This window comes from Sceloporus occidentalis, unplaced genomic scaffold (genome assembly GCF_023333645.1).
Source record: "Sceloporus occidentalis isolate IW3139 unplaced genomic scaffold, rSceOcc1.0.p SCAF_155, whole genome shotgun sequence".
In the NCBI taxonomy this organism is placed as follows: domain Eukaryota; kingdom Metazoa; phylum Chordata; class Lepidosauria; order Squamata; family Phrynosomatidae; genus Sceloporus; species Sceloporus occidentalis.
Genome location: NW_028317135.1, coordinates 1,616,875 through 1,688,963, shown reverse-complemented (window position 1 = coordinate 1,688,963; position 72,089 = coordinate 1,616,875). Strand labels below are relative to the sequence as shown.

General features: G+C 43.9%; 1 protein-coding gene across 2 annotated transcripts; it reads right to left on the bottom strand.

The window, feature by feature from the left end:
- Window positions 1–36,715: 36,715 nt before the first annotated feature.
- Window positions 36,716–60,482, bottom strand: LOC149280508 (myocyte-specific enhancer factor 2D homolog). 2 transcript variants are annotated; one of them, XM_089500428.1, is made up of 10 exons: window positions 60,429–60,482; window positions 53,918–54,121; window positions 46,174–46,311; window positions 43,566–43,764; window positions 43,391–43,447; window positions 41,061–41,245; window positions 40,516–40,536; window positions 39,208–39,337; window positions 38,333–38,513; window positions 36,716–37,037 (listed from the first exon to the last, which is right to left on the bottom strand). In XM_089500428.1, the coding sequence occupies exons 1-10, from the start codon at window positions 60,480–60,482 to the stop codon at window positions 36,716–36,718; spliced, it is 1,491 nt and encodes a 496-aa protein (XP_089356554.1). The 2 variants fall into 2 exon arrangements, with proteins under 2 accessions (XP_089356554.1, XP_089356555.1); XM_089500429.1 differs by lacking the exon at window positions 46,174–46,311 and adding an exon at window positions 45,839–45,973.
- Between the last annotated feature and the right edge of the window lie 11,607 nt (window positions 60,483–72,089).

The following is a 72,089-nucleotide window of genomic DNA, read 5'->3' as shown; positions in this document are numbered from 1 at the left end:
CTTTGGCTTCCACCAAAGTCTTAACCGTGGCCTTTTAAATTTCCATTACCCATGATCCCTCAGCGCAGGAAGTTGTATCCCACTTCCTGGACACCAGTGGCATTGTTCTAGCGGACTGCAAGTCTATAGCGCTAGAGGCTGTTTACAGCAGTACATGTATATATGTCTATTTAATCCGGAACATGATCGTTTCACTGTGAAAAGGGTTTTTAAAGTAAACAGTTCTATCGGATTGTTCCGGGTAGACTTCATTAAAAATCTGTCTCAAATAAAGGAAACAGAACATTAACTTACTAAATATTTATTCTTCATCTATAAAGTGCAAACATTCTAGAGTGAGATGCTGGGTCTAATAATACAAATAGGTAACGTATTACTTCCCTTTGTAGGAAGTTGGTGGCATTAGGAAGGCCGACTGTGACAGAAGGGAGGAAAAGGCACCCCCAAGAAAGAAATAAAGAAAGAACAACTCAAGGCCATGAGACAGGATAGGAACAGAAGAACACGCATAATTCTTTTAAAATATGAGAAAAAGTTGCAAGCGAATGAGAAGCCCCAGGTGTATTTGTTATGCTACCCAAAACAAAAAGCTTCCACATTAAATGAATGTGAAATCATATATATGAACCGCAGCTAGTCATCTACAGGGTGGGCTAAATGTAGACTAAAAGGTTTCCTGTCCCTGCCATATACCAAGAGCCACCACGGCATTACTGCTTCACCGCGCCCAGATCTCAATGTGGCCAAGATGGCTGGCATTGTGCGGAGGTAACAGATAACGGGCAGCAGCCTACCCTTATCAATATGCCAGCTGTAGCCTCCCTTTGCTTTCCCTGCCTCATTGTTGGCAAGTTCGCAATGGCAACATTTTTTGATTCTCTCAAAAGGATTAAAAAGCACAAGAAAGTCTATTTTTCCCCCTCACTGGCTTAGAACAGCGAACATGAACCTAACTAAGACTAATTGACTTGCAAATTAATCGTTTGTCCCTGCGCCTAATAATTAGTGCTAACGATTTATTTTCCTTTTTCTCCTTTGCCTCCACATTTCCCTGTTTTTGTTTTTTTTCTCCCATTCCCTTTCTCTCTCGTTCAATGTTTTAAAGGTCCTTTTCTATGCGCCCTCACAGCTGACCCAAATAGCTGCGTTTTTTTGTTGTTGCGAAGTCCTGTATATCTGTGACACCCCGGCTATTAGGAGGGAAAGGGTGATGAGGGGTAGCTAGCAATAGCGGTGACACACAGCTGTTTGCTCCATTCCCACGATTCAGTGCCAGCTTCTGGTTCCCATATCAGAAAAGAATCCAACAGAGGAAGGGGAGATTGGGTTGAGGGGGCTACCAATCCCTGCCTTTTCCAATTACATCCCCATGATTGAGCACGGAGATGAGCTAAAGCAGTAGGAAGCGGACATTGTAGTCAACCGTAGAACTTGCTGTCACAGCAAAGGGTTGGGAACAGGCCGACAAAACGAGAAGACGAAAAGACCCTTTATTTTAAATTAAGGGCCTGGCTAAAGTGCTTATAAGTAGCCGGCGAGCAGGAGAGACGGAAGCAGGGCTATTATTTCTTTATAGAATATTGTTGGCCTTGTTCACAAGGGCCTGGGGGATAAATTGCCCCTGGTTTGATTTTTTTTTATTTTACTTTTTTTGTTAATGCAGATTGGCCCCCCTGGTCAGATTATGTCATCCTCTGTTTTTTTTTTCTTTTCTAATTAATTGTAGTGGGTAAAATGAATGAAAGTACCCCTTTGAATATGTTTACCTCTTTTGTATGCAGACTTGCAACTGTGTCAGAAGAGGGGGAAAAAATAGTTTGATTCTCTGTCCAAAACGGACGAAGGTTTCTATAAAGTGAGGAGCCCTACAGAGCCCTTCTCACGCCTTAATCACGGCAAAGCCTTCAGGGAGGAGGCCAGTGATTGCACATAGGACCTGAACATTCAATTAGGCAGCAGTGGGCAAATTGCCCCTGATCCAGGGCACATCGGAAAGATATTGAGTTCCAAGAAATGTCAGATTGGGAATTACACACAGGTCGCACGGGCTATTTCTAGATGATCGTGTGGCTTTTGGAAGTATCACAGTGCCTATGTACCCCTCCAGGATATTTTGTCCTGAGCCATTGGACCAAACGTCTCTCTGGACGTAGATAGCTCTCCTTTTTATTTAAGTCCTGTTTAAGAAGGGGTTGTTTTTAATACATCCATAATGCCCCTGGACAACATTGAACTTTTCTTTTTAAATTATTATTTTAGACATTTTCTTCCTTTTATATCCTTGATTTACTTTGAAGGCAAATCAGACTTTGACGAGGGGAAAAAAAATGAGGGTGACACAGAGGTGCTGTAGCACCCCGCTTCCTCCTGACAGGCTAAAAACGGCTTTAAGTGGCAGATGTCAACATGTACCGGCGGCACCGTGTGAAGGCAGGCATGTAAAGACAGATTTCACTGCATATTAATGTGAAGTCGGATTGACAGGGCTTTAAAGAGCTCGTTTCCACTCTGTAAAAACAGGAAGAATATAACCGCGAGAAGCTAGGCTCAAAATTTTATATATAGGTAAAATTACTTACACATAAACTGGGTTAGGATATTGCATTTAGAACACGGAAGCAAAGAGCTCGAATTAGGAAATGTAATAAAAAATTGACATGAAAAGCTAAAAATAGTCCTTATACAGTGTGATACAAAGCGGGCGTCTGGGGGAAGTATTTCTCAGTGCACTGTACAGGAGCATCTGATGTAGCTGCAGTCAGATCCGAGAAGAAAAGCCCAGGGTGAAACTTTTAAGCAACCGGCAGGTTTAACGCGTCTTTTTTTTATCACGCTGCTGTTCTTGAGTTCTTTTCCCACCGACGTCATGTCCGAAAGAAGCAGGAAGATGGTAAATTCCCCCCAAACTATACACTTTGACCATACGTTTAACACCAGCTACCAGCACTTCCAGCAGTCGTTCTCATTAACTCAATTTCCTTGGAATTCTCCATAAATTAATGTATTCTTTGTAGAAAGGTCATCTACTACTACTTTGCTACAGGGATCCTCTTCAGTCTTATGACAGATACACATATAGACACATAATGCTCCAAAAGAACTCACGTTAAACTGGTATATTATTTTTACTCGTTTTTTTTCTCTTTTTCAACATAATTTTATAGCCCTGCGGCTTTGGGAAATGAATGAAATTCTAGTGATATTTTTTGTTGGCCTTTTCGGATTTTAAGATCCTTGCATTATGACATATGTAAGGTGGCCATTACGTAGGTTATGTTTCTAATTCAGCACCTAAATTTCCACCTTGCATTTCCAAATCCTTTTCATGTCTCCGAGTGCAGCTGGGAGAGCCGTGCTGAGCCACGCGCGATAGGGAATCAGATCACTGAACTCTGTGAATAGCGAGACGCAAACCAGTGACAAATGGGACACAAAGGTCTTACTGGTCTAACGTCCCATGGTGCACACCTTATAATGCCATGGCTGGCAAGACATTGCAGATAAATGCACTTCTGTCTACAGGAGAATTAAATAAGAAATGTAATATGTTTTACATATCTGCTCAGACATGCTAAATGTGTATATAATATGCATGCCCACAAAATAAAGGCAAATACACGGCATATGCGCAATGGACCGGTGTTTGACAGCCCTTCACGCTTACCTTTCCCTATGCAATACCCAGGAAGATCAATAGTGACCACACACACACAAGTGATGTATAGACCCCTGGCATTAAAGCCCCAGGGATAGTTATACTCTTCCAACTGAGTATCCCCAGACACAACAGGGATGTTGACTGCACCACAGTGCACCGACCACAAGAGAGAGCCTATTTCACAGACTCCCCGACGGTTTGCCCATTCTGTAGCTGGAGGGAAACCATATTCCATCTATTTTACCTGCAGCTCTTCATCACTTTTGAGGGGCCTCCTCCTGTGGTTCTCGCTGCACTTTTCCCAGCCTTTTTTTTTTATTTTTGGCTATCCCGGACCATTAAGATTAGGGACCTTCTTTCAAGCCTCCATATATATAGTTAGGAAGCAGTGTTTGGAGGGGAAGGTCCTCACATCACCAGAGTTCATGCTTCAGCCTTCAGCCTTGCCCACTGGTTCTGTATCAAAATGTAGCTCCCAATGAATCAAGGATAAGGTCGCTTTGCTTTATTTTTCACCCTTTTTCTCTAATAGACTTTAATTTTGTGGTTCAGACGGTACAGCAGCAGCTCAATGTATAAAAATCTCATGGCCTTCGCCAGTCTATTCACTGGAAACCATCTTTTAAAAATATACCAATTTAGGGTTGTTATTATCATCATCGTCACAAAACAGATGGAATGAGATTAAAATAAAGGAATAAAAATAAAGCCTCTAATGAAGAATTCTCATTGGTACAAAGTTCCACATGTCACATGGGCAGGCTAAAAGAACCAATCACAGCTGGGCATCATGGTTTCCACGCCTTATGTAGAGGTCAAGTCACCTGGACTTCTGATCTTGACGCAAAATTCTGTCTTATGCTTGTCAAGTGTTTAAAATTCTTTCCAGTGCTATGGATGGATTTGACAATTAAGTTTATTTGAGGTCAGAGCACCCATGGCCCATTCAAGTGCCAATCAAAGACAGGAGCCTTGGCATTGCCCCAGCACAGTACAAGACGCAGGAGCCTTTGTTGTATAGGGTTTCTCGGGTACCAGCCTCTGCCAGTTGCTCTCACGGCCCCTGTGTGGCATGCAGGACACGCTCGCAGGCAGACGGGCAAAATCCTTTAATGGCGTCGTCATTCTCCCGTGCCAGTTTGCCCGTTGTCTGGGCCTCTCGGGGGGCACTGGAATTGACTCGCTTATTGTTCCCCCAGCTGCTGTGGCTGCAGACGCAGTAGTGGCAGAGCAGCTGGGCAGACAATGGGGTGGCACCGTCCAGCTTAAAAAGACTGGTGGGAAATCGGGAATACAAAGCCCTTTCGGGGAAGGCGAGGTGCCATTTAAATAGGGCAAGGGTGGCGAGCTGCCCGCTGCTAAGTACGAGTTGTTTGCAAAATATGCGTTTTGTTTTAAGAATGCTTTTGCTCTCCTGTGGCATATTATGTGTTTAACAGCCCATGAGCCGAGGGAAACAAACATCTTTATAATGTGGTTTTCTGAGGCCAGCTGTCAGGGTCCCCACTCTCAATACTCACCTACAGATAAATCAAACGTATTATCTCACGGGAACGCGGTGCATTGTGTACGCGGGATTAATGGTATCAGAAGCTGCATACAGACTCCGGTACACCAACATAGAATACCCACAATTTTTATTTCAATGTTATTGTGAATGCGTGAATTCAGAATCTTTTTGAATTTCTGGAATTACGTAAAGCTGCATATGATACACAGACCTCGGTCTGATGACAAATCTGTATTTGTTCGGGCTTTTTTAAGGTTCAAAGCCCAGTAAAATGTGTGATACCTTTATTTGTCAAGCTTTATTTTTTGGAGTTAAAAATAAATAGAATTAGTTCCTTTTAAGACAATGTGTTCCGCCGTTGAGGGGCGTGCGGTGCAGCCAGTACTAATGCGCCATGTGCCGGCTCAGACCCCCATAGCTGGTCCATTGAGCTGAAGCGCATCAGGGACCCATTAGCTGATTAGGATGGTAGAGCAAAGATTTAGGACATCTTTCTCTAAATCCCACATATCAGGATATTTTATTCATTACTCATCATTATATACGTTGATGTAATTAATCTAGAGAACGTTTTAGTGGATACCCAGAACACAACTTGAAAAATCATTTCATTGTTTTTTTTTCCCTCAGGTATGAATATGAATTTGTTTAGCAATGCGTTTGAATATAAACATCTGACGTAGGGACTAAAGTATCCAAACACGTATTGCAAAAGACAAGACAAAACCAAGGATTAAATAAGGGTTCAAGTTTTACAGCAGCTAGAAAACCGGGCAGATTAGTGTTTTTAAAAGCAGGAAGGACAGCTGACCACGGTTGGTGAACGATGTGTCCTGGCAGGACATACGGCTCAGGATGCACAGGACTAAACGTGTAAAAAAACAAACAAAAAATAGAACGTGGAATGTGGCAAATGACAAAATTATTATATAAACAGCATGTAAGTTCAATTGCTGGGTTAAAAAAGCTACGCCTCATTCTATAGATCAAGCACAGCCAAATGCATGCAGCTAAGGCTCACGTTCAGCGTGTCCTCTTAACAGAGAAGGAGGTTACAAAGAGCTTGCTGTATTCCCGCAAAATCTGAATGCAGGATGGAAAAGGGATGTGGAAATTCAGGGGTGATACGACAGGTGCAGGGTGAATCCTCTGTTCCCAGGTGTTTTCATAAACCCAGTAGTTAATGAAAACCTCCTTTTATTGTCAGCCTGAAACTATTAACCAGATCGCTGTCTCGGATTATTTCAAAAAGACATTGTTGATGTGCACTGTAAGAGGGTATCAGATACACCCCTCGGCTGCCGTAGAGCTGTATTAATGATGGCCCGAGCAGAGGAATTTAGAAAGAACTGCACTCCCTCTAGTGGTGAGTACAGGGAGTGCTCGCGTCGAGAGACACCACATGGGCAAATGTGGCTCCATTGCAGAGCTAAGATCTCTATACATTTTATTTTATGTTTTCACACCCATTGAATACGTCTTCACTTCGCTGGTATATAGAATAAGTAGGACTGGAACGAGCAAATAGCTTTTAAAGGTTTCCAACATTCACTAAGGTTTTAAGACTTTGGTTTCAGTTCAGACCTTTACAATACATTTCTCATAATCATCCTTTCTTAAAGGGGTTGGTGATACACAAGAATAAAGCTTCTGGGTTATTTTGCTACATGGCCTATGGCAGCTAAAGTTTCGGCACCCCGAATACACATCCAGCCTCCTCCTCATAATCCAGCAGCTCTCCGCTCTGCCCTTGATTTAAAGGGTACAGAACCACGGGCTTCCGTACATCCCTTGTCCACGTGTACAGTTCAACGGAGAGCAGCCACCTCTCTAATCAGGGTGAATTGTGTTCCAAAGCCACACGCGGCTTTATTCCAAGGATTTAAACCCAATCAGTACAGCAAGCCGTCCAATGTCTGCCTACAAATTACAAGCTTATACGCTGCAATTGTAGCTCACGCTAGAAGCAAAAAGGAGAGCTGTTATTTGGCAAGACACAAAAATAAGAGCGTCTTAGAAAATGTCTAATGAGAGTGGTGCTTGGTAACAACGTATACTATGCGACTGTAGGATTTGTGACTCTGGAGTTCTTATATCGTAAAAAAAATATAAAATGTTGTTAAAAAGCCATACTGGAGAATGAAACAACTTGATTACATATCAATCAGTAATGTTAACATGATTTAAGAGGTTTGGACAAACAGCACAAGGTCAGCTTATAATCAGTTTATTAACAAGGTGCCAATGGGCACCATCTACGTGGCATGTCCAGTGAGACTATATTTTGGTAGAGTCACTATCACCGGCTCGGATGTTTTTGGTTGTCCCTTCCGGGCTGCCATTGGTTGCCAATGAGAATTAAATGCATATGTGAGAGGGCGCTCAGGAGGATGCAAAACCAGGAAGGGGAGCGCTAAGAGGAAGAGATTCTAAAAGGGTCTTTGTTGTGAGGTCGGCAGCAAAAAGATATTCCAGAAGAAGCCTGTAATAGAGGAGTAAATACAAATTTGGACCCAGAATTCCTACTTTGCTTGGATTGACCATCATCTGCACAAATTAGTACATTGTGTGATTTCTCGAAGCCCGCCACCCTCCAGATGACAGCGTCCTGCTCCATTATTCAATTTTCTTTGACGCTTCTTCTGCTCCTGAATGTGTTAATAAGTGTGAACATTTCTGTCATTCCATCGTAACGTAGAATTTGATGCCAGATGAGAGCCGTTCGGCCCATCAACGTCTGCTCTTTCCTGGCTGCCGAGAGAGCTCAAAGCTTATTCGGCCCTCGTTCTTGTCTTATATTCAGGATAGCCCTGAATGTTTAAGTTCACGGATTGTATTACCCATTACCATTTATCAATCACTCTGCTAAAGTTTAAGACTTAACCTTGTTATGTCTATAAATATGGCTATTATACACACATTGCCTCAGTGCGATAAGGAATATAGTTTGGTTTTCTATGGTATTTCAGACTTCTTTTGTCATTTATATGCTTTTGGCGATGGGTTCACTAATTTACAATTAATCGACTATTTACCATACCAGTGGTGACATCTGACCGGTGTTGTGTAATGCAGCACATCCGTATCCCCCACTCTGCTACTAATATACCATTTGGCTTCCATTATAACATAAGCTGACAAACTTACAGATACATTTTTCTTTTATCGATCACTGGTGATAAGGCTCTCCCAGTCACTTCTTTAACGTAAATATACTAAGCATATGCTTTGAACATAGCGTGAGCAAGGAATGAATAGATTTGATTGTGAAATGTTATAACCTTTATTACTAGAAATTTTCTATTTTTTTCTACTTTTTTTTTATTTTTTATTTTTTACCTTTTTATGGTGAAAACTGGATTGATTTCTAAGCACACGGCACCCTAGAATGTTAAATTCCAAAAGATCAGATACGTAGATTGTTCGAGGTAACTCCAGCCCCTCCCCATCAAATCAATATCCTATGTAAAAATGTTTTATTTTGTTGCTTTTTTTTTTTTCTTTCATAATAATCACTTTTTTCTTTTTAATAAAGAAAATCGGCACGTGGGTTGCTTTAATTAAATCTTTTCCAACCTGCCGATATTGTGTGCTTAGAGACCACAGGCGTCACTTACAATGATTGCGTGGTAGTAAGCATGGCACGCATTTAGAAATCTGGTGTACAATCTACATTAAGCCTTTAAAATGCCTTCTACGAGACGGACAGCCTATATCACAAGGGTAAACCAGGGGAAAGGGCAGTTTGGGATTGCCCGCTCACCGCGTAACTGGAGGCGACGCTGTAGGAAAATATGTTTGTAGGCTTCTCATATGCTCACCCGGGGGACTCCATAAAGACACCAGCTCATGAGCTGCAGCCTGTTTGGTTAGAGCAGAGTTAATTGGGCACAACCCCCCCACGGGGAACTACTCAAGTTCTTTTTGTATAGGAAAGAATCACTTGACCTGTTCTTTCTTCTGGCTGTGACCTCTGTCTCTCGGGTCACGCCTTCCACAAGCATGTCAAAGGCATATCTAGACACCCCATGACAGGGTGGGAAACTCCAACCCGGACTCCTCAGGAGAACTGGGCGATAGTTGGGGGGTTTAAAGTCTTTAAAGCCTTTGGGATGGGGACAGAGCATTGATATAACTATTAGCAAACCATTATGTGACGTCCAGGACGGACACGGAGAAGCCGTTAACCACGGATTAGCTGTAAGGAATCTCGGATCACAGGCGGTTTCCTGGATTAAGTCACATTTTAATAGTCTGCAAGATTAGGCCTTTTTTTACGAGTTAAACCACTCACTCTCATGTACTGGAGATCCACAAAAATGTAGATAGCGTAATAATAATAATAATAATAATAATAATTAAATGATTCATTTTATGTTTTGGAAAAAAAAATCATAATACCAACCTAGTAAATTGCTACGCTAATGAAGTGGCTTCAGCAGACTATCAAGAATCAATGGTTTGCTCTCCCGAGTCATACGCTAGTAGATTACAGAGAAGCCCTGTACTGGTCCCTTTTTATTATGACTATTATTATTTTGGTACGTCGTTATTCTGTCACAGCCACCTGCGTATACTTGTTTCCAGGGCAATATCTTTCAGAATGTGAGAGGCATCAAATTTATGCAGCCTATCGATTAGGGTGGTCATGGCGTAAACCCTGGTAAAATAGGGCAGGTGGAGAAATTCACTTGGGCTACAATCACGGGGAGGGTTGCCTTAGACCACAACGTAACTGAAGATATGGCCAGACACAGGTTATGGTAATGTACGACCTACCATATCCAACCATCTGCCTTGTCTTCTCCAGTCCAGTCCTTTTATTCAATGATCATCCTACATAATACTGTCAGTCTACTGGCTTGCACCTAAAATAGAATGTTTTTTTGCTGATGATGGGGAAAGAAAAAAAAAGAAAAGACACATAGTAGATCACCGGGGTAGGTCTAGTGACCAATCAGCTCTGGGTCAAGGTCAGCGAAGTAATATGGCCACCCATAATGAGAAAAACCAAGGAAAGTAGCATTTCTTAAGGCAGCAAACGTTGCTTCGTTCCGGACAGGAGGAGAAACGTTAGAACAAGAGGCCATAGTCTAAAAAGGAGAGGGTTGGAGGCTTAGCTGGAACGTAAGGGAGTTTTACTTTACCGAGAAGACCTCCTTGCAGAAATGGTAGAAGCTAATGCAGGGAGGGAATTTAAACATCGGATGTAAAAAGGCATCAAGGTGGCTGAATACCGGACTGCAACAAAAAAAAATTAAATATCCACGACGTGGCAGGGGCTAACCGTTTTAATTATGTCAAGTGAAGGTGCGGTGGGATGTCAGAGGTTAAACTGCCGGCTCACCAAAGTTATGAAATGGTGATGGCAGATGGGGAAGTATGAGAGAGATGAGCTTTATTCCACCCCAAAGTGTTAGCTGTAGACTGATTATTCCAGCTTAGTAATGTAAAGCATTCTGCCAAGAGATCTGCAGAACAAGGGCCCAAACAAAGCCTCTTTCTAATAAGCAGTTATCATTCCCACTTCAATACTGAATCCGAAACCCAGCTCATCTGTACAATGACCAAAAAATATTGTGGACGGACATATCCTCCCCCTCTACTCCTCGTGCACTGATATCTTTAAAAAAGTCGATTTTAGAACCAATTAATAGAAGCAATGCCCTCCCATTTTTCTTTGCAATAGAATATTTAAATTTATTCTACAAAACCTAACCAATTAAGTTTCTACAGACACGTAAAATTAAATATATAATTCAGTGATGTTCATATAGAATACTGGGCATCAGTAACATAGAACGCAACTGCATTTATATAATTTTTTTGCATGTAAAAAAATGTTGCTACATTATGTTCTATACCCTATGAAGACCTTACTTATTAGAGGGAAAAGGGTCCCCATTCTACATGACTTGGTTGGCCCAACTGGTCCTGGATACCATTGAGGAAGAATCATGTTCTACTCTTTAGAAAACCTGGGCAAACTCTGCTTCCAGTGTCCTCCTCTTTCCTACTCATGCCAGTACAGCAAAGACCGTAATGGTTGTGGTTTCACGTACCAATTCTGTGCCTTTGGCAACTGGCTAGTTAGGCAATGAGGTGTAGCCGCTCTTGCTTCCAGATCATTGCCTGCCATACTGATTATTGGATTTTTAGGGGGTTAGAGCATGTTAGCATTGTTTTTTTTCTGCTAGTTCCGTTAGTTGGGTTTTTTTTCCTGTCAATCGTACACAAAAAATTACTTTTTCAGATAAAGTAAAAGGAATTCATCTTTTACCTAACACAATAGCTCATCTTCATACATAGCAAACCAAGTGTTTGATGCCGGTGCTTCCCTAACAAACAATGTTATTCGAATAATTCCCAGGCTTTGCGTGTATTACATCTGCTGCTTAAAAAGGCAAGATGTGGGGGGGGGGGAATAATTCTGGACGGCTGCTGTGTGTTAATTAAGAAAGCAATTTGGCACACTACGCCATCTTCTGCCTCGGCGCAGCTCTGCTCTTCTACATTGGCTCCTCCTGCAGTGAATTATGGGAACTGAGAACTCTTTTTCCATCCGTTCCCAGTGGCACAAGGATACTCTGCATCAGAGCCGAATCACACAGATGCCATCATCGTACACGTAGGGGAGGAAAAAAAATTAGGATGACCAGCCCCCCTTGCTTCTCCCCAATGAGAAAAAAAAATCTTGATGTAATTTCATTGGCTTGTGAATCAGACATCCTTAAACAAAGGCGTTTTGTCGAGAGGGGCTTATGGGTTCATTGTATATCATCTCATCCGTATGCAAAACAGAAGCCTCTGGCTTCGGTCATACCATGGAAACCGGAGGTGCGAGGACACGAGCGAAGCCTTGGGGCTGGGAAACTTCTCATACAGTCGACTCATTTGAATAAACACAACATTCTTAATTCCAGACAGTAACGTGTATTGTTTGGGAACCAAGATGTCTCCTTAACATTTCAGAAGAACCCTCCCCGCCAAGTTTGATGTGAGGATTTAGGATGAGGATGTAACAATAAGGTGTAACCATAATAAGATGGATTCATATAAAAAAGAAGACAGATTGATAGGGAAAGATATTTTTTCACAGGACAATGTGTAAAATAAATGTAGGAGTTAAAGGGACATTAATCATCTGTATCTGATCAACCGGTGAATCCATTTTGACCATGTCAGCAACATGCCAAGAGGATTAGAGGCCAATGGCCAGTGCAGTTTTCTCACCGTGGAACATATGCCAACTTCTCATCACCGTGTACCAATTGCAACAAAATGTTGGCACAGGTGAGCTACATTGACTGCCCCGACAGCGTGAGGGGGGGTGCATAACACCTCCATGCCAGAGCACGTTGGAACGACCCCACACAATGTTGTCTTCCAACAAGCAAAATCGGCTACTCTCGCTCTATCTTCCGATTGTAAGATTTAGATAGATGTTTGTATCGGTTTCTACAGCATTACATTTTTCTGGTGGAAGAATGATTTTACTGTGCCATAAATAGCTAAACTAAAATTACAGGTAGATAAAGTGAGCAGTGGTCCAGAAAAAAAATAATTATGGGGAATAAACTGTGTGTCTTATGAACGGTGTTTCCCAAACACATCAGAGACAACAACTATACAGGGTCTTGTTAGAAATGCCTTTTGTGACCACAAAAAAAAGGTCACTTGTTAACAAGAAAAAGAATGTTCAACGAGCAGCTCATTAACAGAAGAGGGAAGTGCAGTATTCTTTTGCCTTTCACAAAGCGCGTGTGAATCATTTGCGGCTTACGCCAGTGGCAAGCAGTTGGTCAGAGCCCATTGACCAGGCAGATGTGTGGAAAACAACAGCATCCTATTACTCAGGGGACTGGAGAGTTTGATTGCAAGCTTTCCAGCTCAAGAAACCTTTCCACCCCACCCCATGACAACATGTTTTTTTGTCCTCCAATAAGTCATAATTTTATAAGGGATCATCACCGATTTCCTATCAAGCCTTGTTTACCTTTTGGCAGACAACGTAGACAATAGGCTGCAGAAGAACCCTGGGGATAATGTGGAGGCTAGATCTTCTCTTAGAACAATGGAATATAATCAGAATCGCAAGAATGTTGCGGTCCTTTTTTATATACATTGTAACAAATACAGTATCATGATTAAAAAAAACCAAAAGAATACTGATCAAATACAATGCATTATATGATGTACTGATTTAAATATGTTTTCCCACATAGACTGAAAATGTACACTGTGTATGAGTGTAGGGGAGAGGGTATATCAACTATTATTATCGTTTATTTATCAAGCGCCAACAAATTATGGAGCCCTGTGCAGTTTAAACAGGGCCAGGCGAACCCTGCCCGTAAGCTTGCCATCTAGCCTTATGGTAGTTTTATACAAAGTACCAACCAGGAATGGTGGGCTATTGAGGTTTTACAATCTATTGGAATGGTGGGCTATTGACAGTTTACAATCTATTGGAATAGTATGGGTAATTGAAACAAAAGGAGGGGTGAATAGAGGGAGCAGTAGCTGTCTTGTAGCAGTATAATGTAAAGATCAAAATTCCGACACAGTCGTGTACAGATGGCATGCCTTAATTCCATGATTTTTTTATTTTATTTTTTGCATTATTTTGATCATTTAGAGCGTGTCCCAATTTAATCCTACTAACTGGATTAAACAGGATATTTAGCCCTGCTTTACATCTGTGTTATTTAATGATGGTTTTATTTTTTATATTTTTATTTGTTAAAAAGCAGGCTTTGTCATAATTTTGAAGATTAGTGGTCCAATCCAGATATCTCAATTAAACCTAGTGCAATATCCATTTGAAGGATCTCAATCATTCATGTGACCAGAACCAATATTGAGCTACAGAATTTTTATCCTGTTGAGGTCATCACGACACTCCACAGCATCATGAAAATAGGCGGGCTTTAAAGCGTGGAACATCATGTATTGCTAGGACCATCAATAATAGGGATCATTAGCAATTACATCAATTAAACTGGTAAAAAAGCCTTTACTTAACAAGTGAATTTAGAATAGACTCATGCGATGTACGCTTATGACGTGGCCAATCAAATTTCATAGAATAAACAAACAAAACAAAATCACTACATTTTTCTCTTCTTCTGCTCTGATTTCCTAAACACCTTTGTACAAGAGCTCTGGATCCGTGCGGAGTAGTTAGAGGTTCATTCTGGGTGTGAGCACACGTTCTGATTGAGCCTGTTTATGTAATTATGGCCTGTTACTTAGTCACACCAAGTTATGGACAGGCCCCGGTGTAAATTAAATAACAATGAGAAGCCGCTGCTTATGTAAACGTCGCCACAATGCAAAGGTCAATAGACTAAAGACGTACATGCCTTGGTCATTAGCAGAGGTTATGTGGAAGGGCAGCATCCAGATTGACCTCTGTGGAATTGAAAATCATTATTCCCCAGAGTTGTATTTTGCCTCCCAACTGCCCCAGGCTTCCAGTTCACATTTTGGTGGTAGGTGAACCACCTGCTACCACCCCAACAAAGCAAGGATGTTTTTTTCTAAAACTTTTACTTTACAGAGAGGGTGGTTGATAAGTGGAACAGACTATCGGCAGTTGCAGTAGAGGCTAATACAGTAAGGGGGGTTTAAACATGCATGGCATAGGCATATGGCTCCTGAATCTAAGACGAGACCAACGACTGATTAAGAGTGGAGTCTTTACAGAAAGATAAACGGGCGACTAGATGGGGTTGATCTGATAGCAGATTCTATGTACCGCATTTGCCCAATTATAAGACGACCCCCCCAAAATCTGAATATTAATTTAGGAAAAAACAGAAAAAGCCTGAATATAAGACATCCCTATAGGAAAAAAGTTGTACTAGTAAATGTTAATTCACGTAAACTATGTAAACTATTTTTTTTTTTTTTTTTTAATAAAAGCTATGATTGAGAAAAATATTTTAATTTTTTTTTCCAACCTGCCCCCAGCCTTGCAGATGTGCACAACAAGGCTGGGGGCAGATTATAAGAGGAGGGGTATTTGCTCTGAAGAAAACCTTGTCTTATAATCGAGCAAATACGGTAAGTATGTATTTTGTCACAAAATTTTAACTTTGGCAGTGACTTACGTGACGATGGCAAGAGGATGGACATTTGGGTGAATGCGTTGGCTGCCCAACACCCCAGCAGTGATGCCAGACCTATGACGCATCGTCCTCATTTGAATCCCCCAACACAACCAAGTCTAGTTACAAATGTTTGGCAGAAGTAACAATAACATTGTTGCATAGGTTGAGATGACAACACGTCAAAATCAAAGATAGGGGGAAATTCCTGTGTGAATATAAAGCATGGAAGTAGCTTAAGGAAAACTATTGTGTAGATGCATTTTAATCCAGAAAAGACCTTTTTGAAAAAAAAGAATAATTAGCAGAAAGTAGTCAATCTTCAATCTTTGTGGCAATTATCGCAAATGACTCTCTTTAAAAGGTAGAAGCCATTACTGCTTCGTTCTCAGAAAAACACCCCATTGTAGAAAAAGCCTTTCACATCACATTCAATTTCTAAATAAACATGACTTCTAAGCTTCTGGACTTGGTCTTTTTTTTTGTGCAGTTACAATGAGAAATTTGATTGTGGGATTCCGAGCAGAGAAGACCTGTTAGGGTCTGGCCTTGAGTTCCCATTCGGGCTGGTAGACTCAAAAGGAAATGGGAAGTGGGTGAAACGTTGTTACAATAACTGCCGTTTCAATTGAGCCACCTTGTCTAATAATCACATGCAGCCACAAAAGGTTTCCGCCATTGTGAGGGTGGTCCAAAAAGTATCTGGAGAAAGCCAAGGTCAGAGGAATCCTAATAACTACCCATAATAATGAGAATAGATTTTTTTCCCTTAATATAGAATGGGGGTAGACATGCTCCTTTGACCTTTTTGATTATGTTTTCAAACCAATGCAAGATGGACAATGACTGAACAAAAGTACAGTTTCCAAAGTGGAAAAAAAAGACTGTTGTAAACTCTAGAATACGAAGGTAAAGTGGCCCTTATTCAAACTCAAGCAGTGCAATATCATTGGTTCCCGGACACTTCCTTTTGTGCTGCACGTTATAGGAATATTAGTACAGGAAGTGCTCTTGGGAGTAAGCGCACCCCAATGTTTCCTCCCCCACTTGCTGAAAACGTACATTTTTTGGAACATGAATAGGAGTCATTTTGGTGCAAAATATTAAAAAGTAGAGTAAAATGCTTATCACAAAATCTTACGTACCTCCTTTTATGTTTTCTCTGTCATCTGTCCCTTTCTCATCTTCTGTCCTTCTTAATTTGATTGGCTCGCTGTTTCCAGTTCTCTGGATACATTGTTACTCTTCAGGTATTGTTTTCATATCTTCATTTAGAAGATGATCTGTAAAAGAGGAACAAAAAATTCCTATTAATTCTTTACCAAAATGTAAAAATTACCAAAAAAAGGGTCAACTTTGTTAATAGGTGATTTGGCTCGGCTTATGTGACTTTGTGTCCTATTGCTGGGTAACTGAGCGGGTTAATTAAAAGAAAAATAATGGATTTATTTAATTTATTAAGCCATTTTCTGCTATTCTATACACATTATTGGGGCTTTTAGGGCTGTAGAACCCTACAATACCATCATACCCAGCAAACATTCTGAGCTCCTAGAAAAGAGGGACATCAGGGGTTTGGGGCCCAAAAAGGGACTGGCCAAAGTACATAGGGACACTTAGTGGCTATGGGGTACAGCTTACATTGCTAGAACCCTGAGGGTGTCCAAGATTCCCTAATCAATACTGGGGTTACATTTACATCTGCAGTATATTTACCTCACATGCATTTAATGCAGAATACAGGGGCTGTATATTATTTACCTCATATCTATTACATGCAGACTATATATAAATACTTTATACAGACTATATAATATGATTATATATATATATATATATATATATATATATATATATATGTGGAATGTTAATTTACCTCACATATTTACTTAATACAGACTATTTAATAGGATATATATTAAAGGAAATGTATACATGCCTCATATATACTTTATACAGAGTATATATAACAGGCTATATATTAAGTGCAATGTAGATTTCCCTCACATAAGTACTTTATACAGATTATTTCATAGGATATATATATTAAGTGTAATGTATATTTAACGCACATATATACTTTATACAGCCTATATTATAGGATATATATTTAGTGTTATGTAGATTTAACTCACATATATACTTTATACAGGCTATATATTTAGAAGAATTTATATTTACCTCATATATATAAAAACTGGCGCAAACATTGAAAACTGTTCTTATCCCCATGACAACGAATGGAATGTTCCAGTGTGCAGGACTCATCCATTGGTTGCCCTGGTGGTAAGACCACTTTTCGCCAATGGCATAAAAACCCCAGAAGCAGATTTATCTGTTTACATTGTGTTTATATATCAGACAAAACAACTTTCTTTATTCTGGATACATTTATCTGGCATCCCTTCCTGTCATTATTGTGTGAAACTTAAACAATAAAAAAAAATGGCTGTGGATTTATGTTTAAAAACCTATCAATCTATGCTAAAACCTTTAATATACAACCAATAAAATAATAATAGTAACTGACCAATAATAAATCTTCAAAAAATATATTCAAAGTATATTAAAATATAAACAAAAAAATATATATATCAGATTATATAAAACTGTATACAGACATGTTATATATTATAATATATAAAACTATACACACACATTATATATATATATATATATATATATATATTATAATATAAAAAAAACTATACACACATACATATATATATATATATATATATATATATATATATATATATATATATATATATAGCTTCTAAAGCCATACTAACTCACTTTGATTTATCCAGCTGGTTTCGTCTCCGTTACCCTGTATAAATTATTATTGTGTGATCCCCGATGATCTGTATTGAGTCCAGGCTTTTGGAGAATCCTCTATTTGTCTCCGCAGTATATTTTAGGCACTTTCTATACATATGAATGCGTCTGTTTGCATACCCCACTCTACCAAAATGATAAGTTTCTTCCCCCAGGTGCCGCTAATGCTGATTAACCCACCTGTGATCATCTAGGGAGATCCTGAAGGCCTGCACTATTGCAGAAGGATATGAGGACTGGATTTAACAAATACGGAATAGAAACATACAATTTCAGACCCATTCACCCCATCCCGTCGCCGGATTCCCCTGCTGTAAAGACTCAAACCATAATCAGTCATTGGCCTTGTCTTAGATTCAGGAGCCATATTCTTATCCCGTGCATATATAAACACCTTCGCTGTATTACCCTCTACCACTTCTGCCGGGAGGCCATTCCACTTATCTACCACCCTCTCAGAAATGTAAAACTTCCTTAGATTACATCTAAGCCTCTGACGCTCAGCAGTAACGAAATAAAATGCACATAAATGACACAGAAGCGCTACATCTAATCCTCTCCGCATATTAGGATTGCTATACTTTTTCAATCTAAACACATATGTACATATACATGTTACAAGTCAATCCCTGAAAATCCCAGCCTGGCCATATGTATATACACTGATTCCATTAAAGAGACCGTTCCACTCGGACATAAAAAATAAATCAATTCTAATGCTAATAAAGTTTGCGGAGCAGCACCTTTAAAAGGACACTTTTTTTTAATGCCGTTTTGGTTTCTTCAGAAATAAAATTAATTTAATAAATCTCTCTGTAGTTTTTCTTTTCTTTTGTTTTTTTACTATGAACGCAAACCATAAGGTCTTGATCTCTATAGCGGCGGCGAAAAGTCTACCCTCTTACTCGATGTAATTAAATCTATGTATTCATTTTGCCTGATTGTGTTCATTTGAACACGGCTTCCAATGTCTCCAAGATACAACTAAAGTTCCATTGTAGGTCTGGGTGATGTTCAGACAAGCGTGGCGCACATAAATGCAACACTTTAATCAGGAATTCTTTATTTGGGGGGTTCAGATTGTAGCAGGGGGCATGCGGATGTTATTCTGTGTCATCGAGCAGACCCTGTTTCCAAGCGAGGGGGCAATTCGAAATGCCGCGGTTTGGGAGCGGGATAGAAAGACTGTCCAAGACGCTCTGTATCTCTGTACAGAGGTGGCTGTCTTCGCAAAGGGGGTTATTACGGGATCATTCCACACAAACGGTCACTTTGTGGGTTTAGACTCTGCCACCCGCCTCTCCGTTTTACCAGCCCCGCTCCCTTTCATCAGCGCATTGTGCGCTCTGGCCATATGGTTGCTGTCATTGTCTTATCTCACAATCTCCCGTCTTCTACAGGTGTCACCGGAGCAGCGCTCAGACGTCGCAGAGATTACAGGGGTCTCGCTCTCAAGAGACCAGCTGCCTTTCAGCGAGACATGAGGCATGAATGCCAAGGTTCCCATACATGCAGGTTTAATGGAGGAACGTTCAACATTATCGTAGGCTCTTTGTTCATTGTCTGCAAACCACTATAACCCATCAGGAGCTATGTGGTTCAGCAAAGTAGCGTCACCAATGAAAAAACGTTAAACCTTTTTGTATAACAATATTCTACCACCGCACTCGGTAAGCGGATCACTGTCATTATTAATGTGGGGTTATCGTTTGTGATGACTCTTACTAGCGGCTATATCCACTTCTCTTCTTCTGTTTCCCGTGATGTGACGATGTGGAGGACTTGCTGTTCCTTACAGGTGGTTCCTGATTGAAAATGTGACCATCAGGTACCATCTTTAAAAGCTGGCATTGCTTTCGCTGCTAGCTGCCCTCAGTCTTCCATCGTGGCACTGTGCAAATCCGGACAGTCCCGCTGAATCCGGGACAGCTGGTTCATTATAATAAAAAAAAACATCTGGCACTAGAGCTGTTGTGGAATATCAAAGCCATGATGATGATGATAAGTGGAGCACAATTGTGCCAATCTCTCTGGAGGTAGGGATACAAAGTACAATGTGGTCAACTATGCAAGAATCTGGGGCAACCCTAATATATATATATATATATATATATATATATATATATATATATATATATATATATATATATATATATATATACCCAAACCAATTAATGCCCATACATCAATAGTGTCCCTGCTTACTATCTCTTTTGTCCCCAAACCCCTGATGCCCCCTCTTTTCTAGGAGTTCAGAATGTTTGCTGGGTATGAGGGTATTGCAGGGTTCTACGGCCCTAAAAGCCCCGATAATGTGTATAGAAACAGCAGGAAACGGCTTAATGAATTTAACGACCACATCCCCCAAAGCAAGAGTGCCCCTCTTGCCATTTTTTAATGTTGGGAAGTATCAGTCATGCCGGTGACTGATAAAGCGATGCATTGTATTGGACAATTCCAATGCGATGTACACTGGGGGATTGTGGGAAATAAAGGGAAATTTGCATGACATGCCTCCTATATGCCTTTTATGGTTGTCAGAGCTGGAAAATATGTATTAATAATAATAATAATGTTATAGATGATATTCCATCTAGAACATTACCGCGGTTTCATTTCAGACAGTTCAAACCATTTCCAAAGCAATGGATTCCTCTTCACGTCCATAACCCCCACCATTTCCCTAATCCTATCAATATGTGGGACTTTCTCTGCGCGTTTCTCCCACCCGCTACCTAGATGATCATTATGATTTGGGATCTGCCGGCTGACGGGCTGCGCTCTGTGTAATTAAATGGGAAGTCCGCTCCATTATCCCCGTCCTTCTGTCCCTCTCATTTCCCTGTGCATATGCCTCGGTAAACAAAGAGCTGCGTTTTCTGGGGTGGGAGAAAGCAAATTCTCACGCTGTCACTTCCAATGACGGCCGCTGCGAGTTATCTGTGCCCCCCCACACCCCTTAAGAGCTGCCCCTCTCTGGGATAATTAACTACGAAGGGGCTTCTTAAAAGCTACATATGGGTCAAGGTGCAATTTCACATATTTCAAGACTAATTCTCCCATTACTAGTCATCGGGCTGAACCAGTCCTTTTATTTCCACTCCCAAATGGATCTTTGTGGGCTTTTCTTTAATTTTTATTCATATCTTATTATCAAAAATACAATGGATTTACCAGACCGGTATCAATCCTATCACATAACACTTTTTGGGTACTGACACCCATATTACGCTTTATTGCAATATTTACATGATCTGACCCAAAATCATCCAGGATCACCGCGGTAAGCGTTTGATCTTTGAACATCTTACCCATTTAAAAACATTGAAACAATATAACAAAATGAGTGTGACAGCTTCCTATATTAAAATATTAGATCTTCCATCACTATGTATTTTTGACCCAATATGGAAAAAATATTGTTAGGGCAAAATATATATTCTTATAGCCTATTTTTTTAGGTGTTACCCCGTCCGTAGGGGGCGCCATATGTTTGAATTCTTTGGAAAACGTCCTCTTTTATGTTTTAAGAAACAAAAATAAATAAATAAATAAAACTTCTTATTGGTGATCGTACCAGCTAATGAAGAAGAAAAAAATAAATATATATATATATATATATATATATATATATATATATATATATATATATATAAAAAACATTCTTTATTAAAATATATGAGGCCACGGTGACGTTATGGGTGCTATTACCACAGAGCCTATTATTACCACCAAGAAATCCTGTTTCATAATTAGGGAAAATTACAGAATTCCATATATTCTGCAAATAAACCCAATTTCCATTTTGTTTAAGTTTCCATATAGGTCAAATAGAATTGTAAAAAAAATAAAAAAAAAATAGAAAAGGGGGTGGAAATTTAATTTTAGACAATAGCGTTAATGGCTATAATAGGCAAGTTATCTAATGACCCGGGCTCAGTGAACCTTAATCAACCCTGAATCTAACCTAGCTTCGGCTATTTCTTCTTTGGAGTAAAAAAAAGAAGCCCGGCAGGTTTATTTTGGTTGGTCGAACCATCTGTTTCCAAAGCTGCGATGATTACTTGGAACCTCAGAAGAACAGCACCTCCTACGGAGAAGCAATTTGTTCATTGACTTGAACCTTTAGCCCCGAGCACTGCCCTCTTAAACAAGGCACCTCACCCAGGGGCCGCGCAGCTTACATTCTAAGGGACTCGCTCAATGAATGTTCTCCCACAATCCCAGACCCATTTAGCAAACCTCTGTAGCCCGTGAAGAAGAAAAAAAAAAAATCCTTTTGTTTGTACCTTAATTTACTGGCATTTCACATTATTACGAAGAGAATTTAAAAAAAAACCCACTGTGTTGGGTTAACATTCTATTAGTTCCTGGGAAATTAAACATCTTACACCCTACAGACAAAAAGAGGCAATCTAAGTCATCAGATGCTTTTTTTTATAAATATAATGTATCAAACAAAGAGGGAAACCTACAACATTTTCACCTTTATAAATAATAGTAATAATAATAAATTAATATTATACATTTTTTTTGGAAGAGAAAGGAAAAATTCTCTTCTTTTTTTGTATGTTTTTACTTTTTAGCTCTACATTTTATAAATCTAGGCTTTCATTGGCTTCAGATTACCCACTTTTAGGATCCATTTAGGGAAAAGATTTATACTTTTGGCAAACAAACAAAATGAATTTATATGCACCTTACCCACAAAAAAATAAAATAAAAAAATCATGGGTTACAAAGGCAGTATATTTGTCCAGTTTTTCCCCCACACACACTTTTTTTGTCCTCAAATTTTTTCAGTGGGTACATAGGACGCACGGAAGTTCTGCGGTAGCTTCAGGCCTCCGGAAATTGTTTGCCGTCGGGTCGGAGGAATCATTAGTTCTCCGTTTCGACGTAGACGTTCCAGGCCTGACCTTGCTCATTAGCCAATAGGTTGAAGACGATGAACAGAGAGAGAGAAGGGGAGCTTTTTAATCCGATTACAAAACTTAACGGGTTTTTATTAGGGTTGGGACACCGTTGTTGTGGGTGTTGCTTTCACACAGGCCCCTGTTCCTGCGGGTTAGAGGCCTGATCTTGGTGTAAAAGGCCCTTTTTCCTCCTCTCCGTAGGCTGCCTTTGATGCTTGCTGATCCAGTGTTCGAACAAGAAAAAAAAAAATTATACCACAAAGGGCCGAACGACGGCTACAATGAAAAAGGGCAAGATATTGGATCCTTCCTTTTAATGAGCGCCAGACTCATTTCTGTGTTAAGGATCGGCAAACCGGGCTTCGGTTAACCCTACGGATTTTGGTGCAGAATATGAAAAATGGTCCTATCGCCATAACAACCAATTAAATGCTTGTTTGCTGACCAGTCTATTGGTTGCTATAGAAATAGGGCCATTTTTTATTACCAGAATCCCTATTTGTACCTGACTCCTCTTAGGTCATAATGAGCTAAAGTTCTGAACATGAAGCGATTGTCGTGGCGATAACGTTCCTGGGGATTCCTGCTTATTTACCATTCTGCACCTTTTTGCTTCCAGTACATTAGCTTTAAGCCAGGACAAGGAGCCGGTCTACCTAATCCCCCTGGGGGCCTTCTCTTTGCCCCTGCTCCATCACTGCCATCACTGCCGCTGCCTCTATCCCCCTTTATAAGCAGTTCCCACGCATCTGATAACAGATCATTTTCACTTATCACATATAATCCGCCATATGGAGGCCACATCTCAGACGCTGGTTCTCAATGACAAATCGGTAGCCAAACAGAAAACTATACAGCGCCAAAATACGTCCCCGGAAACCACGCGATGATGAATTCAGCTGCAAACTCAAAACAGCGTCCCCAAACATATGATTTCCCACAGTGGTGTCCCCCGAAAATCCATGCACGTCGTTCGACACCTACTTTTGGCATTGGGCCGCGTTTTTTTCTCAACGTATGAAATATTACGCAAAAAGGAGATTGGGAAACACAGGTGCCATATGCTTCGCGCGCATCCCGGGAAAGACGCGTGGTTTGGCAGCAGACCATCTCGACTGGTATACTGCTCTATGTAGGAATGCCGTACACTGTAAAACACGTCTGCATAGCAATGTACAGCATCATACATCTCCCCAAACATTTTCCAGAGTACGCCTGCTAGCGCTGGAAGTATCGCCGTAGTTTAGAATATCTTGGGATCGACCTCTGGGTTAATCGTTAATGTAAACACTTCAAACATAACGCTCCACTAAATCAAAATGATTACAAGACAATGGAAATAATATGAAGAGAAATGTTAGCTATAACCTCATTAAATTATTGGGTTAAAATCTTACGACCTGAGAACATTTGAGGACGATATCTGAAACGCAAAGCGGTTTCCCAAAAAGCTAAAAGGGGAGGATTTTTTTTAAAAAAAAAAAAGCTAAAAAAGGGAACGACAAAGTAATATTAAACGTGGTTTAATGCAGAAAGTTCTACGTGGTTAGATTTGTTACTAAAATGGATCATCGGGCACAGGGTCAGAGTTGTCCCTTTTAAGCAGACCTTGGGAATGTATCTGTGTTAGCTTCGAGGGACGTCCTTTTTATCACCTTTGTTGGAAAATCTATGATCTGCCAATTTGCCCAGCGGGCGTGAGAAGAAGGTGTGACCCAGCTGTTTGGAGTAATGAGCCCGAGCTCCCTGGATGAGAAGAGAAAGCCCCATCACGTAGGGTTTGGATACCACTCTGTTGTCGAAGACATTACAAGGGTAAAGGGTGGGGGAGGTTGGGAGAGACTGGGAGAGAGAGAGCAAAACTGTGGGATTAGTCATGGATATAATATTGTCATCGCGCTGGCCTGTAATCATCTTTTAACACCAGAGTTTTACATCACAATAGAGGGGAAGCCACCGTGTTTTGTGTCTGGACGATTGTACAATCAGATCTGGCCATGTCGGACGGTGGTTTGTAGACTCCTGCTGTGGCCAGACTTTGGTTACTCCAACAACGTCTCATCCCCTTAAGCCAAGAACGCCGATTCCCAGGCGTCCCGGTCACCTGTCAGCTCTCCAAATTTCTCATCCTTATTAGCCCAACAAATATAATCACCGGTTCTTTTGAAGGACGACAAGATTGTTTTCCAGGCTGCAAGAATCCGAGAGGCCTTCGTTGGGGGCTGTAATCTGTAAATTGATCTTTCCCCTCTTTTTTTTTTTTTATTTTGATTCTTGGCCGTTTAACGTGTTTAATTGGCAGAAAACGAGATCAGCGCAAGGTGATGAAATTCATACCTTTTAGACGCAATCTGGACACGCGAAGCAGAAGCGAAAAAAAAATTTAAAAAAAATAAATAAATAAAACACCTCCCCCATTGTCAATTTGTTGCATTTTTTCAGAAATAATTCCCTATAACAGTAATATTTTTCAAATTGTAAATATAACTTCATTTACGTTTTTGTTGTTTTTGTTCATTATAAAAAGCTTTTGGAAAAAAAGTTGACCTTGTTAGAGGTCTACGGTGGGCACGATGGGTAGACTGGGCATACTTAAAATGAACATATTACAATGGCCCGGAAATGTTGGTACAGACTAGAGTTGTACCCTGTTAGACGATGAAAGAAAAAGCTATCATCTTTAGCAAATTTGCCCCCAAAAATTGTGAAATTGGTTGCAACCTGTCCTGTCAAGAGGGTCAGCAATTTGGTCCCTCATTCCTCCAGACCCCCCTAGCATTTGGGAGCTGAAATAAGTGCCCCTTGTATGAAGTCTCATCGTCTCGCTGGTTGGCCATGGCTTTTGTAATAAGGTTTCAGTCCAAACTATGTGGACAGAGGGGATCTTCTGCTATCAAACTTTGTATTTGTTTTTTATTCATTAACTTGGGTGTTTAAAGGACAGTTGAACATTCAAAGTAGCTGCTTTCTGCATTATGAAGGGTCAACTTCAGTGAGTGTCTGGCTTTACTTTAATTATGCATTATGCAGGGTTAACTCAGCTCTTTTGCAGGATAAGGTTGCCGGAGTATGAAATTTCAGTCTCTTAAGTAAATAAAGCTCTCTCTCTCCGTTGAGTTCATTGTGTCCGTTGCGCGCCATCACCAAGACACTTTCTGCTAAACAATTAACATTTTAAGAGACCACGATTAATCTGTGTCATGCAGTTTATATTGCGTTCATCTGTATGTGAAAAAGGGACCTCTGAGGCCATGAAAGCTTATGCGACTTTACATCAAGTCTATGAATACGTTGGTCGATAAATGGATCTTCTCACGGGTCAGTCCGTCACAGAGATTTTAGCGATTGGAGGTAAATAATACTGGTGGAGAGCTCCATCTAGTGGGGGGTTTATCTCAATACACAACATAACCTACAATTGATGCAAATTCAGCACCTGGGACAGGTCTTATTTTGTTGATAACATGTACGGGCTCAAAATGCATTGTTTTCAGTGGGTTTAGGGACCGCCCACTGTCCTTAAGGGGTTAAATCTGGATGCAGGAAAAAATATATATCATTTTTAAAAATATCTTAACTAAGACATCTATAAAAAAAATTATATTTGCTTCAAAAACAAATACCAATGTTTTAGGTACAGTATGATGAAAAAAAACCCCACTACTAAAGCATGGTTAAAAATTTCTGTACAAAAAAAAATAAACTATATCATTTTCTGTTAATCCAGATACTTACAAAATATGTAAGAATAGTAATAAATATCTTAATTGTAAATAATATAACCTACCGATCAGCTGTAGGGTTTGAGTACCCTCTAGTGGCATTGTTGAGTATTGCATCCATGGGCTCCATAACATAAGTAGCGAGAAGAGATTAAAGAAAGTATATTTCCAAGGACAGGACATACCAGGGTTAGAGATCATTATCTAAAACCAAAGGGTCAGAGGCTTAGATGTAATATAAGAAAGTATTTCTTCACAGACAGAGAGTTAAGTGGAACAGCTTTCCAGCAGAAGTGGTAAAGGTTGATCTAGGGAGGGAATTTAAACTTGCATGGGATAGGTTTAAGGCTTTTCTGAATATTACACACAAATAAAGATTAAATAAGTGTTATAATTAAAGCCATTCTTAAACTATATAAAGTAAATGGGAAGATTACATGAGCCAATTTGCTGTTATTTGCAGGGAAATTCTACAAATTACATAAGAATATTCTAAAGTATCCAAGAAGTCTGGTGCTACTACTATACAGTTGCCATAACTGGGAAATCATTGCGCGAAGTATGGTGGGAATAAGACATATAAACTCTCTCCCATTAGCTCTTTCTCTGCTGCCATTGAGCAAGGCTGTAGTTTGCTCTTTAACCCCTTGGCAGCGGAGAACTAATGCAGATTACCGGTCTGTGCTTGCAAAGACCCACAACCCTATAATTTGCTCCAAATGCTTTATCCATTAGCCGAGTCACCGGTAATCTTTCCTCTTGACTCTGTGAACCTCTGCAACAGCAAACAATCTGCTGCAGCATGGAGATTCACGAGCAAAAAGAAACCCTGTTGAAAATAAGACGGGATAAAACCAAAAGGGACAATATGGAAACGCCATAGACAGGCAAACTGACGGGAGCTGCGGTCCAGGCAGCTGATCGACCTGAACAGGACAAGGAAGGATACCTTGAAGACCAGGAACTCATCTAGTGGATAAAGCATGTAAGATGCTTTCGGGGCAAATTATTGGGGTAATAATAAAGCACTAAAACCCAGTATTCCGCAAAAAAGGTTCCATCACATGTTGGCTCAATGCATGTACACAACCGGTTGATGTGTACTATGGGGGTCCCTAGGCCAATTTGTTGCTTTCAGGGAGCCTGCTTGGTGAGAATTTGGCCCAATTTCTCTAATCACAAAGGTAACTAGACATTTCCATTTATGCGATAAGTAAGCGCATCTCAGCTGTTGGAATACCTGTTTAGTCCGTCTTATAAGATGTGTGATTTATGCTTGAAAAACCTAAATTCTGCTATAGTCTGTAAAAATGTGGGTGTAGTCACAGAAATCTGAACAAGCAAAGACATACACGTTCTTTCTCGAGGACGAAGGATAAGATGTGTAAGAACTAGGATTTAACTGGGGGAAGCAAGAGGCACACACAGCATATCAGAAACGTGTATTTTTTAATAGTAAACTTTTTTATTATTTTTTTACAACAAATATAGTGAGAGTTTTCAAACAAAACTCATTTTTTTTTCCTGTGTGTTCTTACTTTATAATATACAATAACGCATCACCATACAGCACAAATAAATAATATTAAACCAAGGAAAGACATCTCGTAAAAGTGCTGCCATCCTGGGGAGGAGGGGAGGGGGAGAAATTACAGGAAAAACAAAAGAATTAAAAAGAAAATGAATAGAGGAAGAGAAACGAGTGGCAGGAATCGAGTTGACTCAAGCCAATGGGATGTACTCTTTGATAGAGACTCAAGCCAATGGGACGTACTCTTTGACTGAGACTCAAGCCAATGGGACGTACTCTTTGACTGAGACTCAAGCCAATGGGACGTACTCTTTCACTGAGACTCAAGCCAATGGGACGTACTCTTTGATAGAGACTCAAGCCAATGGGACGTACTCTTTGACTGAGACTCAAGCCAATGGGACGTACTCTTTGACAGAGACTCAAGCCAATGGGACGTACTCTTTGACTGAGACTCAAGCCAATGGGACGTACTCTTTGACTGAGACTCAAGCCAATGGGACGTACTCTTTGACTGAGACTCAAGCCAATGGGACGTACTCTTTGACTGAGACGCAAGCCAATGGGACGTACTCTTTCATAGGCCACATACGAATCTGGATAAAGCCTTGAGCCTTCATGAGTTTGTTGGTCTGTAGGGTTTGTGATATTTGCTTGGTCACTAGAATTCCAGAACGAGTTAATGGATAATTCTGGTTAGATTCTACCGAATAGGAGGTTGGCCAGATAAATTCTACCCAATGGGAAGCTGGATTCCATACTGATGTTTCATCTTCGACCAGAAGAGCTAGTCAGGAGATGCCCAAGTAGCCAAAAACTGCCCAACTTGGACTAATTGACCTTGTTTATAAGGGAATTAATGTTCTCCATGGTTTGGCAATACTGGGAATGCCAACTCAGCAGTATCACACAAACCTGACACGAGTCTCCACGTCACTGCCATGCAGTTTTCTGTAGAGCTTTAAAGACCAAGTCAGCACTGAATTTCTTGCTGAATAACATTAACCATAAACCCTTCCCTTCCAACTGCCTTCAGACCGTCCATATGCATTTCCAAATATAACCCTCCAATTGAGGTTAAACTAGATTTTTAAATTGTTGTACCCAAGATGATGTCATCTGTGAGCACCTACAGCTCCTGCGTTAACTAGCTGCAAGGGTACAGCGCTGCGGAATATCATGATGCTATATAAATCGATACATAATAATCCGAGATTCCAGTGAAAGTGGCAGCTCTATCGGAAAAAAATATACAAAATAATCAAGGAAAAAAATTACAATTATCCGATGTCTATCAATAAGCTTATACTGATGAAATTGCAATAAATAAGAAGGCAAATGCACACAACAGTCCAAATGTACAAATGTTTAATTACCCAAAGTGCAGTAGAGTATGCAAATCAATCTAATACAAGTCTCCTATGTCCTCTATTCACTAAGTCTACTCACAAAGCCGCCTCTGAGCCACTACAGTTGCAATTAGTTTACAAGGTCTAGGAAAAAAAGTCCTGAGACATCTATTTTGCAGTCCAGAGAAGATTTGGTGCGGCACCTCCGGACGTTCAACCTACAGATTCACAGAAAAAAAAAAAAACGTTTTAGGTCGTCTTTCCTAAGTTTAAGGAGTATTTCTCCCAAGTCCATGTCAAACTCTACATCAGAACAGAGAATTGACAGAGTGCGTTAGCACAATCGGTGTGACTTCAGATGTCTGGACTGTTTGAAGACACTTTGAAGTTGTCCATGTTTAGTGACATAAATGACCAAATTCCTTCCAAGAGATGCCTTCAAGCTCACTGCCATTACTAGAGGAGACAACTGTAGAAAAGGCTGATAGGCGCTTTTTGAAAGCTTTGTCCCCCTGGGACGGTGGCCTTAAAGGGACATAAACTGAAGATCATCAATAAGGCTGGAGTCCACCCTCCGTTCTAGGAAAGCTATTATTTCTCTGGCTTACTGGATACAAGATGCTATCGCTACTATGCAACTACTTGAGCCATCTGTACTGGCAAAGCCACCGATCGAGGCTGACACTTGGTGGCAGCCATCCTTCCACGGCAGACTGATAGTCGTGCATTTTAAATATAACACTATATTGGGGGAAATTAAGGATTTAAATAGTTCTAAACCAGGAATCCTTGCCCAACCTTGGGACACGCTCCATTCCACCATATTACACAAAAACAAGGGTAGATTGGCTCTTGTAGTATATTAAACAAGAGACGATTCTGAGTACACTACATCCCCCATCAGGGAATATACCAAAAATGATTAATATATACAGGTAGGGTGATAAATATTAAACCGCCCACTTTATGGAAAAAGTTTTTTTTTTTTATTGCCAAAGCGTAATTCGTGAACATACATACATGTATTTTTGTTTGCATAATGCTGACGGTTGCTATGAACGAGACAGCGGCATAGTCTAAGACTCAGAAAAAGTACTGAAGCTGGCCAATAAGGGTGCGGGTTTCATCAATTAATCTTCCAAGCCCATTCTAAAAACGCACGTGGAGGTGCAGTTAAGCGATTCACGCCTCTGGGACATCGTAACCAGCGGCCATTTTGTCAACACCTGGCAGCCATCTTGTCTGGAGTCGTAAAACAAAATCACAGGTTGCACAAGGAACACAACAGTTTTCTAAGGGCAATTACTGATATAAAGTATGAATGAGTGTGTTTTGGATTAGGGTAATTTCACACTTAAATATATGAGCTGATAATGGACATTTCTGCATAATCATTACAGCCGTAACTCTGCATACCAAAAATATAAAAAAGTGGACAAATATTTACACAAAACGCATCTCAGCTTCTTACTAAACATCGTCACTTCTCCGCCTAACCTTAACTATTGCTTATTTATTTTATTTTTTTTATCAAACACTTGTCCTACAATGAAACATAATATGCGCCCTTCTTATCTATAAAATTCTTGGGGTAAAAGAGAGGGAAATAGGGGAGGAGGAGGAGAAGACAGGGGGCAATCAAACCATAAAAAGCTGTACATATTACCGTCATTTTCAAAGTCAGTATTATTACAATATACTCTGACAAAAATATAATTTCATTTCATATCAATACAACAACAAAAAAAACGTTCCCTGTACTTTAAGCATTCTGCTACGTGTCCATACTTGCTATGTACATTTATTTTTGCTTACAAGAGACAAATGCGAGAACGACTCAGGGCAGGTATGAAGAAATCGAGGGCGTTATGGATAAAGTAAGGAACTGCGTGAAGGTGTTTTTAAACATCAAAGAAGAAAAGAAGAAAACATTAAGTTATGTAGTGGACAGGGTTGAGGTGTGGTTTGACCCAACATGAAAGTCTTTCCTAAGTGGTCAATCTACAATATCTTCTTCAGGGATCTTCTAAAGTATCCAGCACAGATTTAGATCTAGGAAAGATTTTCGTGGTGATGCAAGAGAAGACATGAGGTTTCCAAGTCAAGAATTAAGAGAAGTTGATATTTACATGAGATAAACGTGATGAAGACATTGAATGGATGGAGGAAGCGTCTTGGTGTGTGATGACTGAAGACATGCATGGTCTAGAAGCAAGTGGGCGACCACTGACGGATGTATAGGAATGGACAGTGGTCAACACAAAAATGTTCAATGGAGGCAAACGGACCTTCTTCTCTCTGACCCGTAACCAGTTTGGTTTATTCAAAATCCAGAAATGATGTTCCCTGACCATTGGTTCTTTGGCCTACCTTCCAAGGCCGCAGCGGTCCACAACGTTGCATCTCCCCTTGACCATGCTGTGGTTATGAAGCCCTCAGGATGCCATGGTAGATAACTGATGAATAGTGAACATCTACTTTTCACAAAAAAAGTTAACTTCTAGGTGGCTTTCAATGGGTTCAAAGATGAATGATGGCAGTGATGGTTTGTTCCCCAGAGATTATAGTTACCCTCTACCAGGGAACCCTAAATAAGGAAACAATTATTCAGCATTCCAATAAAATTTAGTATCCGTGATGATTTTTTTTTCAGACTGAAGGCACTTTGAAAACCGTGAGATTTGCACTTAAATCTCACAATCCTTAAAGTGTTTTGGGTACACTCAGAGAAGTGGGAGGCCATTATCAAGATGTATCACGTGCGATGGAACGTGGAACTGCAATGAATTCCGCAGACTGGAATTCATCTTTGCTCCTGACTTGCTTGGCCATGATGATAAAAACATTTATTCCAGCCACGTCCCACTTGTTTAGCGTAGAGCTGCAACTAAGCGGGACATATTACGCTGACACTGCGTCTTTTATATTCCAGATTATTATGTTGGATCTCATGGAAAAACGATTCCACAAGTAATCGGTTCCGGCATTTTCCACGGAGCTGACCATGCATCATGGACGTTATAGATTCTATAGCTGGAAGTCTTCCTCCCATTGCGTACCCCCTGCTCTATACCCCGCTGAGGCTTAAGATATAAAAGCTGCATTGGTAGGGGAAAAGAACAGGACAGTGTGTATAATTTGGGACATTTTATTATATTCATACTGAAACACTATTAGGAAGGGCAAACTGATTCTAATTTTAGATTGGCACAACCGTTCCAACTTTTTTTTTTTTTAGCCCTCTCATTTTTTTCTTTAAACAGTTTGTTTATTATTTTATTATAAATTGTCCCAAGATTAGTGTATCTGAACGAAATCATCCCAATGTGCTTCTCCTAGTAGGTAGCTATTAATCAACTGGCTTTTGCTCACTAAATGGTGATTTTTAGTTGGGGGTGTTGAAATAAGACTTTTCAAGCCACAACTCATGGAATAAACTCTTTTATCAGTACATTCTTGACATGTAAAGTAATTCCTAGGCTTCCTAACCTGTGAAAGAATGAATCCAAACAACAGGAGAATCGTAAGTGGTGATAATGCTAATGTTTTCACCGCGAACATAAGGCTCCATCACGTAACGGACGAGATTTTAAACAAAACAGCCCCAGTGGTATATCACGAGCCTGTCTCATGAGTCAAGAAGGCTATATGGTCCTTTCACTTGACCACAAATGGAGTCTTTTGTCGTAGGTGATTATATTGGGCCACCATAGAAAAAGATGTAGAGCCACATATGTTTTCAGGGCCTTCTTCTTAAGAGAAAGTGGCTTCAGATGATCCCATCTAAAGAGGAGACCCCCAAGGTCCCCAAAGCTTATGCAACTACATTTTTTGTTGTTGGCCCAATAAAACATATCTTCATTGACTAAAGAAGCTCCATCTTCTCTTGGACCAATATGGCTATATCCATTCTCCTTATTAAATTGTGACCTTATAAACCCAGGAGACCTATTGTCAAGTTGGGTGTCTGCCTCTTCTCCTATGTAGACAAACACAAGGATTCGCCTATTAACGCCATTTTAAGACTATTACCGGGCAGTTGACCTGTAATATGGTAATGTTGCCACCTGGTAGAAAACACAAGGACAGGTACTTTTTTGAGAATAAATGTGTCGATGAGTGTAGCCCATGCCGCAACTAAATACCCATGTCCCTCTCACCCCTCTTTACCCCCCACCCACAGTTTGGTACCTTCAATGGCAGTGAGATGAATGGCTGAAACGAATGGGAGTGTTCATGGTGGACTGAACCATTTGTTGCCAGGGGGACATGCATATGTTGGGACCACCTAATGTCAAAGTGGTTGGTATCTCGAAGACCCAATGGTCAGATTACTCATTAACATTTCAGAAAGGGAAAGCATAGACAGAGACTTTGGTAAGTAACCACACTTTTAAAAAGCAATATATATCATTTTTTAAACATATCAGTGCATACTTCTTATATGAAAATATACACAAATGTATTTCATAGTCAAAAAAAGAAAGAAAAAAAACAAAACATTTAAAACAAAACAACAAAAAAGCGAACCAGCCAAAAACACAATATATTAGCTATTTTTTGTTTAAATTTTAAACGCTACACTTTTGTTGAGGTTACAACTTTTTGACATTTTTTTTATTATTATTTTTGGTGTTTTTTGTAAATATTACTTCATGCATTTTACACCTTTTTTTTTTTTTAGCTTTTGAGAATAAATATGCTTTTTTTAAATTTTTCTTCACTCTTCTAAAAACTGCAGCATTTAACTTGTAAATTTTTTTGTGTCGTGCAAGTTTCTGCTACACCCCTTAATAAAATGAAAGAAAAACAAAAAGGAAAAAAAAAAAGAAAAAAAAAAAAGAAAAACAATGACAAAACTACTCTACAGAATGCAAATTTACGAATATAAAAAAAAATATTCACAACTGTAACTGTCTCAACAGCACATATGAGCACAAGAAATAATATTAAAAATCAGAAACAAATATTTATACAGATAAAAACAGGGTGCGGGGAGTATTTCTCTTTCATTTTTCTTTTTCCTAAAGATTGTCATTTATTTCCTCGTTTTGAAAATTATTATGAGTTTAATTTACACGTGAGATAAAACCCCCCCCCAAAAAAACAAAACAAAAAAAAGACGGTTCTGTAAGAACCTAACGTCATTGCCGGAGGCCCGTGAAATCCTACTGACGTCCATCTCGCGCCTTAAGAGCCGGCTGTGCCGTTCGACGCGTGGTCGTTTTGAGTGTGACGGGTGATCGGCTAATATTTTGCAGTCGTTTTATCATAACCGTTAATGGGCTTAATACGTGAAATTATATTTTAGGTTAAATAGTCCTCCATACGATTAAATAATTTACAGGAGGTAAGCCGGGGCATTGACCAGAGGTGGGTACGCCTGCTGGGCATTGTGTGGCTCCAGTTGCTGCTTAATAGGATTTTAGCCACCTACTAGTTATTCGGGCCAAGTTCATTGTAATTTGTATTCATGAGTGTTAATAACTGGCAGTGCGGCCAAACCAACCAACCAGAAAAGCGTGTTTTTCCTATTTACTGGAAATCGTTAAGAAAAAATTTCTCTGCTGACGTCTTCCATCGTGGGGACAGGTTCAATCGGGGTTCCATCAATGCCCATATGGTGCGCGGCTCATACTGCTAGGGGCTTCAGAGTGATTTCTCTCTGGACCTTGATTAAATGTTAAAACCGCGGCAAAACGGTGGCCAAGCTTTTCTAAAACAAGGCGGTTGCTATGTGTGTGTGTCTACAGGCACTTCGCCGGCTGTTCCGGACGCGCATGGACACCAGGAAAGAGCAAAATCAAAATTGTTTAACCCTTTCAATGCCTAAAACCGTTCATTTCAAGCCTTTTTCTTCCAAAGGAATGCAAGCTCGCTCACCTTGGAAAGAGACTAAAAAAACATAACATTTGTACGTTCCCATGTATGATTTCACTTGCTAAAATGTAACGCGGTGATAACGCATTCATTTTTTATTTTATTTTGTAGCAATGGAATCCAACCTCCTGTTAACCCTGTGAGCTCTGGAGAAGACGGCCACATCCTGCGATTTACTTTTGTCAGTAAGTGAAATCATACAGTGCATCCAACATAAGAAATACCGCATTTAAAAGAATAAATATATATATGTATATATTATATATATTTCTTGTTTTTTTTGTTTGTTTTTCTCTTTTTTATAGGCAATGTCTGCAGGGTACAGGACTCCGTGGCTGGCTTGTATCACTGTGCCAAAAGTATTGATATGTACGCTGTGGACCTGTTCCTCTCACCTTGTCTCTTGTAGGTGGACGGCATGTGTTTTGCCTCTAGTCGGGCAAACAAAGCAAAGGCTGGCCAGGCACCGCCTGGGATTAACGTTATCGGGGTCTAGCAATACATCCCAAGTCTCTTTCATGCACTAAGAAGCTAATGTTTTGTTGGCCTTCACACAGGTCAATGGGGAGATCGTTGCAGCCAGATTCACCATCCATGTAACACCAGGGTGCCATGGGAGGGAAGGGCTGTCCGAAATCAGATCCTCTATGGCATAAGGGTGTCCTCAGCTTTACAACCCCTTGTTATGTCAAACATGCATCTTAAACCTTTGCCCCTGGACGGGCAGCTTTGTGTGATGGTAGAGTCTCCAGTTGCCCAAATGAAGTTTCCCCTTGTGGAGTTTCCGTCTGTCCCTGTGCAGATGGGGCAGTCCAGCAGGCTAGTGCAGTGAGGCAGTGAAATGAGTATGGAGGGTGGCGTGGGGTCCATTTTAGCAGCTGTGGTTGGTTTGCCCCAACAAGGTGATGGCTTGTTTTTTGGAAGTCCTGAGAGGCATGGTCACATTCAATATGGATTCCTAAGGCAGCCGTGGAAAGCTGTGCCCTCTGCAGACACTGCCTACAGTATTGAACTATGAAGAATGCCTACCAAATACTAAAGCTATATCTCAGGCAGTTTATGATAGGTTCCCACCCTACAGCATTAAACCCCATTGGTAACTACCCCGTTCCCTACCCTCCTGCGATGCACTCCACCCTTTAACTCGGTCCTTCTGCGGACTTCGAGCAAAAGAATAAAGTGGCGGAGCAAAAGGGCAGTTATGTTACCCATGCGTCAAGTCGCATGCGTTTTACAGATTGGCTTTCACCCTCTCCGTCTCCCGAGGGTCTCAGGAGCCCGAGGGACGAAGTGTAGTCGCCCCGTGTGTCCTCTCGGTCGTTGCCCTCAAAAGAGCTGGCGTTGCTGCTGAGGCTGTCAACAGGAGACCGTCCGGTGACTTCATGCCGACTCTGGTGAGGGTAGGAGGTCAGAGGGGTTCCTGTGCGTTCTCTGTTAGGGGACGGAGGCTCCTTCTTGATGCTGATGTTCGGGTTGGTGTTGACAGTCAGAGTGGCAGTGTGTGACAGCTGCCCGCTAGATCTGCGCATGGGGGAAGGGTGATAAGAAAGGACAGGAAGAAAAGAGGGGTAAAGGGTAAGCCAAAAGGCAAGAGAAGACCGGTAGCATTAGGATGGATCATAAAAAAAATTAATAAGGGGTAAAAAGCGAGCGGAGGTAAAACGAGCAGATTGTGAAGGAGATCAAAGGTGACATTAAATGAAGGTTAGAGAGAAATGGCAATAGTAAGAGGCCATGGTCATTTTTTTCCGATATTGGGGGGGGGGGGGGGCAGCATGAGTTACCAAACATGCAACACCAACAAAGGAGGTCAAGAAGGTACATAGGAAAGGCAGGGGAAAGGAGAACGGAGGGGCGTGGGGAGGGAAGAGAAAAAGAACTGTTAAAAACTACACAGGGTTCTGTATTCTGCTAATATCCCGAAGAAAATTGCTTTTTGGGCAGTAAAGGGGTAAAAGTCTGATGTCCCTTAACGTCTAGTTTTATCCCCCCTGTCTGCTGTTTCTCCCGGAATCGGAATGACCGAAATACTTTTCTTTCTCGCTTTCTGCCAACAGTAACCAAGCAACTGTAACGAGTGGTCCGAAGCGACCGAGTGTCTTAACGACGGCTACGCAATCACAGTAACGCGCGTGTTTTCTGCTTCTCCCCACACAACGCTTTCCAGTGGCTTCGGCCGTAACTTTCAGGACTATAGCAGGTCTCCAATCAGCATCCTAACATCTTCTTTTTTTTCTTCTTCTCAATTCTCCGTCTATTAGATAATAGTAACCTAACACCTTCTTTGACACTCAGTCATAGCTACTGTATGCATAGTCCCCTGGTAACCCTGCGTCTGTTCATATATGACCATTACAACTCAGATCAAAGACATCTAAATTGTGTTCATTTGTAGATATATTATTTATTATATTAATACATTACCATCATTATCATATTAGAAGGTAGCTGTAGGCCTCGTGTTTCCCGGAAACAAAGAGTGCCCCAGCGAGATCAATATGTCTCTCCATTTAAAAGAGGATCTGGGAATTCTATTAACCCCCACCAGCCTCTTTTTGCTGCCGATTGTCATCGATTGGTTCAGCCAGCCTTTGGAATGATGAGTGGAGGAGATGGGTGAGAAGTTCAGCACAGAAAACTGATTATATAATGCTAGTTCTGCCACAGGCTGCCACCGATCTCACCTTCCTCGAGCTGAAAGAGTCTCTCTGTCTGTTTCTACCCCTACCTGGTGGTTTTCAGGGCAGTGGCCTGGTCCCTGTGAACACACGTACGCACACGTAATGATTCGTCAGGGATGCGCAAGGGATACTCACATCAAGTTGCTTAGTGACACCGGGACCAGATGTTGCTGCTGGTGGTGCTGTTGATGTTGCTGTTGTGGCTGTTGTTGCTGTGGCTGCTGTTGCTGCCAGGCCGGCACACTGCCAAGTGACAGCGCCCCGGGTGAGCTGAACGCGGTGAGCGAGGACAGTTCTGCGCTGGTCAGCTGGTAATCTGCAAAGAGAGCAAAAAACGGTCAAACGCAGAATACACAAAACCGACTGCACAAAAAAAACATTAACATGTTTAGCGCGTGAGACCGGAGACTCCTGCGTCACAGAAGTTTTACCTTCCACCAGCAGAGGGTGCTAGCTCGATCAGAAAAGTCAGTGGCGTCTCTTAAGACAAAGGCCTCCTACACCCTAGGCATAGACAAACCATATAGCTTGCTGTACCAACAATTTAGTTTATTCATTCTCCTAGAGTTGCAGTTTACATTTACCAAGTTCATTATCCATTATCAACGGTCGAACCTAGCGAGATTCTCCTGCGCGAAGGGCTGGGCCGGCCCTGCAAAGTTTATAGCTCAATCAGTGACTTTTAATGTGCGTTGTCAGCAGGGACCGGTCTGCTCCGCTACCATGCGGTAACCTAAGCGTGACACGAGGAATATGTGATCCCTGCACTTGTGACGTGACCCCGTGTCTGTCTCACTCCCTTTTCTGGGTGTACATGGTTTCACTTGCACGTGAAGACGGCACCTTCTCTTTCAAAACTGGTATTACCGGAACAGGGTTGCAGGCTGAGGTGCGGCCATACAGAATTTTAAGGCTACCCAGCTGCGGAACTCTCGGAAAACGTGTATATGAATGAACGTTCTCACCGTTGACTGCTAACTACGGTCTGGTGGATCGCGAGTGACGCTTACCTGGATTATATGCCGTGGACATGGCAGAGAAAGGCAACCCATGATGTGACAGTAAACTCGGAGTCGCCACTGAAACGACCGGGGTAGTGAGGGAATGAGCCGCCTGCGAGACTCCTAACCGCTGGGCGCTCTGCGGAGGGGACAAAAAAACACAAGACGTTAAAACCCAGCAGCCCAGACAAAGCTTTAGTGACCAGGACATAATCCCTACACGGTACAATGTCAGACCCGGTGAACAGAGGTTCAGATAGTTGTGGTTCCTTTAATCTGATCTCTTTAATTCTTGCTGCATATCACGCTCACTGGTGGATTTTATGGTACACCCATGGTAAAGCAGGGTCATCCATCTCACGGAAGGCGTTCCATTAGAAACTATTTAAAACTCTACTGCACACCTCTGGTTAAGGACGGTTAACCTTATTGTGGAATGCTTGCCCTAAGAACTGGTTTAGAATTGTGCTGGCCACCAGCGGTTAAGTAGGGATGACATGGAAGGCATTTCCTAAGAAACCACACATGGGCGTATAAAAACATATCAAATAATATTTCAGTTTCCACTTCAATTCATGAATACATGACAGAGCCAGGTAGCCGCAGAGCCGACATCCAGCTTTCTGGGTCCCCTTTCCTAAACGCTGCATACATTTTGCAGATTAACTGATGGCCTAATGGCTACCTACATCTCCTTTACCCAGGCATCTATCGTTTGGATGAAAAGGCTTTTTTTTATCCGAATCCCCGATTACATCGCTTCGTGTTTTTCCGGCTAGCCCCAGTCAGCTGGTTTTGTTTGATCTGGGAAACCGTAACTCACACTCGCCTTTCTCCTCATCCTTCTGATTCCTCAAACAATAAGCTTTTCATGCTGAGGGGAGCATCGCACGCTGCCTCTGGGTTAGGTCACACATCCGCGGTGTGAAAAAAAGGCCAGCCGGGAAGCTCTTTCCTCCAGACGTGGTACTGGAAGAATGCTCTGGCTCTAATTTTCCCACATAGACATCCTTGTGATTCTCAGGCATCAAAGGGCACTTGGAAAAGCTTACTGACCACCATTCGCGCATGAAGTTAGAAGCTGGGCTACTGGCATGCAACCCCTCAAGGCAAAAAAGATACTGGGGGCCCAGAAATTGTCTAGAAAAGGCTCTCTCGAGGGGTGGGTTATATCACATGTTATCCAATACAGCATTTAAGGGTAAGCATGTGCGCTGTCGCACGCGTGTTCTGGGAACGGATTATGAATGGTTACAGGTAGCAGGGAGAGAACAGTAACAAAGAGAGATTAAGCACAGAGCAAGCAAACAAACTCACCATCTCCAACTGCTCCTCCGTCTGGGGCAAAAAGCAGAGAAAAGAAGGAGAGAAAAAACACCGAACAGAATTGTTAAAATCGGGGGAACCAGCCACTGAACCCAAAAACAATAAACCCCCGGGTAGGGGACAGACAGACAGATTAACAAGGAGGCAAATACAATCTGCACAGTCGAAAAAAGCCACAAGAGCCAATTCCACTCACTCCCAGTCCTCCCCATCCCGGTGAATGACTGATTGAGACAATAAACGAGGCCTGCCCCCCAACTAATGTCTATGGCGTGCATGCGGAAGGCGCTGACGTCTGCCTGTGGTCCGCAACAGGAGTTAATGTATAAAGAGACATTATGTTGCAATGTGGTGCAATCACCATAGCAACCTGTGGAATGCTCTCTTTTTGTTTATACGCAATCCCTGCCCCGCACACTGTTTGGGTATCAGGTCAGCTTTAAACGCGACCCCTTAGAACCTCCTGTTTGTTAGGTCTACGGCAGCGGCCGCCCCCATCTAATTCTCTGCCCGAGCGAACCACAAGCTGTCCTTACCAAGTGATGCATTAATCCTTTGCCGCTCTGTGATGTGATAACGCGCAGGTCCGGCTTGCGGCTGTTGGCTGCGAGCTGGTTGTTCTGGGATGGTGGCGGTGGTGATTTGGCAGGGATGACTTTGCCAATGCTGTTCCCGTTTTGTATGAGGCCCGGAGAGGCTCGGGCGCTGATATACCCGTTTCCTACGAGGATAAATGGAGAACCATGTCAGTACGGACTGCGGCAATAAGCACTACACGACAAGGCTTATGCGATGTGCAAGTATGCGGGATCACACCGTTCAGATCTACGCGTAATATTCCCATACCTACAGCCAGCACATACAAAGCGGACTTCTCAGTAACCTCAGCCACACTGCTCAGTGAAGAAAGGATACGCAACCTGAGAGTGAAAGGGTTAACCAGCCAAGTTTAAAAAATAAATAAGGGGCACTTTTGATGCCCCGTTTATTGTTTAGACCCAACTAGAAGTGTTAGAAGGGGTTAATGCCCCCAGCAGAGTTTAGGCCCAGCTGGCAGCCTTAGAAAGGGGTTAATACCCCCAGCAGAGTTTAGGCCCAGCTGGCCGCCTTAGAAAGGGGTTAATACCCCCAGCAGAGTTTAGGCCCAGCTGGCCGCCTTAGAAAGGGGTTAATACCCCCAGCAGAGTTTAGGCCCAGCTGGCAGCCTTAGGAAGAGGTTAATACCCCCAGCACAGATAAGGCCCAGCTGGCAGCCTTAGAAAGGGGTTAATACCCCCAGCAGAGTTTAGGCCCAGCTGGCAGCCTTAGAAAGGGGTTAATCCCCCCCAGCAGAGTTTAGGCCCAGCTGGCAGCCTTAGAAAGGGGTTAATACCCCCAGCAGAGTTTAGGCCCAGCTGGCAGCCTTAGAAAGAGGTTAATACCCCCAGCAGAGTTTAGGCCCAGCTGGCAGCCTTAGAAAGGGGTTAATACCCCCAGCAGAGTTTAGGCCCAGCTGGCAGCCTTAGAAAGGGATTAATCCCCCCCGCAGAGTTTAGGCCCAGCTGTGAAAGCCCCCGGTCTAGGCGTTAGTGACTCGGCTGTGAATGCAGGCCGTGCCCTGGGGCCTTACAGCTCGAAGCTCACTCCGCTTAGCGGGGAGAGAGGAATTTTAAGAATTCCGGGTGACGTCAATCCTGACATTCACAGAACCTGCCCTGCTACAATCTGCAACAGCTGGGGGGGGGCAGAGGGGGGAACCGGGGGGGTAGCTGAGGCAGTATTCGGTTTCGGTTCTGCTTTGGGGAATATAGAGGCCCCGCAGGCACGTGTCCAGGGGCCGTACAGTGCGGCCCGCGCTCCAGATCCGAATGTTCCATTTACGATGGGGAAAACTGCAGCGCTTTAAGATCAAAGCGCTAAATATGTAGCAATTAGCAGTAACGTTCCTCAAGTTTCCTCCTGACACGCGACGTTCCGTGTGCGGGTCCTGCTCCGCAAAGCTATGATTTAGCTCCCAATACAGTGAACAGAGGTCACCGAGGTCTCTGTTCCAAGTGTTTGGACACGCCAACGATACGGCTGCGTGTATTCCCGGGAACCTTCTGCTTTTGCAGAATGCCTTAACTCCCCGCGGAAATTCACACGGGGACACAAAGGGCCACGTGTACGATTGCGTCCTATCTGATTAGCGCGAGAGGAGATTTAACCGCCTTGGACACCACCGTGAAGCTGGCATTGAGTTCCTGCCACGGAGATGAGTTCTGGAAAGATACGGCCATTGAGTTTCAGACTGAGTCTAATGACGCTAATGAGATAACATTAATCACAGAGGCAGCGAGATCATTTACCACGTAACACCGGAAAGAGCAGGGTGCCGGCCGCATCCAGGGTCTGCCGGGGGTTAACCCTTTAGCACCCACTCCTGCTGGTTGTCCCTTCTCAGAATATCATTTTAATGTCAATTATCCTCAATGACATGAAATGAGAGAGAGTTACCCTGCGGTAAATGGGGTACAAACCGGGACATAGTAGTGTAATAGTAGGAGGACCAGGACACTGCAGCGTCTACAGGAGAAGACCACGCAGTGGGGGCCGGACATATCATGAGTCAGACCTAGAAGCCCACATGTGTGCATTATGCGTGCGCGCCCTTCTATTTTATGCGGGATCCTATGAAACGCTAAAGTGCCTAACGGGGGGATGGGAACCTGACCCTTCCGGAGACTAATGTGCTGTAACAATGGGTCCTGCCAGTGCCCAGTCACCGGATCTGCCGGTGGACCCCGCAGACAGGTCACCAGAAAAATCACTGCATACACTGCCCCCCAACAGCACGATGCCAAGCGGAGCACACCATGCGAGCGGCAGAGCTACACGCGCAACTCACCAACAGGACTTGGGCACGTTCCGTTTGAATTATTCAGGTCTCCTCCTAACATCGCTCCTGTGGAGGTCACAGAAAATAAAAATTTTAACGACTTAGTTTTGCGTCATCATCACCTGGATTTGCGGACAAATCGGGGCCATCGCAGAAGTATTATTTACACCCCCTCCGCCCGTACCTGCGCTGGCTGGCCTCTGAGGTAGCCCAGGAGACACCGTGTTCCTTTGTAAGGACTGCTGCTGCGGCGACAGAAGTCTCGGGTCTGTCAGCGAGGTCGTCATCAGGGACTGTGTGACCAGGGACCCTCCAGGGAACTGCAGCGTGTTCTGGTTGGTCACCGGGACCGGCATGGCGAAGTTTGGAGCTGGCACTGTAGACTAAAAACACAAGGTCGGGTCAGGCTTTCCCTCCACTCTCGGCCCTCTGCACACTGAGCTTCCAGCGCCCCCCACAATTAGTACACCCTCCTATCCATCGGGTGCCCCTGTATATGCCTGCCCTGGCCCAGAGCTACTTGGCCAACCGTATCACACAGGTATCACACTGGCGCACTTAACCTACCTCCTTCCTCTGGAGTCCTGCACTAGTTATAAACATTTACAAAAAGAGGAGCCCATTTAGGAAAAGCAAAAATGTACGCATGCCGGGAATAATACGTCCTAAACAAAAGAGGTACATAATCTGACCATCTACACCCGAAATAAATAATGAATGCGTAAATGGGAGAATAAGTAAACGATTAACTCTTTCTGAGACAGCTGGGAGCACCCTTAGTGTGCTGTTCCGCAGTACCCTCGCGCAACATGTCGACAAGGCATTGCGCCAACTTTTAAGGCCGTTGGTCGAGTGGGGCACCATCCGAAGAAGCATGGCGCTTATTTCTAAGGAGATACTAAACATAACCCCTGTGTTGTAGGTTTAACTAGATCTATAGAAGGAAAACAGAAATAAAAATATAAATAGTTACCCAAGTGGAAGGCACAGCTATGGACAGTAAGGTGTTAGTGGTGGTTGGGAAGTGGAAGCCGGTTTAGAGGTTTTAGCTGCCAAATAAAGTCACGCAAACTTCACCTTGACAAACGTTACTGTTTTAGGTGTGTATTAAAGACAGGACGAGAGGCGTCTTGCCGGTAAAGACAGGAAGGTCTGATGGCCATGTGACGGAGCAGGATTATGCGCAGCCCGTGACCCTCTGGCTGGAGGGACATCGGCCGCCCAGCAATGCCATAGAGGTAAGCACAGCTAAGTACTACTAGTCCGGGGATTCTAGCCGCCAACTAGTAACGAGTTGCCCAGAGAATGGCGCCTGCCCTTTCAGCTTATTGTGAGTATCGAGCAGACCAAGGCCATGAAGCAGAGCCATGCAAAGAACACACCCCACGTAGCCCGTAACCCCACTGCCTCTGGATGGCCGCACACAAGCCGTTGCCGGGCTGTCCAGACGCCGAGGTGTACATTCTTTATCAAGCAGCACTGCATGTTTTGGGTGTCCCCTATACCGAACGTGCAAACCCTACAGCTATAGGCTATAGACAAAAACAAGAAGCCTGCGCCGGGGGGAAAAGTACACCTTTTTCAGTGTAAATTACAGGCGCGTCGCCTTAAAAATGCCTTTATATGTATACAAGAACCCGGATGAGCCTTTGTATTTGAATTAAAGAAAAAAATCTTTATGGACTCCTTTTCTTTCTTATAAAAAAAGGCCTTCATCAAAGGTTTATAAGCACCAATCCATCGTTGATGTGATGGTGCCAAATATGTATTTAAAAAAAAAAAAAAGGGAAAATAAATATTTCAGTATTCAACTGATATCTGATGGGCGAGCCAAGTCCATCAAGTCCTTGATATGCAACACCCTAGGGTTCGCTTTGTTACAAACTTTTTTTTTTTTTTTTTTTAAATAAAGTTTGGCGTGGTCACTGTGGTTCGTAATGACAAAAAAATACCAAGGATTGGTAGTTTGTACAAAAAAAAAAAGGTGATATAAATAGTTGATGCTGAGAATCCAATCTGTTACGGTCTCTGAAAGTCTATTTTGGTTCTAGGTACTCGGCACATAAATCTTCCTATAAGCTTCTACTTCCTAAGTGACCATAGAGAGAACAATCATAGAACGGCATTATGCCTCTCTGGGGTGGACTGATCATCTCTATGGTTTCTCCATTGAATTTGGAGGGACAGGTAGACCCCCAGCCCTCTGTGACGCAGGAAGTAGAAGCATGAAAGGGGATTTAACGGCTAAAATAGAGTTGCTAGGAAAATAAGGGCTCAGAAGATAAAACTGGGACTTATTTAGGTAGAAGGGGAAAACATTATCCCTTTTACTTTTTGTTTAGTGGCCCTAAGGGGAACACGGACACGCACCCTACACCCTAAGCGCATTTTGGGTAGAAATTAGTGTGAAAACGTGCAGTGCTGCTTTGGCTTCTGGTTCACTCCCAAGGTACTCACTGCGAGTCTATAACTCTGCATCATTTTATCAAACTCCTCGTCAATCTTTTTATACTTCTCCTCGGTCTGTGGAGTCAGCGCAAAAACCTCATCAGCGTCTGGGCTCTCGTACTCCCTGTGCTTCTTGTTCAGCGCCTGCTTTTTGGAGGTCGGGGGGGGGGCGGATGGGAGGTGATTTTTTTTTTTTTTGTTTGTTTAAAGGATTTTTTTTACGTGGAGTTTTGGGTGGAAGGAAGGGAGGGGAAAGGAAAGAAAAGTGGACAGAAAGGAAAAAAAAAAAAAAAAAAAAAAAGAAAGAGAGAGATGAAGGAATTGTTGGGAGAAGAGTTACTTACACCATAGCGTTTGAACAGAATGTCCAAGTCCTCGCTTGCTTTGCGGTATTTGTCTTCCATGAGGGGGCTCTGGTCAATGGAGTCATCCCCGTCCGGTTCGGGGCTGTCGCACCCGTTAAAACCTTTCTTTCTTAACGTCTGAAATCACAACCAGGAAAAGCTCAGGTCTGGGCCTTCTCCACAAACAAGGGCAGCTGGGAAGCAGGGCCACCCTTATATTCCCACGCGATGCCGCGTATCTCACGTAATATCTCCGTCCCAAACTAAATCCAGTGTAAGCACTCACCATAACGGCGACATTGTGCTGCGACGACCCACCGTATGGTCGTTTCAAGGGCACCTTGGCTCAGCTTTACTGGTGGTGCCGGATAGAATTTGGTGATATGGGGGAAGGGGGTGGGAGCTCGGTGCCAAACAAGAATTATTATTCCCCTGATATTAAGTATCAGGTTCAGAGACTTACCTGCCCCAAAATCATCCCTGGGAGCACATTATATATATATATATATATATATACACACACATATATATATACGGTATATATAAGGCTCAGAACCCCCTCGCAGAGCTACCGTAACACTATGTATTCTAAAACATACATAAATATAAAAGATATATCAACATAATAACATAGCCCCTAAACATGAACAATATGCAAATATATCGACTCAACAAAAGGGTTTGCGGTCTATCTTGTTAACGGGGTATTAAACAATGCTGTATTAAATATCGCGAAGAGCAAGGGGTTTAACGTTGCAAATGTGCCCAGGCATTAGTTCTGAAAAAAGCAAAAAATATATATTTTAAATTCAATTTTCAACCTTCGACATATGTACACACTGGGGTAGATGTTTGCAAGAGAGTTGCTATTATAGCTCACCGACTTGACCGTACAGTACGAGGGAGGGCTTGGGTGGCCAAAAACCCATAAGGGACCTTTATGAAGCGCGATGAAGATGGCATCTCTCTCTTATTGAATAAGCCCCATAAATCCAGCAAATAATGTACAAAATCATCAATGCATTCAGTGGATGGGCAATAGGGGCAGTGAAGAGTTTCCAGGGGTAGGAAGAGGTTGGCAAGGAAACCAGAACGAAGATTTGGTCCAAAACCAGAACTCTACACATAAACACGTACACGCGTCATAGACACATGCACACACATATACATTTATGAACGTATATATACACATAATAACGGGACTAAAGCAAACAGACCCCAGTGGGCAGATGGCTCCTGCCTTGTCATTAGGCGGCCCTCACAAACGATCGTTTCTTTCCCCCCGTCTTATTTTAGGCTCTGGCTGGGACTTTGCGCCTGTCTGGCCCGGCCAGCGTTCTGCTTGGGTTCCTCCCTTGTATATATACACATGGATTAGAATCTCGGCTCATCTGACACTCCGGGCCAAGTGTGCCCACAGACTGGCTGCTGGCTCAGCAACACTTCCTTCAGCAATAAACGGGCTTCTTTGGGACAAGATACATAATTGCAGTGAATACACAAAGCTCTGCTGACTACAGAATGCCGACGACTCACACAGCTGCCGCCGGCTTTATTCTGTAAACCTGGCTATTTTTACACCGCGTTGCAATATAAAAAAGCGCTTTCTTAAAATAAGCACACTGCCGCGTACAGTGGTATGGAGCGCCTTGCTTTCCAATGAATGACAGACTCCGGAGAGTCCTGAGGTCAGCGGACCACAAGTTCTCACTTCCTGGCAGGAGCCATATTGGAGGGGGAGCAATGGCCTGTCATTCTGTACATAGGGATCGCAGAAATGATCCACTGGCTCTCTCTTCATATATACTGGGCAGACACACAGCACCATACATTCCAAGTGTCCCCGTTTATTTTGGCCAGTCCCTCTTTGCCCCTCTTCCCTCCCCGAATGCCCCTCTTTCACATGCTGGTAATCAAGAAAACAGAGCACGGCCACACCATAAGTTCTGCAGAGGGCATCCAATGCAATCACTAACTCCCAGCACTCCAAGCACACGTGAATACAGCCGTCCGCCAAAGCTCGGCCTCACAGAACTCCATACAACAACAATAAAATCTGTTCATCGCCCTTACGCCAAGAAATCGTCGCTCTCTGGGGCAATGCGGGGGTTGTCGAATTAGAGGCAAATGGAATAGCGCAGATTTATACGTCGAGGCGTCTCTGCCAGTATTAAATGGTAGTCTCGCAATGTCTTAAAATCTTCTAATGGTTTCCTGTTGTTTTTGAGCACGCATCTCCGTAAAGTGCAGAAGGCGATTAAATGCGTTTTTGGATTTTATGTCCTAGCGCTCGGATCCCGAGACGGTGCTCTGTGAATATACAGACGCCTGGCGGGGACGGAGAGAGGCGCTTTTTAAAAACGTACCGTACGGCAAACGGTCACCTTCAAAACTCTCGGCAGAACTAAAGTCATTTAGTGAATCTCCGTCTCAGCCTTTTGTTTTTCAGAGTCATTATTTTGGGTATGTTTGGATCGGTGGCAAAAAGTGGCATTACTGGGTAAATGCAAAAGCTGTGGCACTGCTGTGCGTATGGGAAATTAGATATTTATTTATTTTGCTCTCAAATCCCAACGATTAACCCCATTCTGTGACTTTAAAGATGATTTTGATTAATTCCAGGGTATTCTGAGATGTAGCTATGAGTGACACTATGCAGTCTCTGTCTTTACGGTTTTTGATGACTTCCGCTCACCATGCCGGTGGTCTAGACACCATAGTGCCTATCGCTACCAATAGGGACGCAGACTCAGAATCCATATGCTTGTGCATGCGCCCCTTCTTGGTTCCATTCACCGACCCAATGAAGTCAGAAACGCATCAGGAGCAGGCGCCTCGGAAAAACTTTGAAGCAGCGGCATCAATAACGTAAATACTCTTGCCCGGTTACCCCTGAACAGTTACCCCTACCATACAGTAAATTCAGATCCTCTCTGACAACAGCAAGAAGCAGGGTGGGAAAGGGCAACGTGTTAACTTTCAGTAACCATGAGAAACCTGTAAACGCAAACAACACTGGAGATGGAAGCTACGAAGCGTACACGTCTGCGACTTCTTATTCACAGACATAAAGCGGGGAAGCCCACAGAAACTCTCTCTGTCCATTACCCCCTGGCATTTCCGGTTTCTCCAGCTACATGGTGTCAATAAGCGGTAATGACCACAGAGGTTCATCTTCACAGAGGGGAGCTGACCGCCGGACCCACGAGCGCAGCAGAGCTATATATATCTGCGAACAATCGGGCGCAGCAGCTGAGACGCACATAAGACTGCAACGTGCAAACATTTCCTTATTTAAGCCGCATAAGCACACGCGAGGCACGCGCACCATACGGACCAGAGACATCTGGAGGAGCGATGAGACTTCCGGTAAGGACGTTTCTCAGGTGACAGCCCCGTTATCGGGTGTTTCAGAGGGACTGACGGAGATTTGGGCGCTTGAGAAAGTGACTGATCCTCCTAGATCCTGCAATCTACCTGGATAATGTAGGGATCGGGTTAGAAGAAGCTAGAACAAAGACGGTGGGGCTGTACGGTCCTTTTGACAACTTCCTTAGAGGATGGAATTCTTTGGAGCCGCCGGATGGAAGGCGATGCATCTTGGGAGAGTCCCGTGGATAAGTTAGGAGGGTTTCACAGCTATGAGAAGGACACGGGACACTTTTTATGCTCCTTCTGGCACTCCTCTATGGAGCGGTCCCTTTAACAGCACTGGGTCTCCTGTCTTGTCCGATGCCCGAGCTGCTGCTTTATGATCTGCAATGCAGGTTGGCGGCAGACCAGAAATCAAACCGCTCAAGAGGGCATCCTGTCAAAGGCAAAACTTGATCTGGTTCCATTGGAATCTTGTTGACTCCGTGAACAGGGCAAGCGGTGAAACGATGTAACATGTTTCGTACGTTTTAAAGGGTCTTCCTGTATGGTGTCAAACGCGTTGGGAAGTCGGGAAATAATGTATGGTTACATCACTTTAATTGAAATCTCGGCACACAATCTATACATTATGCAGGAGCAGCTCGGCCCTTTGTGCCGGAAGAAGCTCTCCTGGGTTGGCCCTTTATAAACCGCAGTGAAGCATCTGGTTTAGTAAATACAACCCTCAAAGCTGACACTTTTGGCCCAATGAATAGTCGCAACCTTTTGTTATGCGGCAAAACACCGATTTATTACTAAGCGCCATAAAAATGTTCAATTATGAAATTGAAGAGCAGAATTTGGATTATTTCAGTTTTATTAATGGGGCTTAGTGATAGTGCATTAGACGCAGCCTCAAAAACCACACAATAACATTGGCTTTCCAATGGAGAATCAAAGACAGAACTTGTTTATTCAGTGACGGGAGGCGGGGTGTTTAACACTTTTAATGTGCGAAGGCGCGCTGCCGTGAAAGGGTTACTCGTGACGATTTTTGAGAAAACAGAGCGTTCCCAGGAGAGCCGTGTGCCTGCTGTCACGTACAAAGCATCCAGGCCAATAAAACCAGGTCAGCCCCGAGACCCGGACCAATATAGACAGTCCATAAATATGCGAGATTCCATCGCTTCCAGAGTCAAGGAGATGTTTAGAAACATGAAACGCATCGGCCAAAAAATTAGCTCTACCCCTGCCTGAGTACAGATGGCACCGCCTGTGACTCTAACATCTAAGAGCACCTGTGCTAAAGCAGGTGTAGTGACAACACTAAACTTCTTGAAGATCTGGAGGGCTGTGTCCTAAGAGTCCAAGACCCAGTGTCGGATGTGTGCAGTCTATAGGTGACCCCAATTATACTGCCGTGGGGTCACCTGCTGACGCCGAGGATAAAGTCAGCGGAAACATTGTTTCTAAACACAATGCAACCATACAGAGAAGACTGCAAACTGCAAAGCGTTCAGCCTTTCAGAGTCCGGGCTACAGGACATGGCTACTCATCCACCAGGAGTGACAAGGACGAGTCGGCTGGCCCCAGAGGAGGGATTAACCTCTTTAATGCTGGCGGACTGCTAAGAGCACCACTTTCTGGCAGCAGAAGGCTGGCTGGCAGGCAGGGGGCATCCGAGGCTCAGGCAGATAAAGTGACAGGCTCGAAAGGTCAAGCGATGACCTTCAAGCCTCTGTCACTGCACAGGAAGCTGCAGCTTGGAGGAATGCAGCCTCAGCCCGGAATCTGGCTTTGTAAGTCCTAAGCAAACACCTTAAATCATTAGCTCTGATTGTGCGTCTCTCCATACACACCTCCGGGTACCGTCAGCGCCATGCGCAGGATCAGCGCAGCCTTTATGCAAAGGCTTAAAATTCTCTCCTACTGACGCCGTGTCTATTAACTCTTTGCATGACAAAGCCTGCTAAGGAGCTGCCTAATCCCAAAGCCAGCAGCAAAGTAAAAAAAGAAAAAAAAAGAAAGCAGATTTAACCGCTTGGCCGAACGCTTGAAAGGCAACAAACTGCTTGGCAAAATGCAGGGTTATAGCATATAAAGTATATAATGGGCAATATATACATAATGCTCGTACTACGCAGTGCTCCGGTATCCTGATGGCTTTGTTCCCATGGTACCGTGCGCTCGTATGGTATATAAATAATACATGGCTGCCTGTCTTTCCCGCACACCTCTCTCTCTCTCGCACTTCCTTCGCACTTTTTTCGCACTCCTGCGCGTCTCGGCTCTGAGATTTTAGCTCGGAGCTCTCACGCGCTCGGAAGGAACCCGCGATGTGATAGAATGCTGCTGCGGCGGCGGCGCTGGAAGAGAGGGGTGCTAATTAAACAGAGGCGTCTGAGGCGCCGCTTAGAACCCCACCCATGATGATTAACACTTTCATCACCGTGCCAGTGACAGAACATAGGTCGGTATAATGGGGGTGGTGAGACTTGTGGTTGGGGCTTTACCCAGATTTTGTATATGACTTGCTGCCCCATTGCTGGGTATTTGTGTAACCGAGTGGGGCATTTAGAAGAAAAATAATGGGTTTTATTTACCCTGTTTCATTTATAAACTTATTTCCTGCTGTTTCTATTCATTATCGGGGCTTTGATACCTAGCAAACATTCAGAGTTCATAGGAAAGAGGGGCAACAGGGGAGAAAAAAGAGGCGCAGGGGTTTGGGACACTTGGTAGGTATGGTTTAATACACAGTTGCAGATTCGGGAAAGGTCAGTATTACTGTGTAGAGGTATGTTCCGACCATCACCCCAAATCCTCTCTCATATGTTGTGTTTGCCGGGATTCGGGCTTCCGGTGTTAGTTATTACAGAAAGTCGTCTCTCCCGAGCACTCGCTCCCATTAATCTGACGGCGGGGAGGCCTCCGCTCACATCTGGCATTTTCAATGCCTCATTATATACATAAGGAACCATTGTGGGAGGTAATTACTAGACAGGGGAGTTCAGAGAGGCATATTCTGCTCCTACGTAGGCTTGTTCAAGGCAATGGCGAGGGGGTGATGACTGAATACATGACCTGCTAACTCACTGCCAGATACCAGAAGGGTTAACATGAACATAAAAAACAGCCATGTAAAAGGCTGACATACACGCAGGTTTAACCCCAAGATGGATAAACCCTTGTGGCACTTCCAATGTGCTGATGCCGCTGTTTACATTTTGTAAAACTCAGTATTTTCAGCCAAAGAAGGGCCCTTAATAACAAAGCCGTGCATGTACGGGCTCACAATATATTGTATATATATTTAAACCCATTAAAAACGATATATTGTGAGCCCGTACATGCACGGCTTTGTTATTAAGGGGTTAAAGTCAGGCTTGTAATCAACACATCCAAGCCGGCACTCAAAGGTTTAACCCGTCTTTTGCTGCACGATCTGGCAGTTCACCCAAAGCCCGCTGGGAACTACAAGTCATCTCCGCAATCTGTACAAAATGCCAGACAAAACTCATGCCAACAGGAAGCTTCCTTTCTGACCAGTCCTGTTTCCTTTAAAAGGCATGAACTCACAAGTAAACCTTCCCCGGAGAGCGTTATACAAGCAAGATGGGCCCTAATCGCACTGTTATCTGCCAGATAAAGAGGGGGGTCTGGAAAGGCACTCAGCGCTCTTATCATTACAATAACAGCCCTTCCTTCTAAATTCCTTAAAGTGACAGGGCCAGAGAGGGGCCATGTCTTTGCTATCTGCAGGCTGCAGTGATTAGGAACCATAATGGGTGCTAATTACCCCGCTGGCCCCGTGATGTCATTGTCTCTGCAGCGGTAACCCTACTCAAGGAGTGTCTCCCCTCGGACAGGTGTCACGTCACAGGCCTGTGACGCCAGAGAGCAAAGGCCGCTGGAATCACGCATATTCACAACTTGTTCTGGCAATGTTTAACCCCCGTGTGGCTGAAGTGCTTTACATAACTGCAGTAGTGGACCGTTTGACAAACAGGTGGAGTTAATGGTTAGCACTTTTTTCACTCATTAACATCATCCCGCCTGGGCATTTACCAAACACACCTAATAAAAAGGACAAAAATGCGGGATGCTGACGGATACACCCTGCGCAAGGCAGGTGACTTTGCAGAACTTCCGTGACCTGTAAAAACTAAGGGCCTGTTTCGCTGCAAGAGGTGAGACATAAGTAGTAGATACATGGACTGGCTCCAGTAAGGCGTATTGGCCAGGAGATCGTAGCGCCCTCTCCAAGAACCACCTGTCTTAGTTTTAATGATAACCTGGAGTGTAGCTGAGAAGATAAGAAAAAAGGAACCCGGTGTTTGAGCTTCCCAGTTCTGATTTCCCTTTTTCCCACCTCTGCCGGGAGCTCACCTCTATAATGTCTGCGTTCGTTCTGCTTTCGTGGGGCTCGTTGTATTCTGTGTATTTTAGCAGTACTTTGTCCATGTCGGTGCTGGCGTACTGAAACAGCTTGTTTGAGTGATTGAAGATGATGAGGGCGATCTCGCAGTCGCAAAGGACGCTGAGCTCGTAAGCCTTCTTCATCAGGCCGAACTTACGCTTCGTGAACGTCACCTGCGAGAGGAAAAAGAAGGAGATGGGGGAGTTAAAAACGGCCGCTAATTTAAACCCCCCTTTCCGACTAAAATGATGTCACCAAAGTTATGATAATAAACCATAACAAAACACAGATCTGGCATTTTTAATAGCATTGAAACACACAACCTATCAGGGCCTGCTTTTGTGTCACATGACAATTACTTGTTCCCAGCAAAAAATTATGAATAAATCAACATTTAATTTGATTAAAGAATTGTTTATGGGAAGGGTTTGGCGAATGGACAGCGCCAGGAATGATGATTTTTTTTATCAACATGTTAAACTAAGCAGAGTGGGCGGAACAGAAGCTTTAATTTTCCCAAGTGGAAACTAAAAAATATAAATGCAAAAGCTGTCCTTTTCCCAGCAAGATTCCAAAGACATGGAACTACATTTTCCATGCGGATGGAGCGGTAGCGTTTCATGCAATTAAGGACACTTCCTGCGCTCTTGAGATAAAACAGGAAGTGGAGCGTGCAAAGGAAAAAGACTCCCCCTTACACATACCTGACTGGGACTGTAAAAATAACAGTAAATGTAAAAAAGCTTGTTTAGAGCAAATCTAGTTTATGATAAAATGTCTGCTTCAGGCACTAGGGTTCAAACTGGATTGCAAGCTCCAAAGACAAGCTTTTCCAATGCACACATCAACATACAAGGCCTGTTTCACTAAAGTAAGTCCAAAACACAGCATTAGCCAAGATGTGTTAAGCTGGCACTTAGCATTCTGAAATTAAAAATGTCAATTTGTGACAAGAAGGAGTAACAGCGATTCACTTTTAATACGAAAAATACGAGAAAAATCAAAGCCTTATGGAGCTTTGCGCAGCCACGGATCACTTCAAAACAAGAAATCAATGATGTTCCTCTGACAAGATCACCGCGGTAACTCGAACAGGAAACGTGGCTGGGGACTGCATCTCCCATAACCCTCAGCAAGATTAATTAAGACGACATTAAGCCACCAGTCAAAAGGACCATCAAGTAAGATTTCTTCACAGAACCATTAATCGACGTGTAAATTAATCACCATGTAAATCACGGGTTCATTTAAATTTACTCAAATTAAACGTGAAAAACCGTTAAAGTTAGAATTTTTAGGTTTAGCAGAGCTAACTACTGATTAGTTATGTTTGCAATCCATTACACCACTAAACGTTATTCTATATATATGGGAAGCGTAAGGTTACGAGGCGCCACTTGCGAAAAAGCATTTTTGTGCAAGGAGGCCATTTTTCTTAGTTGCATCCACTTCCTGCTTAGCTTCGCAGCGACTTCCTGCTTTGCAGGTGCAATTTACTGCAGGCGTGAACACCAGCACATTCAGATAAGGGAAAATATCTTGAGTTCTGTCAACTTAAGAACATTTTTACATAAACACGCATATTACATATACATTAGAGTCACATTGGAAGAACATTGGAAACATGGATGTATGTTAGGATGACACACTTTGTTTGCCCCCTGGAAAGTGTTATAAACTGTAAGATATTGCCCACCTTCTTGAGGGGGCCCGGACCACTTAATAATGATACGCGGGGTAATGCGAGAGCAGTCTGTGTGCTCCGACATGATGATTCCTCCCAGTGTCACGTGCGTTTCCACGAGAAACATGAGCAATAATTCATCCTTCACACAAGACTTATGCGATGTGACAGTTGCCACGGAAACCTTTCCTTGTCTTCTCCCAGCCCTCGGAACGGCATAGATCACATATACGCACGCCATCCAGAAAGAGAAAGGCTGGATGTGTAAGGATGACTGGGTACAATGCCATGGACCCCCAATATGTAACATGGGGGCTCCCCAAATCCAGCTCCCAACATTCACAGTGCAAGATATCCCAGTTCCAATTTAGACCAGCATGGATATGCCACTGACTTACTCGCTTGTGGAAATTTTACCCAATATTAACTAAAAAAAATTGAAGTCACCCCCCAAAAAATGAAGACATATCTACACCCTCCTAATTATTATTTATTATTTTATATAGCGCCATCAAACGGTAATCTGCTCCCGACTACCTTGATGTGGCATTTTGGGCATCATAAGTATGCATTTTGGGTGTCAGGAAAGTGTGAGTCCTAAGAAGCTTATAATAAGTACCCGAAAATAAGTTCTATATAGAAGTTATCGCGGCCTAGGGCATATCCAGCCCTGCTTGGGAAGTTGACTTCTTTCCTTGGAGACAGATTGGTCTGATTAAACAGAACAGGACAGGGGCGCTCTCGTCGTGTCTGTTATAATAACTGTAGCAGAACACTAGGTATTAGGGGGTTTGTTACCGTTACCAATCACAGCCATACCGAGGAACGTGGAAGGCCCTCCACTTCCTCCCACCCCCTTCACACCATCATCTACAGTAACAACGCCACTTTCCCATGTCACTCTGTATCAGTACCCATCACCCGGCAGATACACGCTATCTGGGACACCGAGGTGGGCCTCACCAGAGGCCAGAGATAATCTGCAAACACCAGCCTCCCAGTCTCCACGGGCCACCGAATCACAAGAGACTGTGTTCAGAAATCGCAGGAAAGCACTCAGAAAATAATCAAATAAAGAGAATACCGCCATTGCCGTATCAGTCCAGGGGGAGACAATCCAGAGAAGTCTTATGATTAGTGGACCGACGGTCAAAGAGTAAGATGTTGGGTCACATAAGCTTTGAGGACCTCGGAGGTCCCCGGCAACTGAGTTGTCCAAAACACAAAACTTCTGTACTCATGAAAAAGGCATATAAAACCAATATCAAATGGCCACAAACAGCGTGGGGGTGGGAATCCTAATGGTGGACATGTTTACTGGGAAAATGGGTGAATGGTCATCAAGGTGTGAAAGGCCACATACATTGTCGTCCTATACTCCATAGAAGCTACCAGGGTCTTCCCAAGGGCCAACTAAAAACTATGCGGAGGACAAACTTCTGGCTCACAGCTGAGAAGGCCAAGAAGGTTCTCTGGCGTTCCGGGAGGATGTGGTCCGGACCGGTGGAGATTTTGCCCCCCTCCACCATTTTTATTTCTAACACTGCCCCGAGATTCATACAGCGTGTTGTGACCTCCCAGCAATCTGCCGTCCATGTTCCCCGCCACGTGATCCTGGTGGATCTCCTGCTGGATTGACGAACGCAGCTGCCTCCAACGTGTCACTGTCACCTTGTCAAGGCAACGCTGTAAAACTGACACCTCTGGGGTCGCCCCAGGAGTTCTCCCCCCCCATCTACAGGTCGCAGCTTCTGTTTCATGGTCTCCTTCACTCGACACGTGCTCTGCCCACCAACATGTATGCGGGGAACGGGTTTTTATATGTTTGCTAAGCTGGTGTTCACCTGCACCTGTAATGCACACTGTGCGTATGCCTCTGTTGCACATATTAGTTACACGCCGTTTCTAAGGGATCTCAACGTGTCCGGCTTGGGGAGAGAAGAGAGAGGGGACGGGAGAGAGACAGTTAAACACTTAAAGGGATTTAACAAAGGACAGGGGGGGAGTTTATTTCAAAGGAGGAGAAATGTTACAACAAGAGACCAGAATCTAACACTAGAGGGTCGGAGGCTTAGAGTTAACGTAAGGAAGTTTTACTTTATTGAGAGGGTGGTAGATAAATGGAACAGCCTCCCAGAAAAATAGGTAGAGGCAAATTCGAAGAGGAATAGAGGTGTGTGGGGTGCCACACGAGGTACATTAGAGAATAAGAGAGAGGGAGATGAAGAGGGATGGATATCCACGACAGTAAAAGGGTGAAAGGGCTGCTCAGTGTTTTATTTCCTGGCCAAAGTAAGACTTCCTTTAAAGCTACAGAAAAAAAGCTGCGGCCGCAGCAAATCTTCACACCACTTCCTGACACCCCCGCCCCGTGCAGGGGGGCCGCATGCCTCTCGCATTACACGGGTGGCACTCGGCCCACAGCACCCACGGGCAGAGAGGAGCACCTAGAGCCTACAGATCCGATAACGAGATGGAGCGCAGTGTCTGGGCTAATTAACAGCAATCCGCCATACATCCTCCTGTGAAGGGGAGGGAGGGGGTAACCCAGGCTGAGAGGCTTATATGGGGGGGGGGTGTTAGTGAATGGCATTAACACGTCATCGGAATCGGCATGCTGCAGAGAATTTATCAGTCATCTGATTCAACTCCATATCAGCTGGAGGGAAGCTTGGGGCATTCACAGAATTACCTCCCAGCAGGGGTGGTCAAAAGGAAACAAATGTATTACCATAGTTATTTCATACAATAGATGTTTATTGTTTTGTAAAGTGAATGTTAAAAAAAATGCATTAAGAAAATGCTGTAATTTTGCATTAATATTCAAATATTAATAAAGACAAAAAAAAAGAAGGTTTGGGGGGAGGGGGGTTAGATTAAAACATCTACAAGGAGCCTGACGATCAGAGACACAGACCCCGGGCCGCAGCAGGAAGCGGCATTTCCTGGCTCGGTAGAGAAGATGCTCGCACGCTTCCTGGTTTGTGTGATCCGAGGTTCTGAACCACAAGGCGGCGCAAAAACCCCAAGGGAGAGGCTCGGCTTGGGGGCCACAAAGCCTACTGAGCCAAGACCAACAAATACAAGAAATGATGGACGACCAACATGCTCGTGGGTCCAACTTCTATAAGAACAGTAGTGGATATCTGGATGAGCCTACAGGTACTGATGGGTGCAGATAATTCTTACAAACTCCAACCGATCTCAAAAGATGGGTGTGGGGTGTTTCTATGACAACCAGTCAGAGGCTGCCTTTGTGTCACATGAAAATTTAGCATTCCCTTAAGAATTATTAATAAAGTCAAAATCTGTCCCTAGAAATTGTGTGCCTACAGTACTACAGTATATGATGGTGCTATATCAATAAATTAAATTTAATCCGGAGGAGGTGGAACTTTGGCACGGATCGCACAGACTGTGACAATATGGAGCTCAAGTTAACCTCTGACCCCAGGATACACAGCCCTATGATTTGTGTCCTGCCACTGACACCCTTGTTCTTTGTTTTCCCTCCCCGTTCCCTGGCTTCCTTTGCAGTGACACTTCCTGTAAAGTCCTAATGGATGTGGCCGGGGAGGAAGCAAGAGCTTCAGGACGTCTCGTGTCCCTCTAGGTGCAGAGAAACGGCCGCCGTACGATACAAAAAAAAGTTTTCTGGACACAACGTGTGGCTTAAACTGTAAAAGCAGAGACGAGAAGGACATACACAATAAAGCCAAAACACACCTAAAGATTCCCAGCCTCACCTGCGTTCTGCTCCGTTACAGATTGGGTTAAAAAACAACACAAATACGCATTTAAAAAAAAATGTACGTTTACGATTGGCTCCAGGCTCACACATGTATCACGTGCTGAAGTCCCATAAACATAAGGCACGTAGTGGTTACGCCAGCACAGGATGGCTGTGGATCTTATAGCTATAGGGGTTGTTGCTGACGGTCCATATGGCTTCCTTTAGATGGATGTATATTAGTGTGAGGTGACACAGGCCATCTTGAAGCTATTGGAGATCCACCAAACATCTTTACTCAGTTTGGCTTCTTAACCCCGTTTGTGGCCCCTGGGCATGTTGCAGGACGCACGGGGCTTGTTACCCCCCTCTCCCAAGCAGGGCAAAGACATCTCTACTGCTGCCGTCAGTATTCCTTATTCCAGGGCCACAGCCTCGGGCTGTCAAACTTTTTGTTGTGTTGGAAATCAATCAGCATGACGTGTTCATTAACCCCCTGCTGACACCAGCTCCCAACAAACGTATTGCCCCTTTTGTTACTGTGCCATGAATCAACCTAAGGGCTCCAACAGGGTCCACCACCAAATAGTACGGCACTGTTAAAGGTGCTGTCCCACTCAGATAAAACATCAATTGCTCTCTCTAGCGTGTTAAGCAACTAAACTTTAGCAGATCTAAAACGGTTAATCACATAAAAACAACACGGGAAACTTTTTACGATGCTTCTCCAGTTTCTATGGTAACAGCCTATCAGAGTCAGCTTTTGTGTCATATGACAATTAAGTGTTCCCAGCAAAACGTGTGTTGGGGAAGAGTCTGGGCATTTAGCAATACTAGAAATGATGCTTCTACTGCTTTTAGTTATAAAAAATGCAGGATAGGTGGAACTGCACCGTCAAAGCTTGCGAAGATACCAGGAATGTCTGGTGCTCCAACAGGACACGTAGCAGTAGATTGTAAGCTCTGCTGAATTACAGCAGAATGCCCCTAAACCACCAACTGAACACTAACAAGCATGACAGGGGGCAGATCGTTAAATACACAGGGAAATGAAACGAGCGCTTACCTGTCTGTTCCGTTCGTCTGTGATTCTCTGGATCTGGATCTTTTTCCTGCCCATGGTGCCTGAAAAAAATCTCCACCGACCAGCGAAGACCTTTGCGGAGAATGGGTTCCCGTGTGCGCCCCCCGCTTCACAATGTGATCATGAAATAATTGAAAACAAAATCCCTCTTCCCTCAGTTCATGTTATTCCCCGGCTGGTTCCAGATGTTCTGAGAGCTTCGTGCCGGCTTCAGTACTGGTAGGGAGAGAGGGGGAGAGGGAGAGGGAGAGAGAGAGAGAGAGGGAGAGAGGGAGAGAGAGGATGTGAAAAGCCATTTTTCCCATCAGGCAGAGTTCAGCTTGTTAAATTGTATCCTCCTGGGGATAATAACCTCCCATCCATTCACAGGGCTCTACTGTATCAACTCTCCCCAAAGCCTTTTAACAGTTTAAAATCAATCATCTATTATCTGTCACATTATCTCCCAGATAAATATTGCTGATGGGGACATAAAACGCAGAGGAGAAACAGACATCGCCTTTGGCTCATTCTTTGAACACCGACGGGATTTCCTTCCCCAGCGTGGCGCGTTTCTGCCGCTATGTGACGGCCTCGGACACGTAAACAAGCAATTAACGGACATTCGCTGGCAATTAAGCTCGGAACGCGGAGAAAATAAATAAATAAATAACAATAAAATGATCTCTATTTAAGCCAAACTATGAAATATCGGCAAACACATCCCAAATGAAACTTTATGAATTTCCTAGGGACATAGGTGGCGGAGACTCTTTTATATTAAGGAATTGGGCTGATTTTGGGGGATTTTTGGGGACAGGCCTGTAGAAATGAATTATGGTTTCCCAAACTGGAGAATAATAATATAGATCTCTGAGCATCGTCGCTGTCCCCCCCCCCCCCCCCGTGTCAGAGAAATGATGCTTCGCCTGTTGGTTTAATCTCGGTTCTTTATGTACACCACCACAGACTATGTTAGTGCTATCTAAGTAACTGCACGGACACCGATATTAATCCCGGTTTCTCGTGGCATTTCCCCCTTAAAATAAGCTTCCTTAAATCCGCATGAAGAGATGTTCCCCGGCCAAGGAGCTTCATATAAGAAAGGAGGGGGGGGGGGGGGCGTCCATGGCTCCCAATCAAAACAGGAAACGCTCTTTGTTGTCCTGAGTGGGGCGAGTGAGTCACTGCGTCTTCATGGCAGTGTCCGCGTGTGCACGGCCAGGGGACAGACGAGCGCGCCAGGGCCGTGCCGTCTCCACGGATTGTCCGCCGTTTGTGGCCCATTGTTTCGAGAAAAGGAATTTTTACACTTGCTGTCCCAAAAATAGACAAGGCTGGGATATAAATAGCTTCCCCGGCCAGGAAAAGATGGAGGAGGAGGAGGAGGGAAGACGGAAAAAAAAAAATATTGGAACAGGTCGTATTCCCGAAATGTGTTTAGGAAAAGCAGCCGAGCTGAGTTTGGGCGAGCGGAGAAGATCGTGCAGAGCGCGCGTTTAACGGGTGAGGGGAGCTCCATCTAAAGGGAAAGATGCGAGACTCAGCAAGATGTCTGACCTAATCGCTGGGTTTAAAGGGACACACGCTGCCCTAACAAATAAAGAGAATTACTACAGAAAATCCATAGTGATTCGGCAAACGAACTTGGTAGGATTTCAAAAACTATGAGAGCTGCAGGGTTCAGCATCATCTCTCACCAACCCAGTATATGGAGAGCTGCAGGGTTCAGCATCCTCTCTCACCAACCCAGTATATGGAGAGCTGCAGGGTTCAGCATCCTCTCTCACCAACCCAGTATATGGAGAGCTGCAGGGTTCAGCATCATCTCTCACCAACCCAGTATATGGAGAGCTGCAGGGTTCAGCATCCTCTCTCACCAACCCAGTATATGGAGAGCTGCAGGGTTCAGCATCATCTCTCACCAACCCAGTATATGGAGAGCTGCAGGGTTCAGCATCCTCTCTCACCAACCCAGTATATGGAGAGCTGCAGGGTTCAGCATCCTCTCTCACCAACCCAGTATATGGAGAGCTGCAGGGTTCAGCATCATCTCTCACCAACCCAGTATATGGAGAGCTGCAGGGTTCAGCATCATCTCTCACCAACCCAGTATATGGAGAGCTGCAGGGTTCAGCATCATCTCTCACCAACCCAGTATATGGAGAGCTGCAGGGTTCAGCATCATCTCTCACCAACCCAGTATATGGAGAGCTGCAGGGTTCAGCTGAACTCAGCAGCATCTCCAGGCAAGTCGGACCTCGTTCATATTAAGTATATGGGGAGATGGAGGATTCGTCTGAACTCAGTAGTATCTCCCAGCAAGTCGGACCTCGTTCATATTAAGTATATGGAGAGCTGCAGGGTTCAGCTGAACTCAGCATCTCCCAGCAAGTCGGACCTCGTTCATATTAAGTATATGGAGAGCTGCATGGTTCAGCTGAACTCAGTAGTATCTCCCAGCAAGTCGGACCTCGTTCATATTAAGTATATGGAGAGCTGTAGGGTTCGGCTAAACTCAGCAGCATCTCCCAGACTCCATCCCCCTGACTTCTCACTGCGACACGCATGCATATCCTGTACAGTCTATAGTTGAACTGGGATGGATTGAATGCAGACGGTATTGTGTTTTATGGAATTCTGGCTACGTGAAGACCCGGCGTGTGTCGCTACCTCTGCTCCCCGAGTTCTAATCCCAGCCGGTTATCCCCTCCAGGCTCCAGGCGGAACCATTAATACGCACCATCTCTTGAGAATGAATGGATGGATCTCGCACATTAGCACGGCCGACTGCTGGAATTCACAAGAACACGCATTGGAGACGGCAGAATGCCTAATTACGTCTGCGTTTGCTCCAGCTGCTAATTAAAAATTGTCACTTCTATCTTTAGACAGGAGGAGAAGGAAGGGGCAAAAAAATATATTACCTAAGACTTGGAATAAAAAGACACAGAGGCTCCGGCTCCAAACATTAAGTTTAGCGCACACGAAATGAACTAGAGCAATACGACGCGGGATATGAAGGACTGGGGCCTCAGTGTTAGGATTACTATGAATGGGGAATCCAGCACCAATTTACTGCGGGACTGAAGAGTCCTTAAGTCACCATTTTTAATTATTTTCTTTCTCATCAAAAAGAATACATATTGTATATGACGTCCATTTTTTTTAAAACTTCTCTACTTTCCCTAATCCTCGTACATGTATAATAAAATGAGGATACGAGCGAGTCTTCCGTGTACAGCCGTAAGACCTGCATGTATGTGCGTAAACATGGGGCAATGAACATGCACTTTTATTTATCGGGACCGCTCCAAAACTCTTTTTCTTATGAACACTGAACCTTGTTCCTTAATAAGTGCGGCCTGACCTGTAAGACGTTTAATATTAACAGCCTTTGTTCGGCCACCGATGCCGAATCTGAGCCATAACAGCCCTGTGACTTCAGCTCACCAGCCCCGTCCTCCTCCATCATTTTATTAGGACTCTGAAACCCGTTTTTGTTTTCCCAAAATATCAACACTGTCGCCGGGGGGGGGGGGGGGGGGGACTGGTTGGAGGAGGAATTCTGGAGACCCTGCAAGCGACGGCGAGCCATTTTTTGCCTCCGGCAGTCAACAACAGGAGAGAAAAAAAGGACTGAGTGGACGAGCAGGAATCATTCATGGCCTTTATTAAGTCAGACCAGGTCTCCAGGAACCCCGACCGAAATAGAGACCACAGGATCCTAACTTATACAAGAGCCTCTTTCAGGCCAACACTCCAGCCGTGAATGTTATGAGAGAGACTTTGTTCGAGAGAAATACACAATTCCTTCTGAGTCAGGGAACACTACTTGTTCTATATCATTATATTACTTTTTTTTTTTTTTGTCAGTCACATGTGGAGGACCAAGATGGTGGCAGAAGTGGGATTATTAGCCATTTTAATAGGCAATTTTTTTTTAGATGCTTTTACAACATTTAACTTCTGCAAAAGCATTTGTATTTGTTTTTATTTCCCTGAGGGTAATGGGAGTTGCTAATGATTCTAGTTATGTTTCCTTATTATGCTGGCATTATAAAGTTTAGTGCTCTGTTCCAACAGCGTCTGGTCGCAAAAGCTTACACTCTAACAACTTAAAAGTACCACAGGGGCTTGCCTAAACCCTGGGTGTTACTCGTAAAGGCAGCCCCCAGATCAGCACATTCCATTACTCAAACACAGTAAATTCCCCTTTTTTATTGTTTTTTTTTTTTAAATTTTCCTGCTCCTGGTTTCCTCCCAGGGAATATTGGTCAGGTTTGGAAAATTCCTCCGTCCAGAGCTAATTAAAATATTTAATTTCACAGGGAACCAAACTAAAGACGCAGGCAGCAGGACCACTTATACACCCTGACTTCTGCTACCATCGCCCCCCAAAAACCCGCATTCTTTCCAGAGAAACAAAAAAAAAGAAGCAGCTTCTCAGAAACAGGAGGGGGGGGGGCAGTTATGGATTGGGGAGAAACCATTGAAAAACAGCTCTTCTTGACATCAACAAACCAGCATCAATCAGAGCCCTGCTGAGCCGTCCTATTCGAGCGTCTGATTTTTGTGCCGCCACTAACAGGGTCTTGTCGTTCAAATCAGACCAATTACACGGTTGGTTGTATGTCAATTGGCACCAATGACTTAACATGTGCAAATTACCCCGGCTGCACAATGTGAGAGTACTAGCATTACAATATACCCAAAGCTCATGATTACATTACCCCACAACGGTAAAAAACAAGGTTAAAGTGATTATTCCAAATCATTTTCTGATTACTCACCTAGACCATGCCAGGCTCTGGGGTTGTTAAGCTGTACCCCATCAACAACAGCATTTGGTTTTATAATGCCCCAGAGAGACTTCATTTCAGCTCCAATCGTGGGGCTAAAGACATTTAAAGAGACGGAGCCTGTTGTGGCTTTTCCCCGTCTTCCCCTGAACCATGCCACGGACGTCTCGTTAATATCGGCTCATTTGCATAATGAGGTTGGCAGGATTCCCCCATGATGCATTGCACATGGGAGTGAGAAAATGAATATTCTAAGGGAATTACGCACAAAAAAAAATCAGGAACAAGATTTGGGGTCCAGAAATAAGAAGGCGGTTCCAACTGGAAGGATCTCCAATATAATGGTATACTGGCGCTATCACAAGAAAGGGGGGCAAACCCACAGGCCTTCAGCCTCATGCTGGCTGAAAGTAATGGGGATTGGTGTTCATTTAGCATTTTTTTTACTCTCGCCTCTGCAGCCAATTTCAGCGTTTTCACTGAAAAATGGGCTCAGTGAGAATATACCTAATGTTTAATCTATCGATAACCATTGAGAAGTTGTCTGCTGCCTGATAATCCAGATATGTTTTAGGAGTTATCAGTCGTCATAAATCCAATTGCTACAGAAAATGGTTTACCTGCCCTAGAGGTTCCCAGCAACAGAATAGTCGTTTTGATTGCCGGTAGTTGGACCTCTCGGTGCCACAATCCAAGACTCTCCGAAGTTCGGGAGGCTGTAGAGTTTTCCTTACCTTGGAGAGCAGACGCATCCTGTGTGCAGCGCAGACCTCTGGAAACACATGTGAGGCCGGCGGTGCCAGGAAGCTCGCTCTCCTCCAAGAGACAGAGCCTGGATCCCCGAGGCAGGAAGACCGTTAGGCTCCAGGTCCCTGTCAGCCCAATCAAGTGGCAGCGGCCTCAGGATACAAAGCCTTCCGCTGCCTCCTTTTGTATTCTCAAGGCTGAGACATGATTGCTCCCCTCCCTCGAAATTAGGAAGCTGCTAACTTTTCCTGTACAATGGATTGTGTAGAACTAAGTGCAACAGCACTGATTATTCATAAAAGGGAAAAAATTAACCCGCTGACTCCTAGTGGGCGATCTACTCATCTCGCCCCAAGAGGAGGTCACCCGGTGCATTACCTGCGGACCTGCGTCACTTTCATGATTCGCTCTCCCCTGGTGAAGATACATCTGAGATCATCCGCTTTACAACAAAACCCAAACTCTAGAATGTATCTTCAGCTTTAAATCTAGCATGCATTCAAAGTTTTTTTTTGGGGGGGGGGGGGGGTTTATATGCCGGTGGGGTAGTTTTCCCGTAATTTTTTTTAAAAAAAAGTAAATATTTAAAAATATTACATTTTCACACATAACAATTGAGAATAAAAGAAAATTAAAAATGGCATCACGGGAAGGCCTTTTTTTTTTTTATTTATTTTTTTGAGTTTTTGAGTTTTTCTGATTTCAAAGAGTAGAAGGCAGCGAATCGGGAGAATCTGACGTGATATTGCGAGGCAGCATCCCCAATAAGAACACACGATACGTTGTATCTAACATTTAGAATGTTGCGCACGCATACAAAATGCACGCAGTTCTATGTAAAAACCATTTGCCCTGCCTGTGGCCCCTGCAGCCCCCTTCTCAGAGCCACGGTCCCCACCTCATTGTGCTTCACTTAGAGCCAGACACAAAGTGATACAGACACACATGGATTCCCCTGAACCGGTTACCATGGCGACTATCGCCACGCAACAGCTCCAAGGTCTTGGCCTCCTTGATGCTTTGGGGAAGGCACAGACATGGCAGCGAGCGTCTGTGTGCAAGCGGCAAAACTCCTGGGGGCCCAAATCGTCTCCCCGGAGCGGCCCCCGAGCTCCTTAACCCTTCGCAGTGACCCCCTGAGGCTCAGTACCATCTGTATGCAAAAACATCATATTTCATCAGAAAGCCTGCAACATCTGCCTCAAGTCTCTGTTTGCCCACACCGGCCCCTGTGGATGGGGGCCAACGAAAGCCCCTTAAAGGCACAGAAAGAACATTGGCAACGGTCGTATAATGGGACCATAGCTCCTAAAATGATACGGCTGGCAACTCAGTTTTCCGGCCAAATGAGAAATCTCCAGCAGGCGCTTCAATGTTATAACATGTTACAAGCGTGTGACGGGCAGCTTGGAACTGCAGGTCACGTTAATAACAAGTGTTACATGGCAGCCGGCAGAGGGGGAGTCTGCCTGGAATCTCATTAGGACGGGAGGCTAGAATCCATTCTCCAGCTCGAGGAGCAGATAAACGGGTGATAAATGCAATAATCTGACAGTCTGGGACCGCCAGGAGTCCTGCGTTCCGGAAGCCTGCAGATTGCGATCCGCGTCAAACAGGCCATCGCATCCAAGAATGACAGATTATTACGTGAAGCAGGGGCTCGGAAACGCCTGCAACGTGCGACACTGAATGGCAGCCATCCATTTTTTTTGGAAACGAGGAACAATTATTTAATGCCTGACCATTTGCCGCGGTGATCGGGGATTTTAAACGCTCCCGTTATGGCCACCGCAGGGACGGGCGCAGCTGCTGCCATGGAAATGAACACAAACAGCGGTGACGACGGCTGCTTCACTCGGGTCTTGTGAAAGAGACCTTTTCGCTGGATGGGTTATCACATGACGGTGACAGGAGCCCAGGGCACGGAGCCAACCCCCAGCACAGCCCCCGCTGCGGGCCGAACGGACCTGCTCAGACGCCATAGGATCATGAGGAAGCCCTACGTCAGGGTGTCTGGAACGTGCAGAGAACGCAGGGGCTCCAAAAAATGTTTCCGAACCCATTTATCTCACTTGGAATGGTCTGGATTAGCGGATCGACGCTCTATGCCGGGAACACAGAGGGATGACAAGCAGGTCCGAGAGCTCATCTCCCATTGGCTGACTACGGTTTGGCAGCCTGGGGCTCCTGTAGCCCTTGGTGCACTCAAACCCCATCCGCTGTCACCATACCTAAGGAAAGAGTGAAAGCATAGTGGATGCATGCAACTGCTTCCCAGCAGAGCTGGTGAACAGTTAATGGGAATCACTTTGGGCGCAGAGTACAGAGATGTTCTGGAAGACTTTGGGACACCAGGTGTTCTCTCAGCCGCCTTCATCTCTCATCTCAATTAGTTTGAAGGAGCTGGGGGGGCACAATCTAAGAAAATCCCAAGGAGATTTAAAAGAAAAATTGAGGTCTGATTCCAGTTACCCCCCTTGGGGGGGGAATTATGTTTCTGACCTAGATTTCCACAGAAAGCTGATATAGAGCAAAAGATACAGACGCAGCGGCCGCGCAGGACCGGGGGAGAACGGGACCCAAAAACGACTGAGGATCAGGACCTAGAATCCTCAATAAAAAGTGTTTGGTTATCATAAAGCGCGGCCCGTAACCCGCAGACTCACCCAACAGCCATCGGGAAAAGCGCTGCATGACATCATAAAGCCTTTAAAGCAACGGACAAGAACCGCGTAAAGTGTTATTTAATGTAATATTACAAATACAGCGGCGGGGCATAGAAAGATCTATTGCTCTTAACCCCTGGTGTGCCAGCTCTCAAAGCCGACCATGCTGGTGGATAACAGCTGCACCCCGGCCTTTTGAATATATTGCACCAAATGCTGACTGGGCCGGCCCGTGGGCCATTTGTTCTATGCTTACGAGGCAATAAACCCAGCCCCTGCCAGGCACCTACCCCACAAACAAACCATCTGTTTAGCACCCAGCTGAGCAAACTGCATCACTGCCTGGGCACAGGTGAGCGACCTGAGTATAAGCAGGGCTCCTTATCTGCACCTGTGCTCAAGGCAAAGCCGGCCAGTACGGGGACTTTAAATGTCGCCTCCACCCCCCACAGGGTGCCAATGTGGAGTGGAGTGGAGAGGAGGCCGCGCACCCAGGAGGGGCACACGTGGGATCTGTTTTCAATCATATAGACCAGGAGGAGCAGATTCAGCACCTGCCGCTCGCTGACCCAAAGAGAACGAGACTCCGTCGAGTCCTCTCAGTAACAGGGGCACAGCCAAGCAGTAAAAGCATTTACCACTTCCACTGAGAGCACACTCCATGAATCCAATACTCCTCCTAAAAAGAACGCTGCTACCTCTGCCACAGTTCTAATCCTAACTATATTTAATGTCAATAATAATCTTAATTATTTTGGAGAATAAATTACAAAAATGGTTCATAATAAAGTTATGGTGTCAATGCCCGGCCTTCAATACACAGCGCAGGGTCCATGTGGCCCCGCAGAGTGATGGACTGGGCCATTGGGGAGGAAAAATAAAAAAAACTTTGAAAAGCCTTCAAAGACAAAGGTTGGGGGAACACTGACCTTTACCCCCGTATAGAGAGGATGGGAAAACTCCCCATCGGCCCGTCAGTTCTCTGGTCTCGTCTTAGATTCAGGAGCCGTATGTCTATCCCACGCATGTTTAATACCCTCACTGTATTACCCTCTACCACTTCTGCTGGAAGGCTGTTGAACCCATCTACCATCCTCTCAGTTAAGTAAAACTTCCTTACAATCATTATCATTCAGCAAAATTGCTGCTGACCTTGGGAAGGTCACATAAACTCACCCAAAAGTACCCGGTATTAGATTGCAAGCTCTTTAAACAAATCATGTTAGGTGATTTTAGTTATTGTTTTTTTTGCTCACACAGCCCTCCTTAAAGACAGAAGTGCAATATTTCCATGAAATGGGGTCCAAAAGTCACCCCGGGGCATTTACCTTCGCTTTAGGCTGAGACACTCATTTAAACTCTGCTCCTTTTCTCCGCTGACACCAAAATGACTCTTTGGAGCAGTTGAAATACAAGTGGACAGCTGCCGCTCAGCTGCCGCCAGTCACCACGCCTGAAGAAAAAAATCTCCAAAAAACACACAACCTGACTGCGCTGGGACCCTCAGGATTAACCCCTCTACCACCAGAGCGCTGCGCTTCTGATCCGTAGACACTAGGGGTAGGTGTGGATGCCATAAACTGCATCCCTTGCCACGCTGGGGCACTCCGGGTAGGTAGACAACAGGCTTACATATAATTATGGTTTGGAGACATTGGCAGGGCATGAAGCCACATCAGTCTCCAGTTCACGTGTGGATCTATGAATCCTGTGGGTCAGTGCAATAACTCCTGTGCTTGGAGTAACTAGGGCAAAGCCACCCCAGGGTATCACGTCTCCCCTTTTATTTTACCAGTTTGCTGATCCGTTTCTAGCTGCGGCAGACTAGGCCAGGGGCGTCCAACCTGCGGCCCTTCAGCTGCTGCAGGACTACATCTCCCATAATGCTAAGGGGCTGGCTGAGGAGTATGGGAGATGTAGTCCTGCAGCAGCTGGAGGGCCGCAGGTTGGACGGCCCTGGACTAGGGTGTAGTATTTGCCGTGCAGCCAAACTACAACTCCCATGATGCCTCAGCCAGCGTCAGCATAACCCTCCCCAAGCTCAGCTTCAGTGATTTAGAAGAGTCCCGCCGCATTCCTGTAAACTATCGAGAACGTCCTACGGCTCTCCAGTTGTCTGACTACTACTCCTATCATCCTCAGTCCGTCCAGTACTGTCACGAGGACTAAATGATGTAGGATAGGTGCAGTAAAATGAACATTGTTCAGACTCCAAGCAGAGGGGGTAGATCAATCAGCTTTGGTCTATGGCGCCCATGGGGGAGCCCTGTCCTGATCCCACATCCCAGCATTTTACACCCAGCTGGGGGCTGCTGCCATTTTTAAGTCAACACACATGCGAGTCACCGACGTTTACAATTACCCCCATCTGTAAAAGAGCACAACAGATCTGCCGTAAACAGCAAGGAGGAGGGAGGGATCAAAACGTAGCAAGAAAGCGGGTCGCTGGGCTGATGAGCTTACAATCTAGCTGCACAGGGCCAGGGATGCATACATACATATGTAATAGGTATGGAATTTGTCCTACCCCGAAACAAAGTAATGTTCTCTCTGCTAACTATCCAGCAATTATACCCCTGATACGAACAAGAAATACCCCCCAAGGTGTAGATTTATAACGCATACGAACGGCTGGGGGTAAAATATCGCAATTGTACAACGCTGTGGAATACGACGGCGCTATCTAAATCAATAATAAATCAATAATAATGAGAATTTTAAATGTACAATACATATACACATAGGCTGACGAGGACGGAGTGGGTGAGAAAGGGTTACTATCTTCTCTCTAAGTGCGGAACACGGCGTGAAGTCGGTAAACAATCGTTCTGTTTCTGCGCAGGTACCGTTAACCCGACGTGTACCGGGGGTGGGGGTGAGCGCCACCGGGTAACCTCGTCCAGGGTGCCAAGCTGGCTCAGGGGAGATTATTGGCTTTAAGTGTCTACCATAAGCCAAGCCTTATAAGGAGAGCGCGGACAATCTTCCCGGCAAAAGCCGAGCGCGCATTCTTCTGGCTGAACAGAGAAGGGGAGGAAAAAAAAAAAGAAAGAAAGAAAGTAGAGCATACTTACTGCAAGAAGCCAACGCGGCCGTTCTTCTTTTCCTGCGGGAAGTGGCCCACAAAGCAAGACAGGGCAGAGTGAGAGGCTGCGAGGTGGCCTCCTATAATCCCAACCCAAAGGCCAACAAACCAACTGTTCCCAGTCTGTCACTGGGAAGCGTGGAGGATGCACCCCCCACCACCACTACGACACACACCGGGTCCTGAGTGACAGAGAGGACCTCTGCCGTCAGCGGGTAAAGGGCAGTGACAGATGCGGTGGCTGGGAGGGGGCGTCTGAGTGTGAGGGAAGGGTATGGTTTGGGGAGGGGGAGGGAAGGGATGCCTCCTGCCTAAAAACAGCTGTTAAAAGAAGACTGTGTTGATTTCCTTTCTAGACTCTGGA

Bases quoted from the DNA above. Each gene is read 5' to 3' on its own strand.
- LOC149280508 (XM_089500428.1), bottom strand. From the start codon at position 60,482: ATGGGCAGGAAAAAGATCCAGATCCAGAGAATCACAGACGAACGGAAC. The intron at 43,765-46,173 runs GTAAGTAACTCT...TTGTGTTTTTAG, and splicing joins TTCTGTTCAAACGCTATGGT to TCTACAGTGCCAGCTCCAAA. The intron at 40,537-41,060 runs GTAAGGACAGCT...TTTTTGCCCCAG, and splicing joins AAGGATTAATGCATCACTTG to ACGGAGGAGCAGTTGGAGAT.